The sequence below is a fragment of the Diuraphis noxia genome, unplaced genomic scaffold (genome assembly GCF_037042655.1).
Source record: "Diuraphis noxia isolate RWA-SAM2 unplaced genomic scaffold, SU_Dnox_SAM2 contig0011, whole genome shotgun sequence".
Lineage (NCBI taxonomy): Eukaryota > Metazoa > Arthropoda > Insecta > Hemiptera > Aphididae > Diuraphis > Diuraphis noxia.
The window spans coordinates 138131-210219 of record NW_028301721.1 but is presented as its reverse complement, the minus strand read 5'-3'; the positions used below and the strand labels follow the sequence as shown (position 1 = coordinate 210219).

Here is a 72089-nt window from a genome sequence, read left to right as displayed (position 1 = left end):
TTCGCCGCCGGCTGCCGTATTAAACGCGTCATGTTGACGGGACGAGTGAGAGGATTCTTGCGACGGCGGCGTGTGTCTCCCACTACTATTGCTTCCCCCCACCGCTAGACACATACAACATACTAACACGCGAACATGGTCCACAATCGCTTATCAGTTATCGGTATCGGTGCATTCTGTTTTCGTAATTTGAAATTTCGTTCTTTCGTCTCGCGTCCTGCGTACGAGCTTGTTGTCGGCGTTATTGTCTCGTGTCCATAATATTATTATTCAATGCACGTGGTATCACCAAACCTAACCGTATCGACTATCTATCATTTTCCATTGAGCATTTTATTGTTAAATAATATATAGTCGTTATAATAATAATAATTATTATAACAGTCTTTATTATAATTTATAATACTTTATTGTGACTGTCTTCATATTTGTGTCGAATTGTGTCTACATTAAAAATGGTAACTTAACTCCAAAAGGCGCGAGATATGAGGAAAAAAAATATCAGGAGTCTACTCAATCTAAAATCGTAGTTGAAAGTTATAATAGTACTACTATTAAACAGTGCAGTATTAACACGGTACATGAAGTACCACTAAAAAGAAAGAAACCAAAATCCAAACAGTTATTTCCATTTTATTAAATATTGAAAAATGTACCAATAGATCAATTGGTAAATTAAAAATGCCTCTGGTTCAAGGTAGGTGTACTGCAGATAGAGTATTAAAATGGGTGCTGAAGTATAGGAAACAAAATGTACTTTTGTACAGAACGATATGTTTAAACATCTTAAAAAAATTATAAATAAGACATTACATCATAATAATGGAAAAAAAAAATTAAAAATATCTTGACCCTAATAAAAACTAATGATATCTCAACAAAAACACTACGTCAACTCCGTGTAAAAAAACGCTAAGTAAAAAAAAAAAAAATATATAAATGCAATAAAATGTGTGATATAAGGTGGAATCTAAGTAAATAGTTTAATGAATAAAATGTATGTATAAATAATTAATTCAAATTTAATAAAAATTGGTTATTTATATTAATTTATAATATGAATTATTTTAACTCAAATTGATCCAATTTTGGCTTACTTGGCCGGAAGATTCAGTCTAAAAAATGTATAGCCAAGTACTAATAGTTTATGTAATAAATAATGAAAGCACCATTACAATAAATAAATTGTTTCCGGCTAAGTAAACCAAAATTGGATCAATTTGAGTTAAAATAATTCATATTATAAATTAATATAAATAACCAATTTTTATTAAATTTGAATTAATTATTTATACATACATTTTATTCATTAAACCTTTTGCTTAGATTCCGCCTTATATCACACATTTTATTGCATTTATATATTTTTTTTTTTTACTTAGTGTTTTTTTACACGGAGTTGACGTAGTGTTATTGTTGGGATATAATTTACACGATATATAATATGTATCTTAAATATGTTTAAAGTTTAATCTTATGTTTATATTATATTACACATGATTTAAAGAAGTGGTGTGATTTTCTTTTTAAATATCTGCATTCAATTTTCCGAGATTCTAAAAAAAAAAAAAAGCCGTTAGGTATAATCTATTACCTATAATTAAATTTTAATCTTAAACTACGTATTTATAATGTTTAGGTAATTCTATGCACGTCTTGATAGTAGACATATAAGTGTAAATATATTATAACTAAGAATTTTATTTCAATTTAAGTTCAAATGATTTTTCTACCCTAATTATTATGTTTCGAAATTTATATTCTACCGAAAAATTTGAAAATTCATTATTTTCAAAATTTCAAATAAACCAATTGATTCTCCACTTTAATTATAACATTTGATGAATACTTTATAATTATAAAATATGCATATCATACACTTATTAATTATTATCGGGTATTCTCTGTTTAAAATAGTGTATTGTAAGTTGATTTAATTTTAAATAATAATTTAATTTTACACAATTTATAATTTGCATCTAAATATATTTAAATTTTAATATTATGTTCATATTATATCCAAGATAATTTCAATAAGTAGTGTGTATTTTTTTTTTAAATATCTGCGTTCAAATTTCCGAGATTTTAAAAAAAAAGCCGTCAGTTATAATCTATTATAATTAAATATTAACCTTAAACTACGTATTTATAATGTTAATTTTTATGCTTGGCCTGATAATAGACATATATATAAGAATGAACATGTTATAACCAAGAGTTCTTTTTTAAATTAAGTTCAAAAAATTATTGTACCCTAATTTTTATGTCCGAAATTTAAATTCTACTGAAAAACTTGAAAATTCGTTGCAAACATTTCAAATAATCACTTGATTTTCCACTTTAATCGTAACATTTGATGAATATTTTATAATAATAAAATATATTATACTCTTATTAATTATTATCTGATAATATCTGTTTATTATAGCAAATAGTAAGATGATTTAATTTTAAATAATAATTTAATTTTACACGAATTATAATTTGAATCTAAATTATGTTTAAAGTTTAATTTTATGTTTATATAATATCCAACATAATTTCAATAAGTAGTGTGATTTTTTTTTTAAATACCTGCATTCTAACAAAATTAAGCCGTTAGTTACAATCTATTATAATTAAATTTGAATCTTAAACTACGTATTTATAATGTTTAATTCTATTCATGCCCTGTTAGTAGACATATAAGTGCGAATATGTTATAACTAAGAATTTTATTTCAAATTAAGTTTAATTATAAAATATATTATACACTTATTAATTATTATCCGGTATTCTCTGTCTGTAATAGGTCATTGTAAGTTGATTTAATTTTCAATAATTAGTTAATTTTCCACGATTTGTAATTTGCATCTAAATTATATTTAAAGTTTAATCTTATGTAAATGTTATATCCAACATAATTTCAATAATTAGTGTGATTTTTTTTTTTTTTTAAATATCTGCAATCAATTTTCCAAGATTCTAAAAAAAAGCCGTTTGTCAGGTTAGGTTAGGTAAAAAAAAATAAAAAAATGGTTTGTGCCATAAGGGTCGAGCATACTCTTACTCTGTTGGGCCAAAAGGGTCAATTTATTATATTTGTATTGTCAACCACAAGGGCTGCATATTTGCATTATTATATTTATATTACTTAGCCATAATGACTGTAATTTATTAAAATATTATATTTCTATACTTATTGTGTTGCTGTGATTTTTTTATCATATATTTGTGCAATTATTATTTAATTTGTGTATTATATTACAGCAACTCATTTTTTTCAGCAATCGTGTTACCATTTCACCATTACACCACACACATACACACATTCATACCCAAACACACATCATTCACAACACGCATTACATAGCTCGACAGTATTTGCCCGGCGTTCCCGACCAACGCTGTTCGAGCTATTATATCACTACACACCCAGCTAGTCCTCCATATTTTAAGACTTAGGTATCAGTGACGTAAAAAAGAGTTTGGTGTCCGGAATCGCGTATTACTATTATATGTTCCAGGCCCGCACAATTATATTCAACATAATTTAGATAAGAAGTGTGATTTTATTTTTTAATTATCTGCATTCAATTTTCCGAGATTCAAAAAAAAAAACTGTTAGTTATAATCTATTATAATTAAATATTTTGTGGCTTGTTGAGGTGCAGTCGTACGCTCCATCTCTGAAAACGCACTGATCGTACGTACTGGCCGCTGTTGCTAGCTCCCGAATGGATGACCTCCCTAGATTTTTAGCAACATATCCTTGCAACACATACACAAACACGTGTTACAACCCTAGAAACCTACAAACTCAATACACAAGATAGACCCCTACCGTACCACCTCACACCCAATGGCCTATGTATAGCTTAGTCGCCTAGCTTTAGATCAATAAAAAAAAAATTAAACAATAACCTTAAAATACGTGTTTATAACGTTTAATTCTATGCATGGCCTAATAGTAGACTTATCGACTGGTATATAAAAAACAAGAGGCCAGGCGACATTTTTACAACTTTTCAGGAGTGCAAAAACAAAATTATCATGTGTAGTCAACTTTAGAATTGGGGCTTTGGTGTTTAATTAAGTTCCAGGAATTAGGTCATTGTATATTTTCATTTGATTTTATACTAGTTATAGTGAAATGTCTTGTTAATATTTTTAAACACAATGAATTATTTTAAAACATACCATTTTTTTGCGCTTTGCTCTAGAGGGGTCCAAGCACCAAGTGTTTGTCGCTTGGTAATAACAAAATTTAACATTGTCCCATATACCCTAAAAAGGTGCTTGGCCACTACACTTTTATCAATAAATATGGCTTATACCGAAAAATAAAAATCAATTATCATTAAATTGTCATACGAACACTAGTGCTCGTGCGCTCGATAGCTTTAACTGCCATGCCAGTCGATATAAGTATAAATATGTTATAACTAAGAACTCTACTTCAAATTAAGTTCAAATTATTTTTCTACTCTAGTTATTATGTTTCGAAATTTATATTCACCAAAAACTTGAAAATTCATCGCAAACATTTCCAACAAATCACTTGATTTTCCACTTTAATCGTAACATTTGATGAATATCTTATAAATATAAAATATATTTTAAACTTATTAATTATTATTGGGTATTCTCTGTCTATTATAGTTAAATGTAAGTTGATTAAATTTTATATAATTATTAAATTTTACATGAATTATAATAAGCATCTTAAATATGTTTATATAATATTCAACTTAATTTAGATAAGAAGTGTGATTATATTTTTTAAATATATGCATTCAATTTTCCGAGATTATAAAAAAAAGTGGTTAGCTATAATCTATTATAATTAAATATTAACCTTAAACTACGTATTTATTATGTTTAATTATATGCATGTCCTGATAGTAGACATATAAGTATGGATATTTTATATCTAAGAGCTCTATTTCAATTAAGTTCAAATGATTTTTCTACTATAATTTTTATGTTTCGAAATTTATATTCTACTGAAAAACTTCAAAATTCATTGCAAACATTTAAAATAAATCATTTGATTCTCTACTTAAATCATACAATTTGATGAATACTTTATAAATATAAAATATATTATACACTTAATAATTATTTTCGGAATTTATCTGTCTATTATAGTTAATCGTAAGTTGATTTAATTTTAAATAATTATTTAATTTTATACGATTTATAATTTCGCATCTTAAATATGTTTAATGTTTAATCTTATGTTTATATAATATTCAACGTTATTTCAATAAGTAGTGTGATTTTTTTATTAAATATCTGCATTCAATTTTCCGAGTTTCTAAAAAAAAGACGTTAGTCGTAATCTATTATAATTAAATATTAACCTTAAACTACGTATTTATAATGTTAATTTCTATGCATGGCCTGATAATAGACATATATATATATATAAGAATGAATATGTTATAACCAAGAATTCTATTTCAAATAAGTTCAAAAGATATTTCTACCCTAATTTTTATGTCCGAAATTTAAATTCTACTGAAAAACTTGAAAATTCATTGCAAACATTTCAAATAATCACTTGATTTTCCACTTTAATCGTAATATTTAATAAATATTATATAATTATTAAATATATTATACACTTATTAATTATTATCCGGTATTCTCTGTCTGTAATAGGGCGTAGTAAGTTGATTTAATTTTAAATAATTAGTTAATTTTACACGATTTATAATTTGCATCTAAATTATATTTAAAGTTTAATCTTATGTTTATATTATATCCAACATAATTTCAATAATTAGTGTGATTTTTTTTTTTAAATATCTGCATTCAATTTTCCAAGATTATAAAAAAAAAAGCCGTTAGTCATAATCTATTATAATTAAATATTAACCTTAAGCTTCGTATTTATTATGTTTAATTATATGCATGTCCTGATAGTAGACATATAAGTATGGATATTTTATATCTAAGAGCTCTATTTCAATTAATTTCAAATGATTTTTCTACTATAATTTTTATGTTTCGAAATTTATATTCTACTGAAAAACTTCAAAATTCATTGCAAACATTTAAAATAAATCATTTGATTCTCTACTTAAATCATACAATTTGATGAATACTTTATAAATATAAAATATATTATACACTTAATAATTATTTTCGGAATTTATCTGTCTATTATAGTTAATCGTAAGTTGATTTAATTTTAAATAATTATTTAATTTCACACGATTTGTAATATGCGTTCTAAATATATTTAAAAATGAATTTTATGTTTATATAATATTCAACATAATTTAGATAAGAAGTGTAATTTTATTTTTTAATTATTTGCATTCAATTTTCTGAGATTCTAAAAAAATGCATTTAGTTATAATCTACCTACTATAATTAAATATTAACCTTATACTACGTATTTATAATGTTTAATTCAATATGCATGGCCTGATAGTAGACATATAAGTATGAATATGTTATAACTAAGAATTCCATTTCATATTAAGTTCAAATGATATTTCTACCCTATATAATTTTTCGAATTTTATATTCTACCGGAAATCTTAAATGTTCATTGCAAACATTTCAAATAAATCACTTGATATTCCACTTTAATCATAATGTATGGTTAGCAACCTGATTAGAGTGAAGTGTATTTCACCGTCGTATGGTATTCAAAGAGAAGATATTGGTGTCAAATGAAATAACACACGGATTAACTAGGTATATAATTAGTGATTTATTAAATTAAACACTTAAAAAAAACAATATATTAACATTGATACATTATTACGACATACGAGAGGTTTTGATTAAAACTATATGAGTGACGCTCTGTTACAAAACTTAAAGGATGCTCTGTTATAAACTTAAAAGATACTCTGTGGAGTAACGCTCGTGTCGTTCACTCTTACTAGACTTTACTCGACTGACTCCCGACCACCGACCGGGCCCGTCGCAACGGTCCGTCCGGGGTCTTCGGTATGTGCTGACCCAGCCATTTCGGTCACGTAGACCATCGTGAGAACCGAAATGGTCACACACTCTTTTACCCTGAGTCAACACATTTGCGCGTTAATATGTAAGCCTCCAGTACATACACAAGTAGTATATACATACCATTCCTGGCACACTTTTATTTTATCAGTAAAAGATCACAAAGAAAACAATGTGCAAAAAGATCAGACAATTGAAATACAATAATTATTAAAATATTTTTCATGGAACTTATGATATTAATAATTGAAAATTGAAATGCAAATATAATCGCAAAATATTTTATTATATTATATTTTCAATCTTTTTTTATTTTGATTTTTAATTAATGTATTAAGATGGTTTACAAAATAATTTTTATCTATATTTGTTTTATGATGTCCCCAAGCTAAAGTATCAATACCATTTTCCAAAACAAATCTTTTATCATCATAAGCACTTAAAGCTTTTTTGTTTTGTTCTACAGTAAAAATATCATGTTTCTTTGTTCTAAATAAATTTTGTTTAACATATTTTGGGGTTTTATCAAATAAACAATTCTTAAAGTCATTAAAACATATTTTATTTTCCACTACATTTTTTTTAACACCTTTAGCTTTTTTATTTTCTTTTTCACTATCTAAAATTGTATGTGAATATAATTTAGATCTTAAACCTATAAATTCTGTCATAATTTTTCCATTCAACTCATCTTTAAACTTACCTAAAACTTTTTTGTTAATTAAAGGTAGATCATAAATATTATCTTTTGGATAATCAGATGTATCAAAATGATCTAAATTAATTTTCATATCCTGATAGAAATCATCAGTTTTTATTTCTATTATTAATGAGTCTGTATCAGTATATAACAATCTAACTCTATTTCCACATTTTTTCTTTAGTATATTATTATAAAAATCATACATTAATAATTTAGATAAATCTAAAACACACATTCCTATATAAATTGGTTGTTTGAAAGTTATTTGTGTTCTTTTCATATGGATTGCAGCTAAATTTTCTGTAAAAATTGTCCTATCAAAATTTGGTCTCACAATTAATTTGTCTAGTTTTGACACATTAGAACATAATCTTATATCAACATGATTTCTAACATTCATCATAGTACGTCCATAAACACTATTGTTCATTAATTTGAAATATTCTTTTTCAAACTCATTCTTAGCTTTTGATCTAAGATTAGTATTGAAATCAATATAAACTTTTAACCAAGGAGATTGACTAAATTCTAACACTCTATGAATTTTCTCTATCTTTAAACCTAATTTAATATATAATTTTAACGTTTCATAATGTATTATATATTTTGTCTTATCATACAAAGTTGTTAATAATTTTGGGAGTTGTTCACCATCAAAATGTCTTTCTGGCGCTAAAGGGAAATCTGAATGTAGATCATGAAGTTCTTTAGGATTAGCTAAATCAACTTCTAAAATATAACCTTTAGGTGATTCATCAAAAATATTCATTACATCAAAATTATTTGGATTATCAATCCATTTGAAATCTCCAGTAGGTAAATATTTACTCATTGCCCATCCATAAAGAATATTTGCATCCAAGTATTGTAAAAATATTGATTCATTATTTTCTTTAAATTTATCTCCCATATATTTATTATTTGCTTTTGAATATCTTTGACGACATTAAGATAAGCCCCCTCTTATTCCGGATTCAAACATCAATATTTGATCGATATCTGTTAATAAATCTAGCTTTACTTTTGTCATTCTTAACATGCTATCCCACGCAAATCCTGGTGTAGTGCAATACCACAGAGGATCTAATTTATAATTTTTTAAAGAAATGTCTCTAAAATTTTCCAATATATCTGTTAATAGTAAATCATCAATCTTATTATATAAACTGGTGAATTCACGAAGATTTTGTATATTAAATGCTTTCCAAATTTTTTGTGAGTTTTCATATTCCTCTTTGGTTATATTTTTATCAGTGAGAGAACTATAGAATTTTTCTATAGGTGGTAAACATGTTTCATTAAATTTATCTTCAGAATCCATATACTCATAAGGATAAGCTAACTTTATAGTAACTAAATCTAAATGTTCTTCAGGAAAATATTTACTAAGTTCTTTAAATTGATGTTTTTCAAGATTATTTGCTAGTTTATCTAAAGAACTTGGTAAAAATTTAAATGAATCAATAAATCTTAATTCTGTTGTTAATATTGTTTCTTCATCTTTGATCACTTTTGTACGTTTTATAATTTTTGAAAACGAAATATATTTTTCCTCATTATTTGGAATTAATTTTATATCATTGTCATCATTCCCAAATTCTTTTATAAATAGATGAGCATCATAACCTGATAGATTATGACAAACGATTGTAATAAATTTAGGGTTTTGATAAGTAAGATTACATATAGAATGAGCCGCCCCTCTATATTTACCAGTCAAATGATCATGATCACAAACTTTTCTCATATTAATGTTTTTATTTCTTTTTTCCTTAGATCTTGATATTTTTTAATATTTTCATCATCATTATATTCTTTATAATATTCAATAGCATTGTGAAAGATTTTTAATTTTTCTCTAATCTTGGAGGTAATTCACTTAATAATCTTTCACATATATGACATTTATTAGAATTATTAAAATTATTTTTTTGGTTTGCAGTCATTAATTCCATAGGAACTATTTTATCATATATTTCTGAAATAGCTATTTGTTCATCATACATACATCTTAAAAATTCTTGAGCTACATTTGAACCAGAATATACTACAGGAGGTTTATAATCACCATTACTATATTTAATATAGTAACAAAAATTATTAGGTATATGTTTCTGATAACATTTTGTAAAAGACTCTTTATCATTTGGTTGACAAGTGTATATTGGTACGAGTGTACATTCACAGTCAACAATAATCTCAAAAGGGATTCTAAAAGAATGATTATACTTCTCAAATTCTAAAGTTTTATTAAAAGGTTCTGGTAGAATCATTTTAGCAGCTTTATTAATACCTCAATAATGTTTATGTTCATTTAACTTATTTTCTGTATCAAAACTATTTAAACACATTTTACATAAAAATCTTTAATGACCATCTTTTGTCATTTGACTTCCTACTAATTTCCATAAATCCTTAATCCAACAATAATGACCTTTATTCTCATTATCCTCTCTTAAATACAACAAAACTATATGATTAGTTTTTTTCAATTTTAGTTATTTCTAGTGGTAAAATTATATTTATATATTGTTCTTGTTCTTCTAGATAGTAAATATTAATAGATATATCCTCTGTTTTTTTAACAAATTTTGGAACGTCCGTGGTTTTTACTGGAAAAGCAATACCTTTTAATTCTTCATCAAATTCATTTTCCCATTTTTTATATTTTGTAATTCTTTGTGCATCTTTTTTAACATCTTTACTATGTAAAGCAGAGAGTATTGACCAAAGAAAACATTTATCATCTTCATTTTGAACATTTATAACAGCGTGTTTATTTTGAATATCTTTAGGTAATGGAATATATGAAGAACCTTTAATGGGAACATATTTATTTATATTTATTCCCAAACTTAAAATTTGATCAAGTCTCCATTGAGATTCTTTCATTAAAAAATCTTCTATTTCATTTACAATTTTAATTTTTACATTTGTATAAAACTCATTTAAGTTAGAATTTTTTGTTAAAATTTAATTTTGTGTTTTAAAATTACATTCTTTATATATCATATCTTCTTCAGATTTACCTTTCTTATATATAGCTAACATCGTAATATTTACTTATACATTTTTCTTTTTTAATTCATGTTTAATGCGTCCTATTACTGGGTTATCTAAACGATTTAAAAACACTTGTGGATCTTTAATACCCATGTTATTTTCAATAACATAAGTTTGTAATCTACTTTTAAATGCAGTTTCTTCAATTTTTAGAATAGGTCGATTATCTTTCTTTTCAAACATTTTTGCACTAAAATTAAAAACCTTATGTGGTTTTGGTATTCTTTCTTTTATTGTTCTTATTGGTTTTGTTTGAATTTTATTGTACATTTTATTAAATTTAGGTTTAATTGTTTGATCTACATCATTTGTTTGATGACGAATAAATTTCAAATGTCTAGAACAATTTTTGTAAGTAACTGTTAAGTTACATTTATCACAAGTTTTGTTAGGATATGTTTTTTTGTTATCCATTTTATTAATATTAATATTTCCTTTAACTAAGGAATCAATTTTATTTAAACTTTCCATTCTTTATTATAGAGGATATTATTTATTTTTTTACATTCAAAATTTTAATAGAAATTATTCTATTAAAAATATACTTTTAAAAACAGATAAGAGTTGACCTACTTACTATCCCACCTCTCGTCTGTTGTATTATAGATATCACTTCCTTTAACTCATGTCATTTAAAAACAATGTGAAACATATAGTCGATTTATTTTTTAATGTTATTTTAATATTAAGATCCCATAAAAAATTTACACATTTTAAGATTTCCTAAATCTTGAACAACCTTAACATCTTCTAGAAAACGATGTCTATAATTACCTGTTGTAATTATCATATCATTGGCTATTCTACAAAGTTCTAACCAACTTGGTGAATGTAATAGTTTAGAAATATAGGGATTTCTAGTATTATCATCTTCTTGATCAATAATGAAAATATTTCCATAAATTGGAATTTTATGTAGATTATATTTAATTATTTCAGTATTATCATGATATTCAAAAACACAAAATTCAACATATAAATTATCTTTTTTTGAAAATTTTTTCATATATTTTTTTATATCATTTTGCCCCCGAATGGGACACGCGTTTAATATAGAAAAATTAAATAACAATTAAAATATTGTTTTTTTCATCTCTTCGTTATAAAAACTCCCTTCAACCGCTTCATTGTTTAAATCTATAATTTTATAGGTTATAGGATTTGTGTTTAAAATTTCATTAACTATAAATATTTCTCTTGTCCAATTATTACTGTATTTATTAGCAAATGTTTTTTTATAAGCTTTTATTCTGACTCTATCACCCACGCTAAATTTTATTTTTAATTTAGGTTTGTTTTTTGTATAAAATAATTTGCGTAGAACAAGGTCTTCGTTAGATTTATTTACTTCACAAGGTTTCATACCAATAGATCTATGTATATCATCAAAATTATATTTATCTATTAAAGATTGTAAAATGTTAAACCATTTTTTAGATTTTTGAACTTCAAAATCCATTCTCATTTTTTTGTTTAATGTTCTATTAAATCGCTCAATTATTGCAAATTTTTCTTCGTTTTGAGTATGATACATATGAATATTATATTTTTCCAAAGTTTGTTTAAAATGTTTATTTACAAACTCCGAAATTACGATCTTAATAAGAACACATTTAAAACAAACGCATTAACTGAGCAGGCTACCATACTTGGACATGTATAAATGATATTTAAACACTATTTAAATAATACGATAAATAAAAACCTCATAATATATATATGTGGGATGGTAACACTGGTGTCGACCAAGTCGAGCCAAAGCAGTGTGAGGGCCTGCCTGAAGAGACCAGTGATGTTGTGACGCCCGACGAGTCATAGTGTCGTACCGTTGTTGTTTTCCTCATTTGTTTGTTGTACTTTGTAATTTGTTGCTACGTTGTAATATATCGAGTCATTATAGTATTTCGTTTAACATTATTCCTACCGATCCCACATTTTGGGGGCCTGTCCGGGATCGTAATCGGAAACTGTTATTCCGAATTGTGTAGCCTGTGCGGAGAAACCTGTACCGATTGTTCCGTTTGCGAGTTATTGTTCGTTTATGTAATTGTGCGTTATTCGAAATTCGCCGTTTAGTGGTTACCCGTGTCTTAAACTGTCGTACGACGTACACGTGTACACTGTACACCGTACGCCTTTGTTGTTTCACGCGGGAAAAACGTATTGTGTTGTTGTACATCGCCGTTTACATAACCTCAAATTGCCGCTTATCAGCGACGAAGTTTATGGTATCAGTACCGTGGTTATTAACTTACCTACTTTGGTATTTGCATCAGCCGACGTGATTGCGTGAGTTGTTGTGGGCTGTTATCATTGATAGAGCGTGAACCGTGATTACGGTTATAATTGTTATAATTGTTGTGTGAGAGTTGAGTGCGCCTAATGCCTCCTCGTAAACGGAAATCAGCGACTAGGAAGCAGTCGCCGAGCATCAGTAGTGTTCATGTCGAGACTGAAGCTACAAGTGCGATGAAATTCCATGATGTCCAGGACGCGTTGTCACCCTTCACGGGCGATGGTCATTGTTCGGTGGTGAAATGGCTCAATGACTTCGAAGAAATGGCGTTGTTGTGCGCTTGGTCAGACCTACACAAGTTTGTTTACTGCAAACGCTTGCTGTTGGGAACGGCACAGGCTTTTGTTAGGTCGGAAGATGGCTTGAACTCATGGAGTGGGTTACGCGCTCGGCTGCTCAGTGAGTTCCGTAGTCGGCTAACAACAGCAAATGTTCACCGATTGCTTTCCACCGATTTTAAGCAGCAAAATGAAACGTTGTTGCAATACCTCTATCGCATGCGTGAATTGGCTATGCAAGGAGGTGTCCCTGATGACTCGCTGATGGACTACATCATTTGTGGAATTCCAGATGCGGTTACCAACAAAAGTATACTATATGGTGCAACGTCCATCCCTGAATTTAAAATAAAGTTGGAGTTGTATGACAGGATGTGTGAAAGGCGGAATGCCGAATCCAGGAATGCGCCCCCCGCGCCCGCGCGTAATGGGCCGGTAGAAATAAGGTGCTACAATTGTGGTGATCGAGGACACCAGTCGCGGGAGTGTCCCGACGCGGGTAAAGGACCCAAATGCTTTGCTTGTCGCGCGTATGGGCATAAATCGTTTGCTTGTCCAACTAAGTCGGAGAACCAGCATGCTGGTGCGACTGGCCGCTCGGGTGGACCTGCCAATGTCTACCAGGTCAACACCTACAACGCTGATGGTAGAATTGTAAAACCTGTATATATTCTGGGCCAGGAGGCGTTGGCCCTTGTTGACACCGAATGTGATATACATCTGTGCCGTGAATCGTTTTTGAAAAAGTTGAGTGGCATGCATAGCATCCCAAGCCGTACGCAGTTGATTGGACCAGCCAACACGTGCTTTCAAACCAATTGTCGTTTCGAATGTAAGCTAACTGTAGATGGGGAAAGCTACCATGCTGAGGTTCACTCTGTGCCCGATGGCGCCATAGGGTATGACGTTATTCTAGGTCGGCCATTATTCCAAACTAACGCTGTGCTTAGAGTAAGTCCTCAGTCTGTGACCATTACCCATGTCAATACCGCCCAGCAGTTAATGAACATCAATACCAATGTCAACGAATTGGATATAGGCGTGAGAGCCCAGTCAGTCATGGTGCAGGAATTGGTCGATACATACTGTCCAGTCCAAGGTGTTACAGCGCCAATGAAAACAGCCATTGTTCTATTTGATGAGACTCCAGTATTCCAGCGACCTAGGAGGCTGGCACCGCGTGAGAAGATAGCAGTGGATAAGCAAATTCAGGAATGGTTGTCCGAAGGTATCATTCGGGCCAGTTGCTCGGAGTATGCCAGTCCCGTCGTGTTGGTGAAGAAAAAAGATGACACACTCAGACTCTGTATTGATTTCCGCGAGCTAAATAAAAAAATTGTGAGGGACCGTTATCCATTGCCATTAATTGACGACCAGATTGATAGGCTACGAGGCGCAGTGATTTTCTCAACACTAGATTTGAGAAATGGATTTTTCCATGTTCCAGTAGATGAAGCTAGCGTCAAGTATACGTCGTTCGTGGTACCCAACGGTCAGTATGAGTTCCTACGCACACCATTTGGATTATGTATATCACCACCTGTGTTTCAGAGATATGTGAATTTCATTTTTCGTGACTTCATCCGACTTGGTCACTTGTTGGCCTACATGGACGACCTGATTATTGTAGCGGCAAATGTGGAGGAAGGCATGGTGCGATTAAGGGCTGTGTTGCAGGTTGCAGCTGAAAATGGATTGGACATTAAATGGTCCAAATGTCAATTTCTAAAGGACTCAATAGACTACTTAGGCTATCGTATCCGGCACAATGAAGTGAGTCCATCAGAGGCAAAGACCATCGCAGTACAGAAGTTCCCGCTACCAAGAACTGCCAAAGCCGTACAGAGCTTCTTAGGTCTTACCGGGTACTTCCGAAGGTTTATACCTGGATATTCACAAATTGCGCTGCCACTGAGCAATCTGCTGAAGCAGGGAGTGCTGTTTCACATGGGCCAACCTCAGGAAGCAGCGGTAAACCGTTTAAAACAATGCCTCTCAGCAGCGCCAGTACTCAAGATTTATGACCCCGAAGCTGTCCGCACTGAGTTGCACACAGATGTCAGTCAGTTCGGTTTTGGAGCTGTGTTGCTGCAGGCCGACAGTAGCGATGGTGAGCGATTGCACCCGATCAGTTATATGAGTAAGAAAACGTCCGAAGCTCAGCAGAAATTTCATAGCTACGAACTTGAGGTTCTAGCTATAGTAGAGGCGTTGAAGAAGTTCCGTGTCTACCTACTAGGCTTGCGTTTCAAGATAGTGACGGATTGCGCGGCCTTTACCAAAACTCTCGAGAAAAAAGAACTAGCCACCAGAGTAGCCAGGTGGGCATTACTGATTACCGAATATGACTACGTCATTGAACATAGAGCTGGCTCACGGATGCCTCACGTTGATTCATTGAGTAGGTATCCTATGTGCATGGCAATCCACAGTGAATTCTTAGCACGACTGAGAGTTGCTCAACAGGAAGATCTCCGCATACAACAGATGACTATCGATGATCAAACTTTCACAACAATCGGAGGGCTGATATACGAGATTCGCAATGGCCAAAATTTATTAGTAGTTCCATGTAAGATGCAGAATGAAGTTATAAGAAATGCACACCACATTGGTCACTTTGGGATCATGAAAACTGAAGCCCTAATCCAACGTGACTATTCCATCACTGACTTAAAGAATAAAATTAGCAAGGTAATAAATAATTGTGTCACTTGTATCCTCGCTAATCGGAAGCAAGGCAAAAAAGAGGGCTTCCTTCATAGTATTGATAAAGGGAACACCCCTTTGTCCATGTGGCATATAGACTTCCTCGGTCCGCTGACATCAACACCAAAGGGATATCGGCACATTCTAGCTGTAATCGATGGGTTCACCAAATTCTGCTGGTTATTTCCTACCAAAAGTGTCACAGCCAAAGAAGTCATCGACAAGTTGGCAGTGATGGAGACTACTTTTGGTAACCCTGAAAAACTAGTGTCAGATAAAGGGACGGCATTCACTTCAAAAGATTTTGATAATTATTGTTCAGAACGAGAGATCCGCCACATTCTTATAACCACAGGTGTACCAAGGGCTAATGGTCAGGTGGAAAGGCTGAATACCATTATCATAAATGTATTAGCAAAGTTGAGCATGGAAGAACCTGATAAGTGGTATCGTCAGGTACCGAAAGTTCAGATGGCGTTGAATGGGTCATATCAGCGTTCAATAGGGATGACTCCATTCAAATTAGTTTTTGGAGTAGAGATGAACCACCCAGAGTATCAATCAATCAAAGAGGCAGTGCAGATTGAATATGTCCGGTGTCACGAGGAAGGTCAAGAAGAAAATAGGCAGTTGGCTAAGAAACAAATACAGAAGGCACAGAATCAACAGCAACGCACATTTAATAAGTTCAGAAAGGAGGCCGTCAGTTACCGAATAGGAGATCTAGTTGCTATCAAGAGGACACAGTTCTTGCCAAGTTCAAAGCTAGGCAGAAAGTTTTTAGGACCTTATCGAATAGTAGGGCGCGAAGGTAATGAGCGTTATAAGGTGCTAAGAATTGGCACACATGAAGGGCCTGAAAAAAGCTACTCCTGTGCAGAGTATATGAAGCCGTGGCGTTCCCTCTACCAAGACCAAGCTGAGGAGTCAGGTGAAGAAGATACAGCTTCCGAGGCGGACGCTGTTCAAGATGGGAGAATGTGGGATGGTAACACTGGTGTCGACCAAGTCGAGCCAAAGCAGTGTGAGGGCCTGCCTGAAGAGACCAGTGATGTTGTGACGCCCGACGAGTCATAGTGTCGTACCGTTGTTGTTTTCCTCATTTTTTTGTTGTACTTTGTAATTTGTTGCTACGTTGTAATATATCGAGTCATTATAGTATTTCGTTTAACATTATTCCTACCGATCCCACATATATATGATAAGATATTCAATACCGGATGTTAAAAAACTAATCAGTCTAGCTACACAAACGTTGATATATTATATATTATTATTATTATTATACGTAATTATTCAGCTTATACTTACACAGTTATACGTAATTATTCAACGTAGTTATGTTGTTATGCTTTGATATATGTTTTAACGTTTCGATGATCAAAAATGTCTACGTGAAAATGGTAAATATGATAGTGATAGTGATAGTAATAGTGATTATAATGAATATAATGTATTTGACCTGGTATTATCTCAAATCGAACTACGTAAAAAACAGTGTGAAGAATATGAACAAGAAATCAAGAAACTTAAGAATATGCTTATAAATTTCCGCAATGTGACAAAAAAGATAATAGAACAACGTGAATGTGAACGTGAACGTGAAAATCAACAACGACAACGTAAAAACACTAAACGTCGATGTGAACATAATTAATTGATTTACGTAGTTATGTTGTTATGCTTAAATGTATGTTTTAATGTTTCGATGTTTAAAAATTTTTATTTTTATTATAATAAATAATAGAAATGGAAAATTTTAAAGCATCTTTAAATAAATGCGGTAACACTCAATATGATTTTGTAAAATTAGATACATTAGAACAAGGAAAAAAATATAAGGTGACTTTTTTCGAATATTTTGATACAGAGCATGGTAAAACAATAACTGTTGTATTAGATAATAAAATTAGAGTATTTTTACCAAATAGATATTTAGATAATGATGAAATGACAGATGAAAATATATCGTTATATAAAAATTCGAAAACAAAATTTAATCTTATTTATAAAGGAATGAAAAAAATAAACAAAGGAAAATCAATGCATTTGATTGATTTTGAATAAATTAGAAAAAAAAATATATAAACTTTTATAGAACATTGTTTTTGTTAGATTTATTTACTTCACAAGGTTTCATACCAATAGCTCTATGTATATCATTGAAATTATATTCATCTAATAATGTTTGTAAAATTTTAATCCATTTTTTAGAATTTTGAACTTCAAAATATATTCTCATTTTTCCGTTTAATGTTCTATTAAAACGCTCAATAATTGCAGATTTTTCTTCGTTTTGTTTATGATACATATGAATATTATATTTTTCCAAAGTTAGTTTAAAATGTTTATTTACAAAATCCAAGCCTTTATCAACATGTAGTAATTTTGGTGGTTGATGTTTTTGTGATTTAGCTTGTTTTATTATTTTTTCAAATGCTTTTGAAACACTAATACCATCTTTATTTTTGAGTGGAAATACCCATGCAAATTTTGAAAAAGTATCTATAACAGTAATTCTATAACAATAACCTTCATTTTCATTTGAATAATTTCTCATTATAACTAAATCAGCAGCCCATGATAATCCTTCTTTTAGGAAATCTTAATCTGGCTGGTTTATGAATTTCTTTAGCTAATAAAAATTTGTCTGTATTATTTGAAATATTTTGATTTATAGATTTATTGGTGACGGGTTGTTCAATTTCAGGTGATGTTGTAAATTTACAATGGTATACATATTTACATATGTCTTGGTGAAAAAAAAAAAAAACTTTTTTAAATGGTATTTATAAAAGTAAAAAAAAATGGTTATATTCATTTACCACAACCAGAATTCAATGATAATAATAAATTTAAAATAGGTCTAGAATCAATGTATTTAAAAAGTTTAAATTTGATTATTATTGAATCAGATTGTAAAATAGAAATTGAACATAGAGAAATATATATAAAAAGAGGTATATATAGCATTTCATATTTAAATAAATTAATTGAACCGGTATTTATATATTATAATAATAAAAAAATTCAAATTGAATCTCCTTGTTATTATAAATTAGATGAAAAATTAAAAAAAAATTTACGATTTGAAAATACAGAATTTGATTTTTCATTAGTTGGTAATACTTTAATATATTGTCCTACTTCTGAAGAAAAATATATAAATATAGATCAAGAATGTACAATTAGATTAGGTAGAAATTGTGAAATACTGAAGATTGAAATTCCAATAGGAATACACACAATAAATGAAATTGAAAATTTAATGAACTGTTATGATTTTCCTAAAATAAGTCTTGAATTAAGTGATGATTTTTTAAATATTACAACCTCAATCGATCTAAGTTTTGATGAATATTTATCAAATTGTTTAGGTTTTGATTATATGGAATATTTAATCCCTATAAATAAGGTATGGCCCGGTTCATGGAAACTAGCTCCTGATATTGAATATAAAATAACAGGATCAAACAAACCAATTTTTTATACACAATGTTTTTTTAAAAATATAAACGTTGTTATATTTAGCCAAACAAAAAAATCTGATAAAATATATAAAACTGAAATTGAAGGTAACTATTCAATTGATCAATTGAATAGTTTATTACCTTCAAATATCAAATTACTAAATGATAATAATTTTATTAAATTAACTTCAAAAAATACTTGTTTGATAGACGAAAATTTAAAATTAAGTTTAGGGATTGATAATAATTTTTTATATAAACATGTAGGAGATTCTGAAAAATTAGATAATAATATAAATAAACAATTATTAGAAGTACATTGCAACATAATTGAAAAGTCTGTTTCATCTATTGATGAAAAAGTTATCGAAGAGGAACTTTTGTTTGTTTTTTATTATTATTCAAATAATCTTTTTATAAGATGTAATCCAATAATGTACGAACAAGTAAATGTAAGAACAATTCAAAAGATAAATATACAGGGTGATTTTTTAAGCATGCTCGCCCCATTTTGATGCTTAAATTATGCATATATTCAAATTTTGATTTTTGGAATAATTAAGTGTAGTTAAAGGCGATATTTTTGAGTACTTAGATTTTTCACAACTTTTAAGGAGTATCCTGTAGCGATACCAACTTTGGTTTTTCAAATGACAACCTATATATTTTAAAGCAAAATGTGATTCAGATAATTTTTCTGAAAATTTTGACATATTGCAATCAAAATTCGAACGAAAACTTCCAGAGTTATTCTACTTGAAATACTAAGGAATAAGGATAAAAGTCTAATACTTAAATGCCTACGTTGTAAATGGATACGATAATTATAATTCGGTATACAATATAAAAATAAAATATTTGTTAATAATCACTACTTATTACTAAATGGCCAAATATTGCATCTGACAATTTTCAAAAGAAAAGAAAATATGAATAAAATAATATCCTTTTTATTTTATCCATGTTACCTATACCTTATAGGCAACGTTAATATTTGTATAGCATAGGTATACCTACTTATAATAAAATACCGAACAATAGTGTACAATAGCACAAATGCGAAATATGTACGTGTATCCATTTATAACGTAGGCATTTAAGTATTAGACTTTTATCCTTATTCCTTAGTATTTCAAGTAGAATAACTCTGGAAGTTTTCGTTCGAATTTTGATTGCAATATGTCAAAATTTTCAGAAAAATTATCTGAATCACATTTTGCTTTAAAATATATAGGCTGTCATTTGAAAAACCAAAGTTGGTATCGCTACAGGATACTCCTTAAAAGTTGTGAAAAATCTAAGTACTCAAAAATATCGCCTTTAACTACACTTAATTATTCCAAAAATCAAAATTTGAATATATGCATAATTTAAGCATCAAAATGGGGCGAGCATGCTTAAAAAATCACCCTGTATATATTCTTGATCAAAATGGTGATATTGTTAATTTTGGTGATGATTTTATTGTTTATCTTGATCTAATTGAAGAAAAACAAAATAAATATTAAAATTATTTTTCAATAGAAATATTTCTATTGAAAACACAAAAATTTATTCCAGAAATAGGTGGAGTACTATTATTGTTATCAGAAAGACATGAAAATAATTCTCTTAAAAGAAGTGTAAATCTATTATCTAATTTAATCAGTAAAAGATTCTTCAATTGTTCCTTTTTCAATATCAAATAAAAATTCATCATTTCTAACGAAAAATACATAGCAAATTGTACTTTTAGTTAAATCTTCATTGAAATCCACATGTAAAATAATATTTTGTTTAGTTGCAGAAATATTTGTTGGTTGTCTAGTCATGTTTACAAGATATATTGTTCTAAATGTTTTAAAATCGTTTGGATCATTATACATCAAAGGAAGTTCTTGATGAGTTTTATGAAAAGTTTTTTTTATAATCCATCATACTATCATAAGCCTCACAATATTTTTCATTCTTAAAATCTAGATCTTGAGTTTCTTCAGGATAACGTCTTCCATTTATTTCAAACCTAAAATTTTTCACTTTACAATGATCAAATTCACAAGGATCATGTTCTTGAGTATTTAACGTGTTTGTTTGAAATACCAAACCGGCAAACAAAGGACTATTAAGACTTCGATATTGAGTTGTTAAATCGAGTTTTATAGTTTTTCCTGATATATTTCTTTCTTCAATACATTGCCATGATTTAAATATATTTTTTTTCTTGAGAAATTGTTTTTAAATCATTTAACAATAAGACTTTATACATAGGATTGAATTCTAAAATTGGAATTCTAAGTGTAAATTCATCAATAATAATTTTTCCATCTTCTGTTCCTATAACAAGTTTTTTTAACAATGCATCATCATCTGTATTTCTCGTAAAAATTATTTCCATATCACCTTGGAAAACAGGATATATTTGGTCTTTAAACCATCCTAATCCGAATTGTGATAATTTACCCATAAAATTAAAACGACCTCCACCTTTATATTTGCTTGAAAATCCAGAGTTTATAATTGATCCGTTTGGATCCACAGAAAAATCTAACACACCTTTAATTGTACTAGCAACTCCTGGATTTTCGATTTCATCCAAGACTTTACCATGTTTTTTAACTTCAATTCTAGTAAATAAAAATGCAGGAAAATTATCAATTAGTTGTATTTTTGATTCTTTAGGATAATCTTTTCCATCTTTTTGCAAATATCTACCATAAATATAAAACTTTGCATCTTTAATGCTCAGAAAATCATCCATATTATCTATTCTAAAAATTGTAGTTTTATTAGGTGTATTAAGTTGTGAATTATTCACAGGTAAAAAAGTTTTATATCGAGATCTTTCAATATATTGATCGTATTTTTTAAAAAATATTATACATTATTATTTATAATAGCAAATATATATATTTTTTTTTTATTTAAATGAATAAATTAATGGTAAAAAAATATATTGAAGATGATAGTAAAGAAAAATCTTTATTTGAAATACCTTCACGAGTTTTAGTGGTAGGAGCATCTGGCTGTGGTAAAACAACTTTGTTGTATAATATGATTATAAGTTATTGGATTCCATATAAAAATCTATATATTTTTAAAAAAAATATTGATCAGCCAGTTTATAAAAAATTTAAAAAAATATTTGATGGAATATCTTCTATAAACATTCATTTTTCTGATGGTGATATAATATCTGTTGATGATTGTGAACCTAATAGTGTAGTGGTTATTGATGATTTTCTTTTAGAAGATCAAAAGTTGATAATGGAATATTTTATAAGATCGAGATCAAAGAATATTAGTGTTATTTATTTAACACAAAGCTATACTTTAGTAGATATAAAAACAATAAGAAATAATTTAACTGTTATAATTGTTTTTAATCAGTCAAATTATTATATTGAAAAAATATGGTCCGATTTTATTAGCAAAATTATACCATTAGACAAATTTAAAGACATTTTTAGAACTTATTGTAAAACATATGATAAAAAAAATAAAATAAAAACATATGGTTTCATAACAATAGACATAATAAAAAATTTTATCTATGACAATAAAGGTAATGATATTTTAAGTATGATGAACGATGAAAATTATTTTTTATGTAATAAATGGATATCAAACAAATTCAAAATGAATTTAAAAAAAAAATAACATTTGAAGACCAAAACAATTCCAAGGTAGGAAATAACATAGAAAACGAAACAGAAAAAATGAAACATATTATTCATCTTAGACAAAATTTACAAAAAAACTTTTAAAAAACAGATTTAGAACAATCCGAAAAAAAGTTAAATTTTATAAAAAAAAGATGAAGATGAAGGTGACAATACTTACGCGTGTCCTATTCAGGCACACGTTGAATATACACCAAAAGAAATCCAAAAAATAATTAATCTTAAAAAAAATTTACAAAATAACTATAGAAAAACAGTTTTAAACGATAAATATACATCAGAAGAAAAAGTAAAACATTATGAACCAATATTAAAAGCCTTATCAAATGTTGAATCATCTGTTAATGATGTTAAAGAGGTTGCTATTAAAACTGATAATGATATTCAAAAAATGATAATACCTACTCCTTATAAACCTACTTATACAACTCCTTATAAACCTCGTAATCCAGAATTATTACGACTAACAGAAGATCAAGATATTATGAAAACACCTAAAAGTTCTCCACGAATAACAACAAATGAATCTCCTATGCCTAAAAATATAATAATATTAGGTGAAAATGCGTAAAAATATTTACCAACTTTATCAAATGAAGCTAGAGGTATTAATCCATTTGGAATATATCATAGTAGTAAAACTGATGAATTCATGATCGGAAAATACCCTATAATATTTGATATTGATGATATAATTTTAAATGGAAAAAAACATATACTAACCCCAGGTATGTGGAGATTATTAACTCATACAGATGTTACAAAACCAGAATATTATACAAAAGAAGATTTTGAAAATTATGAAAAAATATTAATTGAAACAGATTCAATATACCAAAATAATGATATTAACACAGGAAAACCTAAATCAAGTGGAAGTGCTAAATATAATGAAATGATTAAACCTATTTGGGAAAAAATTAAACTAACATCAATAAAAACTAAAGAAAGTAAACCAAAAACATCAAAAAAAGATAAATCACCAACACTGAAAGAATCACAAAGTTTACCCAAAGGAGAAGGTTTAATAAAATATACAAATAATCCTATTGAATTTATTTATATCGATAATATAATAAAAATAATTGACAGACTATATTTTATATTAGCAGAAGAAATAGCGGGAAATTATGGTTTTCATAATGAAAAACTTGGTATTGTTCATTTGTTTAAACGAAACATGGAAACACTGATTGATACTCCCAAAAAAGGTGTTGAATATTTACTACAATCTTTGTTAAATTTACCAAAAGAATCAACAAATAAGTTAGAATATAATATTAAACAATTAATTGACAGACTACATATTATATCACCTGCAGAAAGATCGGGGAAAAACACTTATCATGATGAAAAACTTGAAATTCTTAATTTTTGTATTAAAAAAATAGAAAAGATAATTGATATTCCCGTTAAAGGTGTAGAATATTTAATGTCGTATATTTCACATTTACCAAAGGATATTATAAAAGGTTCAGGGTTTTTTTAATGATTTTTTAAATTGTTCAAAATTACCTCCGATACATTGGACTGGATATAATTATCTAGGACCATTTACAAATTTAGATGAAAATATTCCCCCGTTTAACAAGTTAGACGAATATGCAAGAGAACATGATTATTTTTATAAAGATCATAAAGATAATAAAACAAGACATATCGCTGATAAAAATTTACAACAAAAAGCAATGGAAAGATTTTATGCTTCTGATAGTTCTTTGAATGAAAAAATTGCTGCTTTGACAACTGCAAATGTAATGAAAACAAAAAGATATTTAGGAATGAATTTAATATTTGAATAAAATTTAGTATTTTTTAAATAAATATTTTGTATAATAAAATGCATTTTAAATTAACTGAAAACCATAAAAAAAAGTTGGCTGAAGCTCATAAAAAAAATTCTAATGCAACAATTCATATTGCTAGTGATAAAATATATAAAGGAGAAAATAAATATTATTTAGATCAAAATCAAATAGATAAATTAAAAAATGCCAAGAAAAAAAATTCTGGAGTAAGGTTGGAGATTACACCGAAGCAAATTAAAGGTGGATTTTTACCATTAATTTTACCTTTTCTAGAAGCTGCAGCAGTAGCTACTCCAGCTTTAATTGCATTGTATGATAGTTATAAAGATACTAAACATAAGAAAAAAATAGAAGAGGAAATAATTCGACACAATAAAGAAATGGAAAAAAATAAAGGTTCTGGATTGAAGACAAATAAAAAAAAAAAATCGAAAAAATTATTAATTTCGATATATCAACATTTAGAAAAAACATTAAAAATTATCCAGGTTGTTATACAACTTTTTGGAGTAAAATAAAAAACATAAATATCGAACCGTTAAGTAATTTTTATATAATACAATTTGGAAATAATATAAAAAATTTTAGAGGTTGTTTCATGATAAATGAATTACCTGAAAAACCTTGGTTAAATGAATGTGGGATATTTAATTTAAATAATTCTACTCAAAACGGTTCTCATTGGGTTGCATGGAAAAAAATAAAAAATAATAAAATATATTTTGATTCATTTTGGAGTACTCCTCCTCCTGAAATTTTAAATTATTTAGGTGATGATAATCTGTGGTATAACAATGACAAGTTTCAAAACTATAATGATCCTCCTATATGTGGACATTTATGTTTAGAATTTATTGACAATTATAAAAAAATTATTTAAATATAATATATTAAGATATTTTTAATAGAAATATTTCTATTAAAAAAATGACGATTATTTAGTTATATTCTAAGCAATTTGTGATCGGAATCTTTACCTCCCATGCCAAGACAACAAATTTTAATATTTCCTAAATCTTGAAAAACACAAATATCATGAAGATATTTGAATAAAAAAGTACCTGTTGTAATTATTAAATCATTAGCTATCTTACAAATTTCGAGCCAAGTTGGTGATTCTAGTATTTTAGAAGCATAAGGCTTTCCATTTCCAGAAATATTGTGTCCATTATCGACGATTATAATATTTCCTTTAAAATAGGAATTGCATTTAGATTATATTTCATGATTTTAATATTTTTATTATTAGTAATATAGTATTCATATTTACAAAACTTAACAAATATTTTATTATTTAATATTGATTTTTCTATTTCATTTTGCATTTCATTTTCTTGTAATTTATTAAAATCTTTGATAGTTGTATCCATTGTTTTATTATACATTTCAATTCCTTTAACTAAGGTATATCAATTTCTTTTAAATAGTTATTGCATTTCAATTTTAATTATTAATATCATAAGTTTTGTAAAAAAAATAAAAAATATTTTAATAATTATTGCAATTCAATTTTTAATTATTAATTTCATAAGTTTTGTGAAAAATATTTTTGGGGAAATATTGCATTTCAATTTTTAATTATTAATATTATAAGTTTTGCGAAAAATATTTTAATAATTATTTCATTTCAATTGTCTGATCTTTTTGCACATTGTTTTCTTTGTATTTCATTTCTATTTTTTGACGCTCACCTTATTCGGGTGAGCGTTATGGGCATTTATGATATTTTTATGTAATTGAATTTGCATTTGTATTTCAATTTATTTTTTTTCAAAATTTTTCGATTTAATTTCGTTATTTAATTTCTGATGTTATTCTGAACTTATATAAATGATTTAATTTATGATATTTTATTGAAGGAATATTAGTTATATTTCTGATGTTATTAACATATTACTAAATTTTTTTTGGGGAATATTGCAATTCAATTTTCAATTACTTATATCATAAGTTCTATGAAAAATATTTTAATTATTATTGTATTTTAATTTTAATTATTAATAAGTAGTATTATGAAAAATATTTTGCGATTGTATATTGCATTTCAATTGTCTGATCTTTTTGCACATTGTTTTTTTTGTGATCTTTTACTGATAAAAAAAAAGTGCACCAGGAATGGTATATATATACTAATGACACACATACATACATACATACATACATACATGCATACATACATACATACATACATACATGCATACATAAATACATACATACATACATACATACATACATACATAAATACATACATACATACATACATACATACATACATACATACATACATACATACATACTCAACCATATACAACATACCCCCAGCGTTAAACTGGAGCAGTCCCTGCGACTTCACTTATTATAATTGCAATACCTCGACTATTATTATAATTCCTTAATTACGATTACAAATTTCAATTACTTAAATTACGGGTACACCAGTTACAATACCGCCATATGGTGTTTGTAATGCTTAAACTAACTTAATTTTACTTTTAACTTAAGTACAATACATTTTTTTTTTATATACAAACTTAAAGGTTATCCTGGTCATTATTTGAAAGCGGTAGTATACGATTGAGAACGTTTTACCTTTTTAGCAACGCGATTGAGAACGATTGTCGGCAGATCAAAGAAACAGTATTTCGTACCTTAAAATCAAACGATTGAGAACGATTTTTCGAGCAACGTTGCCATTTATCTTAACTGTGATTTTGATGCGTTTCATTTTTTGCATTTCTTTGACAAAATTCACCTTAAATGCATTTTTCACAATTTGTTTATAAAATGAACGAAAATTCTTGTGATTAACAAAACACTTTCAGAAAACTGTCAACGGTTAATAATAAATTATTATATAGCACGACAAGGTATCATCGATAACCATTTTATCATAGCCAGGCCTTTCCGCTCAAATTACAACCGTTATAAACATATAAACCATACATACATACATAGGTACAAGTTATCGTCGATAACAACAGCTAGGCCTCGACAAGTATTACTGAATTAGTAACCAATTAGTACGTCCAGAACTAAACAAGTAACAATACTATAAAATATAAAACTTAATATACTTATTTAGTAATAAAGATAGTAAATACGATAACGCGGTTTACGTATCTGCGTAAAACCAAAATATTGCCAAATTCAGTTGTTTGGTGGACAGTGAGTGCGGTAACAACGCATTATAGGTAGTGTTATAGTGTAGGTATGGTATAGTGTCGTATAATGGAAAACTTTAAAATCATAACGTCTGAACGCGGAAAAGATCTTATATTATTAAATAATGATAAATATTTATTCGCAAGAACACGCAAAGACGGATTAATGAAATGGAAATGTTCCAATAACAGTTGTAGTGCCGTTTATTAACGGAAATAGATAAAACTTTTCATTCGTCAAATGGCGAACATGTAAATCATGCAAGTAATAACAATCAAAAAATTGAAAGACAGATTTTGAGGGAAAATTGTAAACGAAAAGCTGAAGAAAACACATCGACAAGACCGTTAAAATTTTAATCTTGAAAAAATGCCTTAAGCTGAAAAATAAGTGATAAATGTATTGATTTTACAATGATCCGTTTGTTTACTTTTATTTATCAAATTAATTTAATTTATTCTGTAACCAAAAACTCAAAGTAATATAGTAATTGATATCTTTTATATACATATATTGTATATTTTATTTCTATTTTGTATTTTTAACTAGGAAATGTGGCAACGCTGCATAAAAGTTATCAGGTAAAAACGTTCTCAATCGTGTTATTAAAAAAGGTACTGCCGATAAGGACCGTTCTCAATCGTGTTCTACCCATTTGAAAGATTGTCCGGTACTTCCGGACTATACATTTTTACAATTTTATTCCTGAATCTTATAACTATTGTACTTACAAATGCTAATAAAAAGGTTATTATTACATAAAGAATGGTAATGTGGAATTCTATTTTAAATATAAACAATGGTTCTTCAGGTTTAGGTACGAGTCTACTTGATTCAATTGCCTTATGGGCCAGGGAGTTAAAATCCCTAAATATTTTTACATTAGTGAGGTTTTGTGATAATACTGAACAAAGAGTTCCTGTTAACATTGATTTTATTTTAAACCTTTGATTTTCTGGTATTACATCTAATCTTATATTTCTATTGGTCTCGGAGAATGGTACAAGTATAGAACTTTCCGTATGAATTTTACAAGACGGTGAGGCGGTCAACCTACCCACACCCGAGATCTCAACTCTAAAGGTTCCCGGAGGGTCTGTGCACATGATCGTACATAAATCTGGTTTAGTATAGTACAACCAAGAGTTTGCCTTTGATAGTCGATGCCAAATAGGTGTCTCCACTGTCACCAGTTTGACTTTACAATCTTTCAAAGGATTAGGAACGTTAGTTAAAAGTGACAACTCGCATAAGTTAGATTCCGTTCGGTAATGAATTGGTTGACCACCCTTACAAAGTGTATATGTTCCTAGCTTGACACATGATTCCCATTGATTGACCCCAAATGAAATAAAATGTTCATTATCGTTACTTATTGCTAGGTAGTCGACCTCAGGGGCAATCAGGGCTATGGTATTTTTATCGTATTGGATGGGTAATGAAATAGGGTGATACATGGTATACTCTTCCCCAGATGTTAACGGGATGCCTATGGAGAAAACTAAGTAATTATCCTGATGAAAGATTGTTAGTTCGGATATTTGTAGAAGTTATGTTAAAGATTTGGATTCGATTTCCAATGGCAATGCTGTTCCCACCGGTAGATTCATTTTAATTTCTCTCAGTTCCATAAGAAGTCTTTCCGACGTAAACATGCTGGTATGTATTTTCCCTTTCATCGCTGAATTAATTATGGACATTAAATTTTGGGTTTGGTACGAGTACTGATTGAGTAGAATTTCGAAAAGGAGCGCCTGTTCGAGTAACCTTGTCTTGAACTCTATCCTGTTGAGGTTCTGTATAGTAACTTCCGTTTGCTTTTGCAAATATTGCAGATTTCCCTCGAGTTTTTCCTGGTGCTGTGATATGTCTTTTATTTGATGATCCGTTTCTACCCGCATGATCCTCATTCTTTCCGAGTTTAGGGTGATAATTCTGATTTTTGCTTTGCCTTAAGGCTAATATCTTGTTAAATATGAAATCGGTGTCGATATTCGAGTATATGCCATACAAGGCATTCACCACCCGTTGGACGGTGTGGACCAATCCTCGTCGTATCATCGTTTCCCCTGTATCCTTATCTCCAATGGAAAGTAACATATTTCGGTGATTGGTTTCGATTTCATACAGGTAAGGCAAAGTTACTCTGGCAAATGACTGTACGAATTGCTCGCATGCATTGGATATTTCTGCACTTTCGAACCACTGTGTCATTCGTTCGCAAATTTTCGCCGTGGCTTCATATTGCGACATGATAGTTTGGTATTTGTAGTTTGGATCTGCAAGGTTCACGTATGCTACTAAATTCTAATTGAAATACGACATCTCCACTGACCCATGGTTTTCGAAATATAATCCCTGATGATCTTGGAACGACGTGATGTTATAGGCATTTGTGGACTCAAAAAGATGTTCTGCTTGATACTGTGGAAATTCAGCGGTGCCTATAAGAGGTTGAAACAACATTCTGAAACAGAGTTAACATTTTCGTTTCATACTTAATTCTAATTTTCTGTGAGGCTTATGTACAGCACCTTGATTTTTTCCTTAAAGATTATGTAAGTATTTACATTTGTTAATTTAACATATAAATTCGCTTTGTGTATTGACAATGATCAATCTACAAACGTGCGGACAAGATTTTTGTGTACCGTCACCCTCCTTCGATCCTTTTGTAATGTTACATTTTCATTTGCCTTAATCTCGATCACCTCATAGGGTCCAAGCCATTTAGGACTCAGTTTCCCTTTTCGTGAGTTATCTTTGAGTAGTACACGATCTCCCACACGGATGATGATCTGATTCTGTCTTTGATCATAGGTCTCCTTTGTCTTTTGTTTCTGTTCTAACAGACGATCTCTGGCTATTTGATGTGCTACTTGGAGTTTCTGCTTCAATTCTGCATGGAAATCTTCATAATTATACCGAGGTTCTGGAGGTTTTGTGAACGAGTTTGGCATTGTTATGGTACGGCCATACAATAGTTCATAGGGCTGTTTTCCTTTGGAACGATGCTCTGAGGAATTAAACACAAACATGGCATATGGAATGAACGTGTCCCAATTCATTTGATCCTTGTCCACGAAATGCCTCAGATATTCTCCTAGAGTCCTATGACTTCTTTCTAGAGCTCCATTAGCTTATGGATGATAGGGGGATGTGTTTTATTTTTTTTATTTTCAGGAGTTTGCATGTCTCGGCTAAGACCTTACTTAAAAACTCTGTACCTTGGTCACTAACTAACATGCCTGGTATTCCATGGAGACATACACATGACGTCACGAAATGGTACGCCACAGTGTTGGCTTCATGATTTTCCATTGGGCTGGCCATGGAGAATTTTGTGAGATCACACTGCATTGTTAAGATGTAGGCATTTTTACTGTCCATCCTTGGTAAAGGTCCGACCACATCAATAAATAGCTGTAGCTGTGGTACTTATAACCTAACCTAACCTAACCATTGGTTGCCGGATGTTCTTATTGCTTGTTTTGTGTATCTGGCATGATGAGCACTTTGAAACGTATTCCTTGACATCATCTGCCAATCCCTCCCAGTTAAATTGTGCTTGAATACGTTTTAAAGTTTGGTTTATACCGCGGTATTCTCCTAGTAAACTGGAATGATGTTCTGTAATAATCTCTTGTTTTTCCGCGTGTTTCAGCTCTGTTAGAGAATAGATACAAATCTTGATAGTAGTCTCTTTGAATACAAACCGGATCATGGTCCATACGGCTGACTAATCCAGCTGGTCTAATCCGTTGCCAATACGAGGTATTGCTAGTTTATCAATTTTGAGCTCGGGACACACAAACTTGAGGTTCTGTAATGTCAGGAACATATCCTCCAACGATGGTTTTTGCCAGTATTTTGGCTTCGTTACCATATACAGGATGTACCTATTTTCCTGTCGTATGTACTTTTGAATTTTGGGTTGTTGACTTTTAAGCATATCCACATTGCCAAATTTTCTGCGAAACATGAGAGCCGTACCCTGGCTCATCTTTATGTCTTGTGATACGCAATTTGCGAGACTGTAGTCTGAAGGTGCGTCGAATAAATCTCCCGCTTCTTCTTTTACCATGTTGTTTACTACAGGTTTACCCTTAATTAGTTCCAAATAGGTATCAAAACTAACTCGGGTGACTGGAGTAGATGTTCTGTTCAGCATAACTCGCCCCATACGGCTTAACGCATCCGCATTTGTATTTATGACACCCGGTTTGTATATCACCTCGTATTGATATTCGGCTAATCTAAGTCTCCATCGCATGAGTCTGGATCCCGGATCCTTTACATCAGTTATGCCCAACCCGCGGCCCGCGGGCCATATGTGGCCCGCCAAGGTATTCCATGTGGCCCGTTACAAATTATTAAAATAAAACAAAATATTCCAAAAAATATTCCAATTATTACAAAATACGATTTTAATTAATTTATAAATAAAAAATACAATAATAAAAATAAAAATAAAAAGTATATAAAAATGTTTTTAATGTGAAATTTGAACTTGTGTTTCTTTGACTAATAATGAAAAATCTGGTTGGAATTTAGTTGTTCCAATCCTCAAAATTGAATGAAGGTGTTCATCCGTAAGTCGCGATCTATGAACTGATTTTGTTTGTTTCATTCGTGAAAATATTTGTTCACATATATACGTCAAGCCAAATACAGTTGCCATTTTCATCATAATGTCTCTCAAAGCAGGGAAATCTTCGTGTGAAAGCGTTGAATAAAATTTTAAAATATCATTTTTTTTCATTGTTTGAAATTCATCATAGTAAAATGAATTTGTTTTTAACTCGATAAGTTCAAGTTGAAAAGAAGTATCGACATCAATTTCATCAATATTGAATGGATTTTCAAATAAACGCAACGATTTTTCGTGTAATTTAACATCTGAAAATCGAGATGAAATATCGGTTTGCAATTTGTTTAACATACATACAAATCGATTTGTTGAACATAATGATTTTGTGTTATTCTTAAATATTTGGCAGTTCTCAAAATGACTTAAATCACTGCGCTCAATTTGATTAATAAATAATTTTAATTTTGCATCAAATGCTTTAATAGAATTATACATGTCAAATATGAATTTTCCAGGTCCTTGTAATTTAAGATTCAAAATATTTAAATGTGTTGTTACGTCTGTAAGAAAAGCTAAATCCCACAACCAATTATCATCTTTAAGTTCTAAAATTTGTTTTCCCTTGTCGATCATGAACATTTCAATTTCTTTTCGTAGATCAAAATTTCGTTTCAAAACCTTTCCTCTGCTTAGCCATCGAACGTGATTATGATACACCACGTCATTGTACTCAGCTTCTATTTCGAGAAGAAAACTTTGAAACTGTCTATGAGTAAGGCCATGAGACCTAATAAAATTAACCGCTTTTGTTACAACAGACATAACATGTTCGAGACCTATAACTTTTCCACAGAGAGCCTGCTGATGAATAATACAGTGAATATTAATAGGAGGTTCAGTATTTTTCAATTTTAAAAGTTTATTTACTCTACCAACAAAACCAATATTCTCTCCTCTCATATTTGGAGCGCCATCTGTTGTTATGCAACTTAGATTTCTCCAATCGAGCTTAAGATCTTGAAGACAAAGATCTACTTTTTCAAATATATCAGCCCCTGTTGTTCGATTATGCATACTTTGTAAAGATGCCAACTCCTCTGTTATATTAAAATTAATATCAATGCCACGAATAATTATTAGCAGCTGGGCAGTATCGGTGATATCGGTACTCTCATCCAGTGCTAGCGAAAAATATTTGAAATCTCGTGCTTTGTTCTGTAGCTGTGTAAGTATGTTATTCCCTATATTTTCAACACGTCTGGTAATTGTGTTTCGTGATAAACTTATTTCCTTAAAAAGTTCTAATTTTTAAGGAATTATTTCTTCAACCACAGTTAAAATACATTTTTTTATAAAATCTCCCTCACTTAGAGGTTTAGTTTCACTAGCTATCAAATTCGCTACTTTATAGCTCGCTTGTACAACATTTGTTTTAGTTGAATTTTGTTTTTTAAATAAATTTGAAACATTTTGGGTGTGGATATCTTTTTTGAATGCTTCTAACTTAGTAACACGTAATTCTCCTAATTAAATAATATTACACGACATTAAGTTTTTGTATAACTTAATTATATTGAAAATAATAGCTTACCTTTTAAATTGCCGAATTTTGCTTCATGTTTTGTTTCATAATGTCGTTTGATATTAAATTCTTTAAAAACTGAAACCGTTTCACGACACACAAGGCAAACAGCTTTTCTATTAATTTCAATGAAAAAGTAACTTATTGACCATTTTTCGTTAAAAATTCGGTAATCATCATTGTATTTGCGCTTTTTTCTGTCGGACATTTTAAAATAGAAATTTTATGATTTAAAATCGATATCACCCGTGCACTATAAAGAGCGTACTGATCATGTTAATGTGTACCTACAACGTGTACCTCAATTTGTAATCTGTGCTATAGTCAATAAAAAAGATAAGAAAATCAGTCCAACATGTACTCCATATTATATTGCAACCTACGATGTGTAACTAAATTATATTAAGATTGAGATTATGAGTACTTTTATATTTGGTGGCCCGCTCGATTACAAATGTTTACCAAAGTGGCCCGCCGAGGAAAAAAGGTTGGGTATCACTGCTTTACATTAAATAGCCACGTGAGCGGCTGATGGTCGGTGTAAATTTGGAATCTCCGGCCCAAAAGATAAGGCCTGAAATGCTTGACTGACCAAATGATGCTCAAAAGTTCCTTTTCCGTAGTGCTGTAATTTTGTTCCGCTTTATTCAAGGTACGTGATGCATAGGCAATAGGCAGGTCATGACCTATTTCACCCTGCGAGATAATACTCCCAATAGCAAACTGACTGGCGTGGGTTGTCAAGATAAATGGTTCTTCAAAGTTGGGGTATTGTAGTATGGGAGCTGATATGAGTTTCTGGATGAGCGTCTCAAATGCCGTTTTGCACTCGGTAGTCCATTCGAACGGTTGGCCTTTCTTTAACAAGGTTGTCATGGGTTTTGCTATTTGACTATAGTTTTCAATGAATCTCCTATAATATCCTGAGAGTCAGAGGAATTGCTTGATTTCGGTTGGATTTCTGGGTACTAGGTGGTCTCTAACACAGTTAATCTTTGACGGGTCTGGTTTCACACCAGCATCTGTTATTAAATGCCCAAGGTAAACTACCTCGCGTCGAAGGAATTGACATTTGCCTGGCTGAAGTTGTAGGTTGAATTTTCGTAACCGTTGGAATACTTCTTCTAACCTTGCTTCGTGTTCTTTTAGATCGACTGCATATATGATTATGTCGTCCAAGTATACAAACGCCTTTGTACCATTCAGTCCTGTCAACATATTGTTCATTAAGCGCTGAAAAGTGCTGGAGGCTCCACATAGTCCAAAGGGCATTCGAACGGACCTTTGTCCGTTGAAAACCCCGTTTTCTCACAATCTTGTGGACGAATTGTTACCTGATGATAGCCACTGGTGAGGCCTAGAGTGGTATAATATTGAGAACGTCCTAGTTGGTCGAGAATCTCATCGATTCTTGGGATTCGAAAATTATCCCCTATCGTCAGTTGATTAAGACGACGGAAGTCCACACAGACTCTGAACTGTGGTTTCCCATTCGCGTCCGGTTTCTTGGGTACTACTACCAGTGGTGCGTTCCATGGTGATTCTGACGGTTGGATGATTTTATCCTCTTCCAACTTTTCCATTTGTTGGACTATCACCTGTCGATGCGCATAGGGAAGCCTCTATGGCCTGATATTTACTGGAGCTGCTCCTTCCGGAATTTTAATATCATGTTGAATTGCTGTAGTAAATGATAGAGGCTCCCCCTCAAAATGGAATAGATCCTTGTAAATTTTACAGATTCACAATAGACTGGCTCGCTCTTCGTGGTTTAGGTGGTCCGTCTGGATAGTTTCGGTTAATTTCGTTATTCGGTTGTTTTCGACTTCTTGTTCTTCTGTCCGTTTACAGAGATGGACACTTGATTCTTTGAAGATGTCATGGCGTACACATCCCAGCTGAGGTGGAGAGAATTTGACTGAATTCTCCGATGGGTTTATTATTGAAATCACTATTTGTCCATCCATTACACGATTGACTATATTTCCCAATAAAATCCCTTTCTCCCCGATGTTCTGCGCGTGAATTATTAAAGTTGTTCCACCTCCTTTGTCCGTCAAGACAGGTACACAAGACTGAACGTGGTTGGATGATTAATGTTGGTGACATTCTCTGAAGATCTGGAGGTTCTGGATGACTTAAAGGTTCTATTGACAATGTGGAGGTTCTGAAGTTCAGGTTTATTTCATTATCTCGAAGAAATGGGGCACCCAGGATCCCTGCTTCTGATATAGGAAAATTGTCATGTATGACCTGAAATATGGCAGTCTTTTCGTGCGTTCCAAGTTGGACTCTTAAAGTGACTGATCCTATGGTAAACATTGGTTGCGAATTGATACCTGTTAGCTTGTAAATAGTGGATTCGTTCACCAGAATATTCTTTTTTAATTCTGACAGCTTTATCATGTTGACATCACTACCGGTATCCACTACCAACCTTATTTTTTCCTTTATACATTGCGTAATTTCGAGCGAGATTGAATTATTTATTAATGTTGCTGAGAAGTTTAAGGCCGTTGCAGACTTAAGACAGCGCTCTGAATTTGCTGAACCAAACGCGGGATGGTTATGTTCGGTTCTTCCCCGTTTCCCGCATCTTGATTTTCAGTTGTGACTTCCCGTGTGCCCTGTTCATTCTTGCTGTTCACATATTTCCTTTTTCTGCACTCTTCCAATTCATATCCTGCTTTTTTACAGTATCTGCATATAAATACTGTTTTCACGACTTGCTTTGAATTCTGTGGTCTACTTTGCTGGCCGGATTTATACTTTTCTCGGTCCCACTGTGATGTTCTGCAATCTTTAGCAAAATTATTGTTTCTGCCACACTTGAAACAGCCCTTATCGGCGCTGTTGGTTTTATTGTAGTCCTCTTGTTTAGTTCTTCTGGGATTAGGTTTCGTTGGCTGGTACTGCTGATTTTTACCACTTATCTGAAGGGCAAATAGTTGTGTTTCCCTTGCCAGATTCTGCTCCGTTTCTTCCTCTAAAGTGAATACTAACGCATCGCTTAATTTATTGGGACCTCGCGCTTTTAATAGTATCCGATATGAGTCTGGTAAGCCACTTATAAAGGCATTTAGTACCTGATTGTGTAACAACCTGTCAATGTTTGTTCCATTAGCATAATATCCCCCCTCCATTGTTGCGACAATTAAATCGTGTATTAATTGCTCCATTTTATTATAATACTCTTGCACCCCTTCGTCAGGGCCCTTTCTACACCTGAGTTATTTCATGTGTAGCTGAGGTAGTTGCTGTTTTGTTTCCGACATTTCCACAATAATTTTCCGGAACTCCTTGTAGGTAGTTATGTCCTTATACCTTATCGACCTAAACGCTCTTCCCGATAACTTTACAATCCGTCTTTGCACTAGTATCTCTATCTGTTCCGGATCGATCATCCTAACTGCAAAATCGCATGCCCTTAAGAAATGATAAGCCTGGTCGAAGTTTTTTCCATCAAAATTCGGTACTACTCGCATTGCTACTTCAATGCTTACCTCAACCTTGTGTGATTCTACCTTAGAATCTGAAGCTATCGAATTTTGTTGGTCTTACATTTTTAATGGTACTAACTAACCTATCCTAAATATATATAGATAAAGTCACAGCTCGTTACACATACATACATACATACATACTCAACCATATACAACAAGAGCAGCCGTGCATCTCAACGACGACGGCGATGTGATCGTAAGGTATTGCCGGCACTCGAACTATAATGGCTTATGGTAATAATTGTCGTGCGATATTAGTGGAATGTTAGGCGGAAAGGTAATAGAAAAATAGAAAAGGAAAATATATGACAGTATTAGTTACAATTTATGGTAATGGTCGGTAAAAAATAATTGGAACCAATTGGATCCAATAATCTGGCGATAACGGATAGTACTTTCCAGTTTGATAGTTGAGGTTCCGGAATGTATGATAAGCGAAATAGTCAGAGTCAGTATCCCAGTGAAGACCGAGAACCTTAACAGATTGATCCTCATTTGGATTGAATGAAGTCTGTTGAGCACAATCCTCCGGCGGTACCTGCTAAGTATCTGAGAACAATTGCTAGTCCATTTTTTCAACTCACACCCACTGGAACGCAGAAGGTTAACAATTTGGTTTTGGATTGACAATAATTCCTCTTCAGAGTCAACACCGACGACTATATTATCCACATACGTTCCATCTTTAAGGATTCCCTTGGTACCTGGTAATCGATGACTTTCTTGTGTATCCAACTCGTGAAGGCATCGAATGCCCAAGTATGGTGCGGAACTAATTCCATATGTCACCGTCATTCATTCGAACTCTGTCATTTCTTCAGTGGGTGAATCACGCCAAAGAATATGTTGGGATGGGCGATCTTCAGGTTTGATCAAAATCTACCGATACACTTTTACGATATCAACGGTGTAGTCGAATACGCAAAAGGATGTCTCTGATGACAGTCTGGAGCTTTGGACCTGTATATAGGACGTCATTTAGCGACAAACCGGAAGACGACCTGGCTGAGGTGTCAAAAACTACTCAGAGCTTTGAAATATCACCATCTTCCTTTAGTACTGCATGGTGAGGGATGCAGTATTTTCCAGCTTGCCGTGCAACTTCCATGTGGCCAAATGATTGATAATCGTTCATAAATTTGCGATAAGCTGCCTATAATTTTGGTTCCTTCATCAGTTTACGTTCTAAATTATAAAAACGTTAAGGGCCAAAGCTCTAGACTCTCCGAGCTCGGGGGAATTAGGGCGAAACGGATGAGGAACACAAAACTGACTACAAGGAGTACGGTAGGTGGTTGTCTCAAATATTTGTTCGCACAGCTGAACCTAACCTAACCAACGAGAGTGGCTGAATCTAGTGCCTTTGAAAAGAGGTGAAATAGAATGAAACCGACTAGTTCATTGACACCGAGTTCCGTTATGGCGGCAATATTTTCCCGAAAAACGTTGACAAACGCTTTCAATGCAGATAATGATTCTTGCGCTATTGGTTTAAAAGTAAACAATTTATCGACGTGAGCGGTAGCTAAAAGTCGTTGATTATTGAAACGATTTAATAACGCTCCCCAAGCTAATTTGTAATTTGACGCCGATAACGGAAACGTTTTAACTATGGTAAGTGCCGATCCCGTTACGCACATTAAAAGATACTGGAACCGTCAAATATCACTTATATCCGGGTTCTCATGAACGGCAGACAAAAATGTGTCTCGAAAAAGAGACCAAGACAAAATATCACCGTTAAATTTGGGCAACTCAATTTTTGGTAACGCGCTTAGCGTTGGTGCGGCTATCGTAGTCGATTGAGAATCTTTTTTTGATAAACGAGATATGACCCTAGATATTGTAGCGTCCCAGCATACAGGAGGACGAATGACTTGTGTTGAGGTAGATGGATTGAGTGAAATAAGTATAACAACTTGATTTGTGATTAATTATTATATATTATTTTGATTGCGATGTAAATAAAACACTATTATTGAACAAGAATTATTTGATTGAAAAATATTCCAAGTCCAAATGGTTAATTTAGAATCTTGACTGGCGTGAAGGTGCTTGCACTGACTGTGGTGGCTAACGTCTGATTTGGGTATAATCCGGGCTCTCCTATATAGTCCTACCCTCTGCGTTTCCTCTCCTATCAATAAGATAAGTATGTGTCCATGGTCGAGTTACGCAAAAGCGTACGCCTGTAATTTTATGATATCGCAGCTTCCCACGCTCGTGCAACCGGTTGGTTCGCATCCTGGTTATTCGCGATACGCAATCTCCATAACCAAATGACATTAATCCTCTCTCTAGGTGTGCCCATCTATACTACGATTTCATATTTAATATTTCGTAGAATTAAACTTAACGATGTCGAATAGTCTAGTAGTTTGGCCTTTGACTCAGTTATTGATGTCCTACAAAACATAACTGGTAGGCGAAATCATTCGCCTCAAGGACACTTGCATACATCTACGTGTATATGCGGATTTATTTGTTTTAGTGGGACGTCAGTACATGGCAATATGATATGCTTTATTTTAAAATACATTTCTGCAACAGACTTGGGGACAGGCTCATCAGCTTCGTTGAATTCCCCGATATTGTCATTCATAATAAATGCATCGACAACAGCCTCCTGTTCTAAACGAAATTTCGTTCGTCGAGCTCACACTTTTCGCCATCACCCAACTCGACTTGCACAGCGAGTGTATGCATTTCACGAATTAATTCAAAATTACGATCACGCATGAAACGTGACCGCGTAATAGCACGCTGAACCTTAGTCACATTAGAAGTAACCGGCATTGTGAACAAGACAAATAAATAAAATAAATAATAAATAATAAATAATAATAATAAACAAATAAATACCAAAATTGAGCTATCCGGCTCACAAGAGCCAAAATTGTATGGTGAGGTAACCTGATTAGAGCAGCCGTGCAACTCGACGGCGACGGTGATGTGATCGTCAGGTATTGCCCGCAATCAAACTATAATGGCGTATGGTAATTGTCGTGCGATGTTAGTGAACTGTAAAGCGGAAAGGTAATAGAAAAGGAAAACATATTATGACAGTATAAATTACGATTTATTGTAATGTTCGGTAAAAAATAATTGTATGCATTTAAAACTAGTGTTAGTAAATATATGCGCACGTTCACAATACGAACGGCAAAAATAAATATGTAGGAATAAAATAACAATATAAAAAACTTTGCGAATAAATAAATACGGTAGGTAGGTAAACAACAAGATATATAGTACGTGTGTACGACTTGATAGCGGAAAGACTGATGGCGGCGGGACTGATAGCGGTGGGTGTGATAGCAGCGCGTGTTGACAACCGATGATGCTACAGTTGTCCCGGTACGACGATAGTGAGGAACCTGCTGAAGGTGGTTGATCAGCTGCGACGAAACTCCACAACATCGACTTGGACCAAAAAACAGTGGACGGACCGCCAGACTCAATACGTCAGGAACGCGGCGGATCACACTCGCACACAGCGGGTGGGCGATAATGGTGGAATACTACGGTTTTGGCACGGGCGGCCACAACACGCGATTTGTGTGTGTAACGAGGGGCACGACATGGAACAATAAAACAGCACAGATGTTGCGAACCAGTTATGGAGCTCGGTTGACAAGGGTCGAATCAAATGAATTTAACACAGTAGTCAATTTAAATATTATTATAGATTTATTGACAGATTAGTATTTTTAACAAGTTTATTCTAAACACTCCGAGTAATGTACAACTTAAGACAAATATCTCTAGCATGAATACTGTCAACTAGTCGTCACGCAGAAATAGTGTGTCGAGATCGCCCTACGAGCGTCTTTATATAGGAAAGACAACAGTCAGAATGCATTGTCTTTCTACAAGGTCCCACTTGAGTATTCGCAGTGGGCTTTTCGATATACTTTTAGAAACTAACTTTTCCTTGTGTTCATTACGTGATACATTTGTACATGTACAACACGTACATCCTGTGAATACTTTCTAAACAATATATGTGTGGTCTCAGACCTTGTGGCCATTGCAACACAGACGGCTCAACCGCACGGAAAGCCAAGATGGCGTTACTGATGACGACGGCACGCTGGGTCGCAGTAGTCACATAAACTCCGGCCTACGGAAAAAAAGGTATTGGCAAGACGGCTCAGGATCGGCAACTAGCGACTCGTGACTATTGTAATGCGACTAAAAGCAGTAAGCACGGCCACGGGCTAGCTTGCGGTGGGGTAAAGACCGTAGGCGGCACGCCGATAACGGTTCCCTCTCCGGAGATATCGGAATGGTCGCGCGGTGAGTGTGGTATCGAAGATAATCGTAGCGCAAAGTCCAAGACCGGCATCTCGTACCAAACCATAGACATATAAACTAAATGGACTGCGCGTAGAGAGAGAAAACGTCAGCCAACATTGAGCAAAGGAGATAGAGCTACGAGTTGGAAAAAACAGTGTTACCGTTATAGTGAAACTTAATTATGTGTGAATTGTAAATAAACAATGTTTTTCATTAAGATACCTGTTGATTAATAATTTAAAATGCATACTCCGTTTTCGTTAATTTATGTCTAAGCTTTATAGATTTGTGTTTTTAAATTTTTCATTTTATAATTGTATATAATTTAAAATGGTCAATGTCTGCTGCATTAAAGGTTTTTCCGCAAAAACTTTTTTTTCACCAAGGCATTATGCTGCACCAGTTAGTTTTTTTCATGCACTTTCAATATATTTTTATACAATAAACTATTTTATTTAGAGTTCCATTTGGTGATCTTGGTGTTAAATGGGTAGAATTTATTCATTTATACAACCCATGGTTCAAATTTTCAAAATCGGCAGTGGTGTGTTTTTTTTGTTGTTTTTTTATTGGTTGTCATTTTACTAAAAATGTATACCAAGTATTTTGTCGCGTATCGGTGCAAATATTATCTGATATCGATAGCATTAAAGTAATGACATTATTGTTACCGGCCAGTGAGGCCGACGGTTTTATCGTTGATTTGTATATCATATTATATTGTATCGAATTAGTCGTCGAAAAGTATCGAGCGTGGCATGTTGGCTCATGAAACTTATTTAAATTATTTTAGTTTCAATTGCGTCTAATTATATTATTTTAATATTAGTAGCTAATAAACCTGAATATCCGAAGTAACCAACGGAAGCTTATAGTCTACTCCGCAACATATTTCATTTACTAGGAAGAAAAACACTTAATTGCAATCCTGTGCCCAGTATTTTTAATAACTCAAGTAATATAAACAAACATTTTATGAAGTAAAAAGCAAACAAAAATATTTAAATAGCTTAGCTTTATTTGTACATGGATGCATACAAAATACTTAGTTATTGGCTATTGTGATTTATCATGGAATATAAGTTATTCAGATTTATTACTCCAGGATTTTCCCAATTCATATTGCTGTCTCTCTCATTTATACTGGAACGATAAAACATGGATAGGGGCTGTGGTATGCGTAGTCCATTTAGTTTATATGTCTATGTACCAAACACATAATATTTTATGAATATTATATAATTATAAAATATATTATACACTTATTAATTATTATCGGATATTCTCTGTCGATTATAGAAAACCGTAAGTTGTTTTAATTTTAAATAATTATATATTTTTACAAGATTTATAATTTGCATCTACATTATGTTTAAGGTTTAATCTTATGTTTATATAATGTTCAACATAATTTATATAAGAAGTGTGATTTTATTTTTAAAATATTTGCTTTAAATTCTCAGAGTTTAAAAAAAAAAAAACTGTTAGTCATAATTTATTAGAATTAAATATAAATCTTAAACTACGTATTTAAAATATTTTAATTCTGTGCATGGCCTGATAGTAGATATACAAGTATGAATATGTTATAACTAAGAACTCTATTTCAAATTTATTGCTAATGATTTTTCCACACTAATTAATATGTTTCGAAATTTATATTCTACCGATAAACTTGAAGATTCATTGTAAACATTTCAAATAATTCACATGATTTCCCACTTTAATCATAATATATGATGAATATTTTATAATTATAACATATATTACACACTTATTAATTATTATCGGATACTCTCTGTCTATTATAGACATAAGTAAGTTGATTTAATGTTAAATAATTATTTAATTTTACACGATTTATAATATGCGTCATAAATATATTTAAAGTTTATGTTCGAGCGCGATTGACGTCACGGCGACGCTTCTATATTATTAAAGCTGCTATCCAGCCTCTACGTCGCGCGATCGGACGATGACGACAAATCATCCCCCTCCTTGTCATATTATATTGCCGGCCGATGTCCACGACTCTCACTCGTCTGGCCATCACCGTTTTTTGTTTTTCACCAGCCGCCGAACCTGGCGTGTCTCGTATTTCGTCTGCGGTTCTTTATACTTAGTTTTTTATTTTGGTGACCTCGTGGTCAACTGACCCGTGTTTCATTTTGCTGGTTTTTTATTATACCGAGGGGTGTAGTGGCAACTGTCGTAGTTCCGAGATAGTTGGAGTCAGACTTTGCTCACTACATTCCGGCTTTATTCGAGCGACTATCAAATTATCATTTGTCATCGTCATCATCTCAAAAGGCTGTCGCCGTTCCAGCCTGGACTCAACGGGGAAGCAACAGCTCAGGTTTCACCTTTCTTATGTGTATTAATTGTTGAACATTGAAATAGTATGTGTGTGTAAACAATCAAACCTTTTAATTGACATACTATATTATTATTTATTATTGTCTTTCCGCGTACGGGCCCGCGTAATTATTATTATTACTAGCCGACCCGTCACAGCTTCGCCCGTGATTGGTTGTTTATTTTGCCTTCGGACCACATGATATGTAGAATTTTTTATTCAAATATTATTGTTTATTGTGATCGGCTAGTAAATATAAAAAACGGTTTCTAGCGTTATAAATGATAAAAATAAATACTGATAAAAAAGAAATAATTTATGGTTGATAAAGATTTATTGAAGAAAATTTATTAAAGATTTATTAAAATTTATTAAAGAAAAAAAAAGAATTAAAATATGAATTTTATAAGACTTCTGAGTATATGATGTTTTTTGTTATATTTCCTGTTGAAATTAAAATCATAAGATGATTCGGGTCTCCAGTTCGAGAAAATGCCACGTATAATTGCCCATGTGAAAAGCACTCTGTACGAAGATCTACGCCAACGTACTTGAATGTTTGACCTTGTGCTTTGTTTATGGTAATGGCAAAAGAAACTTTAACCGGGAATTGAAGCCGTTTGAAAGAAAACGGCAAGTCAGAGGGAATCATGGGAATTCTTGGAATAAATGCAATTTCTCCTTTCGCTGGCCCTGTAAGAATTACGGCTTCTATAATATTATTTCGCAACGATTTTATTTGTAATCTTGTACCGTTACATAAGTTCGGTGGTTGAAGATTACGTAATAATGTAATTGGAGCACCAATTTTTAATTTTAGTTTATGAGGAGGAAATCCCGAAGGAGAAAGAGAATTGAGAAATTCTTGTGGATAATGAATAGCATCATCTGTTGATGTAACTGTATCAATAGATAGATATTCACGTGAGTGTCCATCGAATTTTAGAAGGATGATATCATTAATTTCTTCTGCTGTTACATTTCTTGGAGAGATTATAGCTCTTTCACATAACCACTGATCTGATTTATTGGACAGATTAAAAATGTCTGGATAAACTGTAGAAATCAACTCTAACACGTTATTGACCACCCGTCCAATCGTGTGATTGACAGAAATGTAACCATTTTCATTTTCTAAAGTTCCATTTCCAATTTTCAACAACTGTGCTGGAAAAATATCGTCCCCTCCGCATAAATAAACTCTCATGTTTGTTCGCAAATAAAGTTTTTCAACATAGTTCCATATATGGGAAGATTTTAAGCAAGCATTAACGACATCTGCTCGAGTACCTTTAGGGATTACTGGTAAGGTTTGACGGAAATCACCAGCGAAAACGAATGTTATGCCACCCATAAACTTATTATTACACCTAAGATCTTTTAATGTTCGATCAATTGCTTCGATATGTGATCTGTGACTCATTGTACACTCATCCCACACAACGAATGAGGTTTTTTGAAGAATTTTTCCATGAGGGCCATTTTTACGAATCGGACAAACGTATTCTGTATCAAATAATACATTTAACGGTAACTTGAAAGTCGAGTGAGCAGTTCTGCCGCCACTAAGGAGAGTTGCTGCTATACCAGATGAAGCTACTGCTAATGCAACTTTACCTGAGGATCTAATTGAGCCAACAACAAATTAATTAGGAATGTTTTTCCTGTACCACCCGGAGCATCTAAAAAAAAAACTCTTCCTTGATGATTCATTACGCTTTCTGTAATAACATTAAAAGCATATTTTTGATCATTTACTAATTTTGGTAAATTGATTTCTACAAATTCTTGTAATCGGTTATTATCGTAAGAACGCAAAATTGAGAATTCAAAAGGATCAGATGCATTTTCATTTCGAACAGGTGAGTTCATTCCAAATTCAGTTAAATATTTTTCAGACAGAAAAACAACTTTATCTTCTATTTCAATCAAACCTTTATTAAATATTTCATCAGAAAAAGTAAATTGCAAGTCATTTAATCGAGTGCGCTCTGTAAGAAGAATATCTTCACAAAAATCATTTCTGAACTGTTCCCACAAAGATTGAGGTTCAGACGGTTGGCAGAAAACTATGATTATTGCGAATAATTCTCTTAATTTTGAAGGACTTTCTGAAAGAGTTGCCTCCGCTAGAGTATTTTTTCATTGCTCGTCATTTTCTAAAAGCCCAAGAGCAAAACAGGAAGCTTTAAAAGTCGCGTGAATGACTCCATCAAAGGCCTTCAAGCTTTCAAATGAAGTAGGACCTTGTACATAATTTAGTAACAATCTTAAATGGAAGCACTCACTTTGATTTGGGTGAATCGTGTAAATTCTACCAATGGCAGTGTCCATTTTTATTCCTGGCCAACCTGGAACATCTTTTCCCCGTCTTCTCTTTAACCAGCCTCTGCTATTATCCCAGGTGTAATAAGAAGGAACTTCATGATAGAACAGTGTTTTCGCAAAATCATCATGTGAACACAGTTCAAAAAATGCAGTTAGTGTCGTTTTTCTTGGATTTTCAATAACTTGATGAAGATTATTATCATTAAAGAAAACACGCTGTCCATTTTCTAGATGAACAGCCAAGTGCTGAGCTGTCGGATCTCTATCATGGATTTCAAAATTGAAAATTCTCCAAAACGCTTCAGAAGTACATATGTATCGACCATTCAAAAAATTTGTAATCTCATCGTTTTCACGATTAACAGAAAAAGTAGCTCTATCTGATCCTTTATTAATATATTTACATATGTATTTTATCGCTTTAACCGTATGACAGTATTCTACGTTAATATGCGCATTAAAGCACCTAGATAGCACTGGACAATACGGTACAACCCAACGGTTGTCAACCACGATTTCTGTTTTACCACGAACTTTTAATATTGCAGTATAACCTCCATCATCTGGTGATCTCCGTCGGTAAGTCGGATAACCATCATCTCCAGTTTGAGTATCCTTGACCAATTTGTGAGGGTATTTCTTACTACATTTTCCAATATTCATACATGGCGATCTAATATTTAACTCGCCGCATGGGCCATGAATCATATTCTTGCAAACTATTTCATAAAGTATAGGATCTCTGTCTTTGTTTGGTATCTCGGCAGAAATAATTTTATCAATTTCATCTGGCTGAATTTTCGTTTGTAACCACAAAAGAATGTGGCAGTGTGGCAAACCTCGTTTTTGCCATTCAACACTGTAAACATAACAATTTACATCTCCGAAAATATATTTATTTTTTAATACATGCATAAACTTTTTTAGTTTGAGATGAAAAACTCTAGAGATTATATCGTGTCTATCAAACGACTTTTGATCTTGAAATAATTCATTTTTTATTTCCGGCCATTCCGGGTTGCATGTAAAAGTAATAAATAAATCTGGACGGCCAAATTTACGAACATAAGTCATGGCATCCTGATTTTTTTCATGCATGTAACATGGGGAGCCAGTAAAAGAGGAAGGAAGAATTACTTGTTGCCCAACGTTATTAGCATTAATATTTGCATCATTGTTAACAGCATCTCGGAGGTGAACATAATCATCCGCACGTAGTTGTTTTTGATGGTTACGAATAAAGTGTAGTCTTTCAGAAATCAATTTTGCCATCATATCTACGGCGAATTGGCTGAATAATGTTTTGTAATAATGTAGATGATTTAGACTTGTTTCTCTAACCATAAACCTATAAGAATAAAATTGCATGCAGGATACAGTTTTGGTTCGATTTTGGTTATTTTCCTGTAATATATTAATGTGATAACCGTCTTCGCCTCTAGTATACATCAATGGATATTGCAGTGCATCATAAGATCTATTCAATTCGGAAACTCGACTCAATTGTCCACTCCGACCGTGCAGAACTATATCTCTGGGACCTTTATCTTCATTAACTAATAATACAGCTACTTCATCGATGGTAGGTGCATTATATTGACCTCTGTGTTCATCTTGAGGAACTCTGTCAGCATGAATAATTAACTTAAAGTTTTGCAACTCATCAAAAGACCTCGACTCCAGATTAGATCTAAAGCTCTGTATGAGGTGATTATTTTCACGCAAAATTGTTTGCAATGATTCAATGAGACCTCTTTTCATATTTGGAATCATATTTGTTCGAATAGATATTTGATCCGACTCTGACATAAAATATATTTGTAAAAATTTAGCATTATTTCCAATTTCGGGTAATAAACTACCTATTAAATGATGCACTTGACCCTGAATTTTAAAAGAGGGCATGAAGTTCCCTTCACTTATTTCGTTTGCTCCAAACGATGTCATTTGAAACAGAGTGTTATACCGTCTAGAATTATCAAAGAAATGTTTTGATAGAGGGTGAGAATTATCAATTAAACTTTTAATTAGGTCTGGAAGATCCTCAAATTGGTGTAAAACAACTTTACCGTCAGCGCAGCAAAGTCCATGGGTTTCATCTTTCCATTTTTTTGCATGGCACTTAGGACATAATATAGTCATTCGTCCAATTTGAAGCGCTTTAATATTTAAATAATCAATCTCGGATTGATAATTAAACGCTGATTTCATACTCAAAGCGTTACGTTGCTCCTGAGCACGTGTTTGAGAACGTTCTGGTGTGTTATTTTGTTGCCTTCTGTTATACATTCGAGATGCATTGGCAGTTCTTCTGCTAATGCGTGCTCTTTGCGCTCTCGGCATGATAATGAATTGGCCACTTACTCAAAATTTGGGTAAGAAAAAAAGGTAAAAAAACTAAGTACAAATTATGCCAGTGTGCTGATGCCAGTGACTGATGTTCTCTTAGATTGTTTACTATAATGTAATATTACAAAAACTTTAGCCACAGCAACGCGTGGCCGGGTCGGCTAGTAATATTATAATATACAAACATGCCCGATAAACTAATAGCAACCACTATATAATACACTACTTATTATTATTTTAATCTTCGATAATAAACTAATTTTTTTATAATTTAGTTTGTTTTTTTCTAGACAGATGGCGCCACTGTTGTATTTTTGACATACAGATTTCCTACATTTCGGGTGGATTTTCATAAAATATTCTTTCATAATAACCTTGCCCTATCAGTAACCAATAGTAACTATATGTCATACAATAAGTTTACCATATGTTTCCATTTTATATAAGAACAACTCATCTTCTTTGGATCTGCAACCTATAGAACCGTAACAACTAAAAATATTTAGTATATTTTTTGGCCGAAAGAGGGCGCCACTACTTTGATTCTGTTTTTGATTTTGTATGAACTTTATACTTTTTTTTTATTGAAAAAAGTGTTACTATAACCTTCAGCGGAGTGTCGGGTTTCAGCCAAAAAAAATTTCAACCAAATCGGTTCAGTAGTTTTCTCGGTTAGCGCGGTCTAAGAAAAACCCTTACAATTTTATATAATAGTATAGATTATTATATATATATTTATTGTTGACAATATATGTCTGGCGCCTATATTAGTTAATATTCAGTAATTTGTTATTATATTATATATATTAACCCTTTTTTGTACGCCGTGGGAGATCCCACCCCCGTCCATCACTACGCGAGTCGTTTGCGCTAACCGCGATATTAAAAGTAGGAGCGCACGGCGAACAGTTTAATCTTATATTTATATAATATTCAACATAATTTAGAAAAGAGGTGTAATTTTATTTTTTAATAATTTTATTCAATTTTCCGTTTAAAAAAAAAAAAAAAACTGTTTGTTATAATTTATTATAATTAAATATTCACATTAGTCTACGAATTTATAATATTTAAGTCTATGCATGACCTGATAGTAAACATATAATTATGAATATGTTATATCTAAGAACGATATTTAAAATTTAGTTAAAATATTTTTCTACCCTAATTAATATGTTTTAAAATTTATATTCTACCTGTTTCGCCAACGCAAAACTTACCTTGATTGGCTCGTGAGTGGCGATGATTCGTGCTCTGAAGGGACGGATAGGGTATACAAAATAATACAAATATATAAATTAATAAAATAATTAAACCGAATAAAAATAATACAAATAATTGCCTAACTGGCACGATCAAAGCCTAATCGTCTTAGACATATTATATAATAACATCAAAATATAAATATAAAATTAAAGAAACGATACCGTAAGGCAGTAGTTCTCAACCTTTTTTGATTCATGTCACCTTTAGCCACTAGAATCAAACACTGCGTCACACTAACATCAAAATAATAAACAATCTTAGCTGTATATTTATTACCAGGTACACGTGTTTATCGGACCAAAAGATTAAATATAAATAATACAAACTATTATAAAGATACGAACTTTGAGGTATGTTTTGTACATGACAGTGGTGGTATAGATGTATAATATATTTATTATAAGAAATTATATGACTGTTTTCGGAAAAATTAATTTTTTAATTTTTTTTTTCTTGCTAAAATTCTGCGTCACCCCTAAGCTAGGTCCATGTCACCCTTAGGTGACATGTCACCTCAGTTCAGAACTACTGCCGTAAGGAATGATGAGAATTCAGACATCCTTTCTTCGTTGGCTGGAACTGCCGACGACGAGACGAACGATGTATGGCACCGGAATTGGTGGCAATACAATAGGTATTGATGTCAAAACTGACGGAGCCAGAACTGGTCACCAAATCAATACACAGGAAGCGGAAACTGGATGTAGATATACTTGCCGGACTACACAGGGGTCAAAACTGACCGTCGATATCATCCGTTGCATAAAAATATAATTAAACGGCAAATACGAGTACGTGAAGGATCTCACGTGGTTTTTGTTCGGCACGAAAAGTTTGTATTAAACTTAAAAGTAACAACAACGGACGACTCTCACGAGTGGGAGCGTAACAACAACAACAACAACTAACCGACGCTGTCTTGCCGGACGCCGTACGTTCCAGCTGAACTGACGGCGCTTGATCTCTCGATCAAGGGCGGTGTTCGTAATCATCGACCGACAACACGATAATAACTTGCGCAAACACTACCAAAAAACATGAAAATTAATTTCAAACATTTAAAATAAATCATTTGATTTTCCAGATTAACCATAAAATTTGATGAATATTTTAGAATTAAAAAATATATTATACACTTATTAATTATTATCGGATATTCATTGTCAATTATAGCACAATGTAAGTTGATTAAATTTTATATAATTATTAAATTTTACACAAATAATAATAAGCATCTTAAATATGTTTAAAAATTAATTTTATGTCTATATAATATTCAACATAATTTAGATAAGAAGTGTAATTTTATTTTTGAAATATCTGCATTCAATTTTCAGAATTACAAAAAAAAAAACTGTTAGTCATAATTTATCAGAATTAAATATATGTAAAACTTAAACTACGTATTTAAAATATTTTAATTCTGTGCATGGCCTGATAGTAGATATACAAGTATGAATATGTTATATCTAAGAACTCTATTTAAAATTTATTGCTAATGATTTTTCTACACTAAATAATATGTTCGAAATTTATATTCTACCGATAAACTCGAAGATTCATTGTAAACATTTCAAATAATTCATTTGACTTTCCACTTTAATCATAAAATTTGATGAAAATCTTATAATTAATAAATATATTATACACTTATTAATTATTATTGGGTATTATCTGTCTATTATAGGGATAGGTAAGTTGAAGTAATTATATATGATTGTTTAATTTTACACGAATTATAATATGCCTCTTAAATAAGTTTAAAGTTTAATCTTATGTTTATACATATAATATTCAACGTAATTTAGATAAGAAGTTTGATTTTATTTTTTATATATCTGCATTCCATTTTCCGAGTTTTTAAAAAAAAAACCGTTAGTTATAATCTATTATAATTATATATTAACCTTAAACTACGTGTTTGTAATGTTTAATTATATGCATGGCGTGATAGTAGACATATAAATATAAATATGTTATAACTAAAAACTTTATTTCAAATTAAGTTATAATGATTTTTCTATTCTAATTAATATGTTTCGAAATTTATATTCTACTGAAAACCTTGAAAATTCATTGCAAAAATTTCAAATAAATCATTTGATTTTCCACATTACCCATAACATTTGATGAATATTTTATAATTATAAAATATGTTATACACTTATTAATTAATATCGGGTATTCTCTGTCTTTATTAGAGAAAAGTATGTTGATTTGATTTAAAATAATTATTAATTTTACACGATTTATAATTTATTTACATCTAAACTATGTATAAAGTTCAATGTTATGTTTATATTATATCCAACATAATCTCAATAAGAAGTGTAACTTTTTTTTTTAAATTTCTGCATTCAATTTTCGAGTTTTTTAATAACAAAACGGTTAGTTATAAATGTTATAATATATTATAATTAAATATTAACCTTAAACTACGTGATTATAATTTTTAATTCTATGCATGGCTTGATAGTAGACATATAAGTATGAATATTTTATAACTAAAATCTCTATTTCAAATAAATCACTTGATTTTCCATTTTAATCATAACATTTGATGAATATTTTATAATTATAAAATATATTATATACTTATTAATTATTATCGGATATTCTCTGTCGATTATAGAAAACCGTAAGTTGTTTTAATTTTAAATAATTATATATTTTTACAAGATTTATAATTTGCATCTACATTATGTTTAAGGTTTAATCTTATGTTTATATAATGTTCAACATAATTTATATAAGAAGTGTGAATTTATTTTTAAAATATCCGCTTTAAGTTTTCAGAGTTTAAAAAAAAAAAAAAAAAACTGTTAGTTATAATTTATTAGAATTGAATATCAACCTTAAACTACGTATTTATAATTTTTTAATTCTGTCCATAGCCTGATAGTCATAGTATACATATAAGTATGAATATGTTATATCTAAGAACTCCATTTCAAATTTAGTTCAAATAATTTTCCTACCCTAATTATTATGTTTCGAAATTTATATTCTACCGATAAACTTGAAGATTCATTGTAAACATTTCAAATAATTCACTTGATTTTCCACTTTAATCATAATATATTATGAATAATTTATAATTATAAAATATATTATACACTTATTAATTATTATTGGGTATTCTCTGTCTATTATAGAGCTACGTAAGTAGATTTAATTTTAAATAATTATTTAATTTTAGACGATTTGTATTATGCGTCTTAAATATATATTTTAAAGTTTAATTTTATGTTAATATTATTATATCCAACATGATATAAATAAGAAGTGTGATTTAATTTTTTAAATATCCGCTTTTAATTTTTTGAGTTTCTAAAAAAAAAAAAAAAAAAAGGTGTTAGTTATAATCTATTATAATTCAATATTGATCTTAAACTATGTTTTTGTAATCTATAAATATATGCATGGCCTGATGGTAGATATACCAGTATGAATATGCTATAACTAAAAACTCTATTTCAAATAAAGTTCAAATGATTTTTTTCCTTTATTACGATGTTTCGAAATTTATATTTTGATGAAAACCTTGAAAATTCATTCCTAAAATTTCAAACAAATCACGGGATTTTCCTCTTTAATCATAACATTTTATGAATATTTTATAATTATTAAATGTATTATACACTTATTATTTTATTAATTATTATCGGATATTCCCTGTCAATTATAGAACGATGTAAGTTGATGTAATTTGAAATAATTATTTAATTTTATACGATTATAGCAAGAAGTGTAATTTTATTTTTAAAATATCTGCATTCAATTTTCAGAGTTTAAAAAAAAACTGTTAGTTACAATTTAATAGAAATAAATATAAACCTTAAACTACGTATTTTTAATTTTTTAATTCTGTGCATGGCCTGATAGTAGATATACAAGTATGAATATGTTATATCTAAGAACTTGATTTCAAATTTAGATCAAATGATTTTTCTACCCTAATTATTATGTTTCGAAATTTATATTCTACCGATAAACTTGAAAATTCATTGTAAATATTTCAAATAATTCACTAGATTTTGCACTTTAATCATAACATTTGATGAATATTTTATAATTATAAAATATATTATACACTTATTAATAATTATTAGGTATTCTCTGTCTATTATAGTGCTATGTAAGTTGATTTAATTTTAAATAATTATATAATTTTTCACGATATATGATATGTACCTTAAATATGTTTAAATTTAATCTTATGTTTATATTATATTACACATGATTTGAAGAAGTTGTGTGATTTTCTTTTTAAATATCTGCATTCAATTTTTCGAGTTTAAAAAAAAAAAAAAAAAAAAAAAAAAAACCGTAAGTTGTAAATATTTTATAAATAAATATTTTCCTTAAAATACGTGTTTGTTATATTTAGTTCAATGCATAGCCTGATAGTAGACATATAAGTATGAGTATGTTATATCTAAGAACTCTATTTCAAATTCAGTTCAAATTATTTTTCTACCCTAATCATTATGTTTCGAAATTTATATTCTACCGATAAACTTGAAGATTCATTGTAAACATTTCAAATAATTCATTTGACTTTCCACTTTAATCAAAACATTTGATGAAAATCTTATAATTAATAAATATATTATACACTTATTAATTATTATCGGGTATTCTCTGTCTATTATAGTGAAACGTAAGTTGATTTATTTTGAAATAATTATTTAATTGTACACGATTTATAATACGCATCTGAAATATATTTAATTTTTATCTTAAATTTATATAATATTCAACAAAATTTACATAAGAAGAGTGATTTTAATTGTTAAATATCTGCATTCAATTTTCCGAGATTTAAAAAAAAAAAAATTGTTAGTTATAATATATTAAAATTAAATATTATATTCCTTAATCTACGTTTTTGTATTAATATTTAATATTTAGTTCTATGTATGGCCTGATAGCAGACTAAGTATGAATATGTTATAAAAATGAAATCATTCTCAAATTAAGTTCAAATGATTTTTCTACCCTAATTGTTATGTTTCGACATTTATATTCTACCGAAAAACTTAAACATTCATTTCAAACATTTCAAATAAATCATTTGATTTTCCACTTTAATTATAACATTTGCTAAATATTTTATAATTATAAAATAAATTATACACTTATTAATTTTATTATTATCGGATATTCTCTGTCGATTATAGAACAACGTAAGTTGATTTATTTTGAAATAATTATTTAATTGTACACGATTTATAATAGGCATCTGAAATATATTTAAAGTTTAATCTTATGTTTATATAATGTTCAACATAATTTATATAAGAAGTGTGATTTTATTTTTAAAATATTTGCTTTAAATTCTCAGAGTTTTAAAAAAAAAAAAAACTGTTAGTTATAATTTATTAGAATTAAATATAAATCTTAAACTACGTATTTATATTTTTTTAATTCTATGCATGGCCTGATAGTGAGATATAAGTATGAAAATGTTATATCTATGAACTCTATTTCAAATTTATTGCTAATGATTTTTCTACACTAATTAAGATGTTTCGAAATTTATATTCTACCGAAAAACTTGAAAATTCATCGCAAACAGTTCCAACAAATCACTTGATTTTCCACTTTAATCGTAACATTTGATGAATATTTTATAATTATAAAATATATTATACACTTATTAATTATTATCGGATATTCTCTGCCGATTATAGAACAACGTAAGTTGATTTATTTTGAAATAATTATTAAATTTTACACGATTTATAATACGCATCTTAAATATATTTAAAGTTTAATCTTATGTTTATATAATGTTCAACATAATTTTAGATGAGAAGTGTGATTTTATTTTTAAATAATTTTATTCAATTTTCCAATTAAAAAAAAACTGTTATTTATAATCTATTATAATTAAATATTAACCTTAAACTACGTATTTAATATAATGTTTAATTTTATGCATGGCCCGAGAGTAGAAATATAAGTATGAATATATTATAACCAGGGATCGAAACCATTTCATATTTTAACGGTTTCGGTTTCGGTTTTTGAGAACGGTTTTCTAAATTTTCTGGTTTTGGTTTAGGTTTTAAGATCGGTTTTTCAAACTTTTTGGTTTTGGTTTCGGTTTCAAAAAAGGTTTTTAAAAAATTTTATCGGTTTCAAGAACGGTTTTTGAAAATGTTTGGTTTTGGTTTTTGGAACGGTGTTTTAAATTTTTATTATATTTTCCTACATCTAAAAACTGTTGACCCAATTTTTATTATCCATCTATTAACTATTAAGGGCTGAGCCTAAAGCGCTAAAAATTAAAATATAGGTATCCGATTTGTACACTTTGTGTAGAATGTACAACGTACTTAGAATATTCCAAGTTATTATCAACAGAACTAATTTCGTGTTCTTAACAACGTTGTTGAGATAGTAGGTACCTACCTGCTTTTGCATACAACATATTATATAGATCATTATTTGATTACATTACATTTATATTTAATTGTAATTTACAATAATATTGCATTATATTACAGACTACAGTATAATAAATCTCATGATATGTCATGTTAAATCTCATCTCATGTTATGCTTATGATATTTGAACAAAATATTAAATTTAAATTTAAATGGATAGTTGCTAAAAAAGGTTATTGGAGTATTGACAATTCAGTTATTTAAAAAGGTATAAATACACGTTTAACACACATTTTTAATCCAAGAGATTGTTAGAAATTTACATATTTCTATTTTTTAATAACATTTGTCGTTTTTATTACCAATACTCAATAGGCAATAAATAATAACATTACAATTAATATAATATAACAACAGTACAGATTACTGATTAGTGATTACAAACATGTATAACCGCATAAGGGCGAACAAAATAATAGTAGTTATATTATATTTTAATTTAGAACTAATACAATAAGTATAGGAATAATATAAAATATAAATAGAACAATATTCGTATTACCAATAGATATTAATATTTCGTAATACTGATTAATGATTACCTAAGAGCATCGGGATTTTTATTAATAAATTCCAACATTATATTATTTTCTTCGAATGAAAATACTCGTTTTAACTAGAATTATAATTAATATAATTAACTTTATAAAATTTGAAGAAACCTATATTGATTTTAAATTTTAATCGGTTTTTCAAGAACTGATCAAGAACGGTTTTTCAATTCTATGATTTCGGTTTGGGTTTTATAAACGGTTTTTTAAAGGCCTCGGGTTTCAGTTATGGTTTTTTAACCGGTGTTTTAAAGCTTTTGGTGTAGGTTCCGGTCCCGGTGTTCAAAAATGAAAAAACCGCGATTCTAACCGGTTTTAACCGGTTTTTGAAAAACCGGTTTCGATCCCTGGTTTCAATTGATGAATCGACAGTTGCAGAGGGCAGGTATATTGGTAATGTTATCATCGGCAAACTATGTGGTGAGCCTACTAAATCATTTCTTTTAAATTGTATGCAATAATAAAACTATTGCTAAATTATTTAATGATTCTATGAACTTATTTTGGCCAAATGGTGTAAAATATGAAAACGTATTTATATTTTTGACCGATGCTGCACCTTATATGGTTAAAGCCGAGCCGGTATAACAGACGAATTTTACCCCCTATAAATTTTACCCACTTACAAATTTTACCGAGGAGGTAATAATCGCCTAACAACCTAACATAACCGGCGATTTTTACCCACCTAATTATTTTTACCGGGGGGTAATTTTTACATACCTACAAATTTTGCTGGTGTAATTTTTGTACCCAGAAATTATTGTAGTCCTGTTTCTAAAATAATACAATGGTAATCTTGTACCCATACATCGATATATTATACTGATGTGACTGGGTAATAAACAAATAATATTTTATATTAAATTATGATAAATATACCTAGATATTGGAGTATATCTGTTTGTGCACGAAGTAAGACCGCCCTGCTAGCTCAGCATATGTGAAGTTGGTCATACTGGGTGAGGACGCTACTTCCACTCTCCCCCGTTCCACCTCGGACAGCGGCCGGGTTCCGCTATATTGGTGTGTGTGTGTGTGTGTGGACCATGAAGAATAAAGATAAGGAGCTCGAACTCGCTGATACAACCAGGCCGACTTTCGCTCGTACAATAAAAGTTGCGCGGAATCACCACGGGTTGCGCGTCGTTCGATGGTTATACTAAAAATATTTGAATAACATGACGAATGCATACAGTAATTTGGAAGTTTTTAGCATTTATTTCCAAAATAAAGAATGCGATGTTAATTATATAATATTGTAGATATAGAAAAATTGTTAACTGTAAACTGGTGTTTAATAATGTTAGTTAGGTTATAATTACAATACCTACAGGCTATAATAGGTAATACAATAAACACATTCAACAAAATATTAATGATGTAATTCTTTCTGACCTTTAAACTAAGTTTAAATAACTAACTAAACAAAATTAAGAGTTATAATACAATATACAAGAAATCAATTAGGAAAATAAAAAAAATTATAATAATAACATTAACATTTTCCAACGTTCTAATATTTTGAGGTCTTCCTGAGTGCTCGTGTTTTGTCCTTTGCAATGTTGTCAATAACATTATTTGATCTTTTACAAATCATATGCATCCTTGTCACAGTATAAAAATGGAGTATTCTTTGGGTAAATTCTCGACAATGTTCAATGCAACCAATAAGTGGCAAGTTTTCAACATTTTCTAATGTACCGGCGACATCAAAAAATGTATCTACATTCAATTTATTAATTTCGATTGTTTTAACAATAACTGATTCTAATGTTGAAATTAAATAATAAAGTCTATTGCTAGAAGCTAATAATCCTCCTCTGCTACGTACTTCTAACACTTTATTTCTGTTAAGTTCTTCAAAGTTGTTAAACTTCAAACTATTTTGACAGTTCTGGCAGGTAGAAAAACGTATTGCTTTACGTCTTACATATCCAGATATGTATGTTATTATGAAATCATTTGGATTATTAGGAGTTCTTTCAATTATTTCTTCAAGATCGTCGCAATGTATACCTTGGTCCAATATACGATCCATGCTATCCTCCCAAGAAATTTTACTTTTTTTTGAAACATTTTCAGTCACATCCTCTAGGGTCATCAGGGTTTCCAATATTTCACCTCCAGAAACATTGCTACCTTTTGGTGGCTTAACTAATGAATATGTGGAAATTAGTCGAAACATTTGTATATAAAGAACTGAGTCTGGGTGGTCATTTGACCCACAAGCAGACCTCATCATTCCAAAAAACCTCTAAAAATACACATAAAATATAATTTAACTAATTTTTAGATAATTGTTAATTTTTATTTTACTTCAAGGGCATCTTGATTCAATCTAGATGTCATCACATATTTATAACCACAATTAATTTGCAAAAAACTTGATATTTCTAAACATGCAGTAAGTGATATCTTAAAACCAGAACATGTATTATTCGACATAAAGTGTTTGCCATCTACCATAGTTTCCCACTGTTTCATATAAGACAGAAATTCACCAATTGCCTAAAATTCAAAAGTTATGGTTTATAAAATGAATGCAAATACTATAAATCTATACATAAAGTTATAAAGTAGGTATATTTTAATTACTGTCCAGTGTATTGAATTTGGTCGTAATGCATTCAATGGAGTTCTGGAATTCATTGCAATAATTAATTTTTGTATTCTAGTTATAAATTTAATAGTTGGTTCACAATCTGCCAAGTCTTTATGGAATCCTTTCAATAATTGCATTGCTGATGCAATAGGCTCACCGAAAAACTGTATAATATATTAAAATTAACTTAAGTTATTACATTAAATAATTAATCACAATATGTATTAGAAATTACTTGAAATGCCATAGCTACATTCATTTTTTGATAATGTTTTGGTCTGATGCAATTTTCAAATTATATGATTCTTCATGTTCTATATCCAATAGTGCTTCCCAATGTTTTAATTTTAAAATACCATCGGGTGTCTGTACAAGTATTAAGATATTAATCATATTTACACCAAATTTAAACATTATTTTATAAATTACCCGTGTTTCTTCATGCTTTACAATGAAATTTCGTAAATTTTTTATTAAATGGGGGAAATCCGATAGGAACCATAATTGTCTTTTAATATCACTTGGATGGGTCACCCACACTTTTTCTTCTGTTACACAAAACTGGGTCCACATATTTCTATTCCAAGAGGCCCCATCCGTTATAACAGCATCAACAAAAAACCCAGATTTTTCCAAAAGTAGTATACATTCCATAATCAAATGGTGCAAAACAGTTCCAGCAGCACATTCCTTCGACAAAAAGCAAGCTACAGCCTGAACCCATCTTCCCTGGAATGGCTGAAACATAATGACAAGACCATGGTCTCCCTTTTTTGACTGCTGGTGAAGAGAAGTGTGTTCACCTAAGTCGGTAAAACCAACCATTTTTAATTTTTTTGTATCAAATTTTACAGCTTCGCCAACTTTCATTTCATCAATCAATATAACGCCTAAGAAGAATTATTCTCAGTTGTATTTCTATTAATGTTTGAAATAAACTTACCCCTCCTTTGTTCCATGGACATTTCAGATGATTTTTTTTTAAGCAATTCAAAAATACCTTTGTGAAACCCATAACCACTATCCATTTTATTTATGTATCTGTTTAGAGTATCAATACTAGGAAGTGCCAATATTTTATGTTTCCTCAAATGTTCATATGCTTTACGACTCTTAATTCGAATCAGCAAACATTCATATACCCAATAAGTATTATAACGCATACCATGTACACTACTAACTTTGGCAGCAGCTATACAGCTTTTAAAAGCTTCTTGCTGTTGCAAAGGCAATTTTGAAATTATTTCGGTAATATTTTCAGTTGTTAAACTTGCACATTTTTCTCTATACATTTTAATAGCTGTTTGAAGTTTACATACCTATATAATATGTATAAAGAGAGAGAGAAAGAAATAACAAATTAAATAAGAATATAAAATATAAAAGAAGAGTTAATAAACTGATGAATTCTTACATTTTTTTTAAGTCATATGTTTTTATTTTTAACAGATTTTACTTTTTTTAGTATTAATTTTCTTTTTATTTTGTATTTGGTTAAACATTTTTGTTTTGAAGCAATGCAATCTTTTTCCTTTTTTCTAACTAACCGACACTGAAAACACCTACTACTTTTCATCCCTTTAATACCATTTTTTTTGTTTGGTAGATAACCTACACATTGGTCAGAACTTCTATAAAGAAAGTACATAAAGAAAACTATTAATAATATAGATTTAAACTATAAGTACATAATTTAATTTCAATAATACACAATACAATTTATATATTTATATTATAATATTATACATTATAATAATATACTAATAATTAAAATCTAAATAAAGTTAGTAGTTAAAAGTTAATTCAAAATTGAGTATCAATTGAACTAAGTTAAAATAAATAATATTTTTTGTTACTAAAAGGTAACAGTACAAATTTTATTGATATTATTAATACATATCAAAACAATGTGTACCAGCAACTTCATTTTAGACTAATTAAAAAACTTAATAACCTCTTATTAAGTTTAAAAGTTAAATAAACTTAACATTGTAACTTAGCTTCAACTGATTAACATGTTAATGCCTGTTATGTTTAATCTGGGCTGTTTATAATAAATAAACACAAATACTAGTATGAGTTATATTATACAAATCACTCTTGTATTATTACAATTATTACAGACTACATTATGTCTAGAAAAAAACCTAAAACCGAGTAGTAACATATATATAGCACAATACAAAAATTAATGCACTGAACTCAGTACGCGTAACCAACATTACTTAACCTAAAACATTACAATGCCCAGCCTTGTAGTTTAACTACTTTTATTTACCTGGCAATGCATACTCCTTCACATACATTAGAAATTTCATTAATTTTATGGAGAATTAATTCTAAATTTTTAAAACTAGAAACTTCAGGCAATTCTAATTCAGGCAAACAGCGCTCAGTATTATTTATGATAATCTGTAAACAAAAAATTACATTTTTAATTAAATATATTAATTATTATTTTATTATATTACATAATTTCAAAACATCAGTAGACAAGGGCAGCTTGTAATAAGAATACTAGGAGCTATTGCCTATTATACTGCTATTTATTATATAATACTGCTCCTGCTTTGAAAATGGGGAAAACATTTTTATTTTAGTTTAACAGGTTTAATCATAACAGGAGATTAGTCAACAGTAAAAATTAATGAAAATTTAACTAAAGAAGAACCTAAAAATATTGCATTGGTCCCGGTAAATTTAGTTGGTGGATAGTGTAAGTTTTGAAGATTCAAGCTGCCACTATCAGTAAATATACAATAAAAAATAAAATAAATATAATTTGTTACCTTAAGATTTAATTTAATTCCAACAGCTGCAATTATATCATTTTTTATTTCTCTCCAACGCGAAAATATTATATTTGAATTAGTACAGCAATAAGCCCATGAACTATTTGGCAGATTCAAACATTTTAATCCATTTTTAAGATCATCAAATGTAAAAGAAATCAAAGGTGTCTCATTTGTTGAAAATGGTTCCCTGGCGATAGTTACACTCTCAAAATTATTTTGACAAGTCCTGTTAGGTTCAAATTGATTTGGTTTTTGTCGTTTTTGAGCACTTAAAGATCTTTTCTTTGGAGATTTTCTTTTCTTAATTGTATATGATAGGTATTTTGGCAAATTTGGAAAAATTGTTGGAACTGAACCAGATTTTAATAATGGTATACCTCTATCCATAGTGAATAATGAACCATCTGATAAAACAGTACTATACGTTTTATCAACACACTCAGGTTGGAAGTGTAACTCACAAACATAGTTAGACATTTTCAATATTCTATCTGCTCTGGGTATTGATTTATTCCATATCATTCTTTCTTCTTCGTCCTATAAACAATTTCGGTTTCAATAGTTAATATAGATACTTACATGGGTATTATAAAGGAAGTTCAAAATATATATATTAAATATAAAATGAATTACCTTTGGTTTGAAAACAGACACATTTTTCACTCCAATTTTTTTGTTTAACATTCTTGTTTTTGGATAGCCAGAGACACAGCCTGGTACAAAACAACTCATTTTTAAATAATATCTATTTACTTCTCACTGCTTATAAAGTATAAATAATAGTATTTGTAATTTAATAATTAAAAATTATAATTATTCATAATCATCATATTGTTATCATTTACTACTAATACACTATAACTTATAAGATATAAAACATAAGTCAACAACTGTAGAAGTGTATAGTGTAGTACCGAGACAGACGTATAAAAGTATAAATAAATAAATCATGAATTAGTATAATTAGTATAAACATCGAACGACCTGCGACCTAGTGGCGAAATCACACACCTTATTTCGTGCGGATGGAAACGAGTGTGTTTTATTTACGCGCGTCAACGGGAGTGCGAGCTCCTTATCTTTATTCTTCATGGTGTGGACACATAGCGTCGAGTTATGTATTCTTGTTTTACCGTTCGTAAATGGCGCATGGAAGCTCAGCATTTTTTAAAGGCTTTTAATAACTTTTAATAACCTTTTATATCGTGTGATGTTGTTGTCCATCAGAAGATTCTATTCTTATTACGACAAAGGCCGCTCGCCTCCTGTTTGGCAGTTCGTTATTCATTCCAGTTCGGTACGTGGTAATCTTCCTGTTACTACATCAAGTGCAGCTCGCAGCGTGTGTGGCTGCTCGTCGTCCAGTCCAGTTCGGTCCGGAGATTATCCTTCCCCCTTTGTGTATTATTTATTGTACGATCAGTTGTCTCCCCCTTTTTATTATATTATTTGTATTAACTCAGCATTTTCTATATTTTTATGTATTACCTCCCAGTAGATTGGCCATCACTGGTGGGTAAATGTTGTCAATATTTCATATTAGCATAATTAATATATATATTTAGAGGTCTTATAAAAAGATATTGTTCTATTTTTCAATCGTATACCATATATTATGTTCACTATCCCTTAGCAGCTTTCCAGTTTAGGTGCAAGTCGCAGACGCCAACCTCATGGCAGGAGCGGTTGTGGCGAAAACATTGGTAGCAGAGCGTGGTTTTTAGTTAACGTGCAGCATCTTCTTTGGATTGAAGGTACAGTGAATATTATTATTTTGTCATACGAGTTTAGCTACTTCCTTTATATTTATTCCTATACATATGATATTGTTATAGTCTTAGTTCCCTCCATAGGAATATCTAACATAAGTCAGGTAGTCAGGTGCCCTGTCACTTCATATTTGTAGTACACCTATAATTTTATTATTAATATAAATTAGTTAATTTGCCTGGGTTGTTAGTATTATTAGTATTGGTATCATTTTTTAAATTGTATTTAAGCACAGCTCGTGCCTTTTATGGTACCTTCCTAAGTGCTGATTTTATATTTTACATATTATTACATTATAAGTAGTTTCTGTTTAAATAATATGAGGTGGTGAGTACATAAGATATTTTATTGGTATTTTATTGCTATTATTATTTTTGTTATACTTATTGTGTATTTAATTATTACAATTGTTAACGTTCAGTTTCCTTATTTAAGGGTTTTTGTTTTACATGATATTTAGTCTATGTTTAACTAGTGTGTTGCCTTTGGGTGTTCCCTTTAGTATACCACGGTTATATGTTAATGAATGATAATTCATTATTCATTTATCATTTTTATTTTGTTAACTTGTTCTTTTTATGGTATTAGGTATTGTAAGTTTATATTTTATCATGCCATTAGGTGATAAATACATTTTATAACGGTATTAAGATAGTTTTCTTTCTCAAGTTAATTAAATTAATTAATTGTATTTTGATCATTACTTATTGAAGCTATTATAATTGATATTTATTAACTTTATTGAAATCATATAATTTTATTTTGGTTTTATTCACTATAATTAGTTAATAGTTGGTTCCTTAGTTCAGAGTCACCTTTTCATATTATCCTATATCTTGGTTATTATTTTATATTTTACTTTATTAATTTATAAGCTCTTATTTTGAACCTCAGTGAGTTCATGGTTTATTGTTAAAGCTTAGGTTGGGGTTAGGCTCGATACTCCTTTTCTATACTATTTTAATTATTTTATATCTTGTTTTGTATATTTTAAGTTATTTTTATTTAACTCTTATCAGTTTGATTTATCTTACTATTACTTTATTATAATTAATTGGTGTCAAATTCAATATTTCTGTTCTACAATATTGTAACTAGCTTGTTCTTGTTTGGTAATTTATAAGTTTTTATTTTTATTTATTTATTTATTTTTCTTCTTGTTGTATTTTAATAGGAGTAAAACTAGTAGTGTTTAAAATTATCGTTCAGCTCAGCACTCTTTTTTAACAGAGTTTTTTTAATATTTCTAAATTTAAATTTTCTCTTTGCTCATAGTTGAGGATTGTTGTTCGTTTATCATCGTCTATTACGGTTCTATTATTTATAGTGGTTCTATTCGTTTCCTTGTCGAGTTTTCCTTTATCTCGTCAGAATGGCCGATCGCGAACGACTCACACGTAATAAGCAGCGAGCTTCCGTTCGTCGCGACGCTGCCGCTAGTCAGATCGAGGCAATTTATACTCTGGGTCTTAACGCTTCCACGGATAGTTCATCCATTTCTAAATTTCTAATAGCTGCAAATGACTTGGAAGAATATTGGTCGAAGTTCACTTTAGAAAATGATACGATGTTAGAGGCTATGATCGAGTTAGGCACCGATAACGAATTTTCTAACAACGTCGAATTAGAAGTGCGTAGTACTGTCATCAGCGCGAAGTCGTTAGCGCAACAATATCGTTCCGGTAGTGTGGCGGCTAGTGAAGTTAGCCAACCCGAAAAGTCCACGATTGATCAGGTTGCTCCCGAAGTGGAGTCGGTGTCGAACCCGTCAGCTCAGGTGGGTCCACTTATTACCAATCTCGCTCTATCTGGGTCTAATATTCGATTGCCGGAAATTCCGTTGCCCACGTTCGATGGGCGTCTTCAGAATTGGCCCGATTTTAGGGATCGCTTTGTTACATTGGTAGATCAAAAGGCCCATCTGACTAATATTGAAAAGTTTTATTATTTGTTGGGCTGCTTGCAGGCAGGACCCACTGATGTTGTGAAAGGCATAACGGTTTCCGATGCTACATATGGCCTAGCTTGGTCAGCTCTGGTTAACCGTTATGACAAACCTCGCCAATTAGCAACTACGTTGGTGTCTGAAAATGCTCAATGCTGATAGTCACCAACAGGAATCTCCAACTGCGCTAATTGCTTTTCTCAACAAGTTCGGTGAAAATGTAGCCTTGCTAAGGTCTCTGAACATCTCCGATCTGGGTTCTTTTTTGTTATTCGCAATTGCTGTTCGATGTTTGCCTGCCACTAGTCGCCGTTTGTTTGAACAGGACAACACTTTGGATTTTCCAACGATCGATAGTGTGCTAGACTTCGTCAAGGATCGGGTCGAGGTGTTGGAGAATGCTGGTACATCCATGACTCCCACAGTTAATAAGCCCCAGCAAAAAAACCAAATTAGTAGACCCAAGTTCGGGAATAACAAAATAGTCGCTGCTAGCTCGAAATCTTCTCGTAGTTCTTCTGTTCCTCCAGTTGCGCTAGTGTCCCAGAAACCCTCTACAGAACCTCACAGGTGTGAGCAATGTGGTAGTAGTCATAAATTGTCGGCATGTTCCAAGTTCAAAGAACTGTCCATTAATGACAGGTATGCTTTAATAAGCAGTCATCGCTTATGTATGATATGTTTTGCCAATAATCATTGGACTAACAAATGCAAGTCTTCATGCTCCCTCTGTCATGGTCGTCACAATCAATTGCTACATCGAGACAATTCGCATGCCAAGGTTAATCCAGTCAAGCAGCCTGCTGTATCCTTAGTTAGCTCACAACGTTCCAGATCGGTTCTATTGGGTACAGCATCCGTTAATGTTCGTGACTTAGCTGGTTGCCTTCAACCAGTAAGGGCGTTAATTGATCCAGGTTCTCAGATTTCATCGTGAAAGATGGAAAGTTCCGGTGGCAGGTCTGGCAGGACAGTTGGTCTAAGCTGTCGATGGGAGGGTTCAACTCTCTATCCAGTCAGCGACGGATCAGAGGTCGTTGGAGTTACCCGCTTGGACCTTACCCACCATCACCAGTTCTATGCCGTCAATCCCATTACCTAGTACTGTCCGGGACAGATGTTCCCAACTGTTGTTGGCTGACCCTAATTTCGACTCTCCAGCTCCGATTGAGTTGTTATTAGGTGCTGATGTGTTTCCGCAAGTCCTACGTCATAAACGTCAAAGTCTGGGTCCAGGGTTACCCACGGCTTTCGACACGATTTTCAGTTGGATTATTCTCGGACCACTTGATCAACAATTCTTTTCTGTACCTCCTCAGTCCTTTGTTACATCATCACTTACCACTTCCATCGATTCGATGATGGAAAGGTTTTGGCAAGTCGAAGAACCTGATGAAGCTCCATCATAATTCACTGACGAGGGGAAGTGTGAGGATATCTTTGCTAGGGAGAGCTATCACGACGAATTCAGTAGGTTCGTTGTTCCCCTACCGTTTCGCGTTATCGCGTCTGGAGTGCAAGCTAGCTCAGGATCAACCGTTGTACCTAGCATATAAGCAATTCATGATGGAATATGAGACTCTCGGTCATATGTCTTTAGCTCAGTCTCCAGGTGCTTATTTCATTCCGCATCATGCAGTACATAAGATGGTGGGTGATGAAATAAAGTTGAGAGTAGTTTTCGATGCGTCAGCTCGACCTTCGTGTGGAACTTCTCTCAATGAAGCGTTATTTGTGGGTCCCAAGCTCCAACAAGATATTGTAGATATACTACTTCGTTTTCGATGTCATCGAGTTGTGTTCACCGCTGATATTTGCAAGATGTATAGGCAAATCCTTGTAGATCCCAAGTACTGCCAGTTCCAGCACATCTTGTGGAGAGACTCGTCGCAAGAGAAAATACGAGAGTACGAGTTGAATACCGTTACCTACGGTGTAAGCACTGCACCTTTTTTGGCGTTAAGGGTTCTTCGGGAGATAGCTACGGTCTATGCTAAAAGGTACCCTCGAGTCCAAGCAGCTCTTTTGACCCAGACTTACATGGACGATATATGTACTGGTGCAAACACAACAGAGGAAGCACAAGACCTTCAGTATGATCTTATTTACGTTCTCAGTCAGTTCGGACTAGAATTGAAGAAGTGGGCGAGTAATATACCTCAGCTTTTGGATAATATTCCGCTCGAAGACCAGGCAATTGGACCCCTTCCCTTAAATGATGACAAGACACTTCAAATTCAAGTTCTGGGTTTGAAGTGGAATCCAGCTGAAGACACCTTTAATTACAATGTCAGTTCGACCAAGTTCATATCTTCCAAACGTGCGATGTTGTCAATGATCGCTCGGATTTTTGATCCGCTCGGCCTCTTGTCTCCGGTGATTTTTTATGCAAAGCATCAGTTACAATGTGCTTGGCAGGCGGGTATTTCGTGGGACGAGCGTCTTCCCCTAGACATTGAGACAAGTTGGCCATCTTTCGTCTCTGAACTTCCTCAGTTATCGTCTATCCATGTTCCAAGATTTATTGGCGTAACACCGGATTGTTGTTATGAATTATGTGGATTTTGTGATGCCTCTGTCAAGGGTTATGCCGCTGTTGTATATCTTCGAGTGACAGACAGCTCTGATGTTGTCTCAGTGCGATTATTAGGTTGTAAAACTAAGTTGGCTCCAACCAAGTCGATGTCAATCCCTAGACTTGAGTTGTGCGCAGCGGGGCTGCTCGCCCGTTGGCTCCATCGAATGTCGGATATTCTGTCTTCTCAAGTTAGGATTCGGAATATCCATCCGTCCATCCGAGCTAGCTCAGTTTGAGCTCTATTGGCGGGGCCCTACCTTCCTTCGTCAGCTCGATGAAGGTTGGTCTCAGGAAAGCAGTCTAATTCCCGCGGATCAATTGCCCGAAGTGAAAGCTTTCACTTCATGCGTGGTGGAAACCACGGGGGAGCATCCGGAATGGTTTTCCAGGTTTTCCTCATTCAACCGTATGTTAAGAATTATAATACGTCTTCGTCGCTTCGTTAGAGCATGCCTTAAGAGACCACTAAATCCTGAATTCCTGTCTTACCAGGAATATAATGATGCTCTTATTGTGGTAGTTAAGTGTTCTCAAGGTTTATTTCTAAAAACATTGATGTCTGAATTATCTTCTGGTAAGACTGTCTCTTCCAGACTGTTAGCTCGTTTGTCGCCATTTATTGACAGTTCGGGTATCATACGAGTCGGAGGACGGTTGCGTCATTCGTTGCTGTCAGATCGACGCAAGTTCCCAATATTACTGTCGAAATTGTCGTTGTTTCCGCTACTGATAGCTAGGCATTGGCATTCTTATGCATGCCACGCCGGTCCTCGCCTTATTTCCGCCTTGATTTGTAGGCAGTTCTGGATTATAGGTGAGCGCCAAGTTATTCGTAAGGCTATTAGTGAATGTACTAGGTGTGTGAGATTGTCCGCTCACAATCCACAGCCGATCATGTCGGATTTGCCCGATTGTCGAGTCCAGCCATGTCCCCCTTTCTCTCGAGTAGGGATCGATTATGCTGGACCATTATTTATGAGAGAAACAAGTTTGCGTAAGGCAAGACAGTATAAAGTCTATATATCTGTATTTGTTTGCATGAGTGTAAAGGCCGTTCACCTTGAGCTTGTCTCCGATTTGACATCTGAAGCCTTTTTAGCGGCTTTTAATCGTTTTGTTGCTCGGAGAGGGATGCCCTCATCTGTGTATTCGGATTGTGGCACCAATTTCGTGGGAGCTTCCAAGAAATTGCTTGATCTGGTTAACAATCCTAAAACTCAAGAGCAGCTCAGCTCCAAGTTTGTTTGTGAATGGCATTTCAATCCTCCGAGTGCACCCCACTTTGGCGGACTCTGAGAGGCTGCGGTCCGATCGACCAAGTCGTTGTTAGTTCGTGTGTTAGGCAATCAGGTGTTATCATTAGAAGAGTTTTCCACTGTGCTTTGTAGGATGCACGCGTGCGCCGGCCAAGCCCCGCGCCCGCGCCCGACTCGTCGCACATCCGCGCCTATGTGGACGGCCTCGTGGAGACTGTGGGAGTAACGTATTAGTAGAAGGGGAGAAATTTGTCCGGAGGTAAGATACCGGCGGTCGCCGACACGGGACTCGAGACCCAACGATCGATCTCAGAAAGAGAGCCGCCGGCGGGCGAGCGGCGTGACTGGCGCCCGGGCGCCCGCGCATAAAACTCGCCGGAGGGATGAGCCCGTGTCACGAAGGCGAGGAGAGAGTTCGCCCGCGTAAGACGGATAAGGGCTTGAAACACAGCCACCGGGGTCAGAGCCTCGTTTCTCCCCGTCACAAAGTTGGTTATGTCTGTGCTTTGTAGGATAGAGTCTGTCCTAAATTCCAGACCCCTTACCGCTTCGTCTAATGACCCAAATGATTTGGAGTGTCTCACCCCGGGTCATTTTCTTATTGGTAGACCGTTATGTGCGGTACCTGAGGCAGAAGTCCTTGACAGTTCGTTAAGCTTCAAAAATCGTTGGAAGCTCCTCCAGCAGTTGTCTCAGTCCTTTTGGCGCAGGTGGTCCAATGAATATTTAAATACCCTACAAATTAAGGCTCGTTGGGTAAAGGACCAAGAAAATGTTAAGCTAGGTGACTTAGTAGTTATTAAAGATAATTTATCCTCTCCACTAGTGTGGAAGTTAGGCAGGATTCAGGAGCTCCTCCCAGGCCCAGATGGGGTCGTGCGAGTAGTTAAGCTGCTCACCAACCAAGGTCTTATCACAAGACCAGTTGTGAAGATAGTTCCTCTTCCTACGCAATAATATACTAATAAGATTATATATTTTATATTATGTTAGTTATTTGTTATTATTATAATTATTTTTTTTTCATGCTTGACATATTAACTGTTCATTAATTTTATCTCCACGGCAAGATCCGCCTTAACTAACATCCATATTCCTATATTCCTTGCTTGCTCGTATGACCATTGCGTTATCTGCGAAGTGCTACCGCCGAGCCGCTGCTGCTGTTGGGTGTGGCTCTGTGACTTCGTCTAACGGGGTGGCTTGCAAGGGTTAGTTTATTATTTTTATCATTATGATACATTATTTAATTTTTGTTCTGTGTTGTTGTATGAAATTTAATCATATAACTATTTTATTTGTTATATCTTTATCAATTTTTTTTTTATTTTTTTTATTTTTTATTTTTATTTTTTTTTTTTTGGCAACTGGTCATTATTATTATTATTTAAAAAAAAAAAATGTATTCGTCCCGAAGACTAGATAATCTCAATCGTCGTCATTGATGCTCCAGTTCGGTCAAAGACAACAAGGCCAGCTCTGTCCTCGAAGTCGTTGCAACGTTGCTCTGCGCGAGCTCTGCAGACAACTCCAGTTCCGGCAGATCGCCGTTCCGTCATCATGCCAGTCAGCTCGAAGATCATGTTGAGATACACCCCTATGTGTCTCAAGGGGGAGTATGTTTGTGCACGAAGTAAAACCGCCCTGCTAGCTCAGCATATGTGAAGTTGGTCATACTGGGTGAGGACGCTACTTCCACTCTCCCCCGTTCCACCTCGGACAGCGGCCGGGTTCCGCTATTTGGT

At 31.7% G+C, this 72089-nt stretch overlaps 4 protein-coding genes across 4 annotated transcripts; 1 reads left to right on the top strand and 3 right to left on the bottom strand.

Annotated features, from left to right (window-relative positions):
• Positions 1-34013: 34013 nt before the first annotated feature.
• LOC149054126 (general transcription factor II-I repeat domain-containing protein 2-like) lies at positions 34014-34522 on the bottom strand. Its single transcript, XM_089230622.1, has 2 exons — positions 34297-34522; positions 34014-34228 (listed from the first exon to the last, which is right to left on the bottom strand). Exons 1-2 carry the CDS (start codon positions 34493-34495, stop codon positions 34014-34016), a joined length of 414 nt encoding a protein of 137 aa, XP_089086748.1. The 5' UTR covers positions 34496-34522.
• Positions 34523-48095: 13573 nt separating this feature from the next.
• LOC149054125 (uncharacterized) lies at positions 48096-49278 on the bottom strand. Its single transcript, XM_089230626.1, has 2 exons — positions 48201-49278; positions 48096-48121 (listed from the first exon to the last, which is right to left on the bottom strand). The coding sequence occupies exons 1-2, from the start codon at positions 49114-49116 to the stop codon at positions 48096-48098; spliced, it is 942 nt and encodes a 313-aa protein (XP_089086752.1). The 5' UTR covers positions 49117-49278.
• A 9633-nt stretch (positions 49279-58911) lies between these two features.
• LOC149054124 (uncharacterized) lies at positions 58912-60247 on the bottom strand. Its single transcript, XM_089230636.1, has 4 exons — positions 60236-60247; positions 59994-60164; positions 59715-59906; positions 58912-59652 (listed from the first exon to the last, which is right to left on the bottom strand). Exons 1-4 carry the CDS (start codon positions 60245-60247, stop codon positions 58912-58914), a joined length of 1116 nt encoding a protein of 371 aa, XP_089086762.1.
• Positions 60248-68076: 7829 nt separating this feature from the next.
• On the top strand, positions 68077-70384 carry LOC149054123 (uncharacterized). The gene is made up of 2 exons (XM_089230635.1): positions 68077-69108; positions 69161-70384. The coding sequence occupies exons 1-2, from the start codon at positions 68077-68079 to the stop codon at positions 70382-70384; spliced, it is 2256 nt and encodes a 751-aa protein (XP_089086761.1).
• The last annotated feature ends 1705 nt before the right edge of the window (positions 70385-72089 follow it).

Bases quoted from the DNA above. Each gene is read 5' to 3' on its own strand.
- LOC149054126 (XM_089230622.1), bottom strand. From the start codon at position 34,495: ATGTCCGACAGAAAAAAGCGCAAATACAATGATGATTACCGAATTTTT. The intron at 34,229-34,296 runs GTAAGCTATTAT...TTATTTAATTAG, and splicing joins AAAATTCGGCAATTTAAAAG to GAGAATTACGTGTTACTAAG.
- LOC149054125 (XM_089230626.1), bottom strand. From the start codon at position 49,116: ATGCCGAGAGCGCAAAGAGCACGCATTAGCAGAAGAACTGCCAATGCA. The intron at 48,122-48,200 runs GTTATCACATTA...TTATTCTTATAG, and splicing joins GTATACTAGAGGCGAAGACG to GTTTATGGTTAGAGAAACAA.
- LOC149054124 (XM_089230636.1), bottom strand. The intron at 59,907-59,993 runs GTAATTAAAATA...TTTGAATTTTAG, and splicing joins CAAATTCAATACACTGGACA to GCAATTGGTGAATTTCTGTC. The intron at 59,653-59,714 runs GTAAAATAAAAA...GTGTATTTTTAG, and splicing joins TGAATCAAGATGCCCTTGAA to AGGTTTTTTGGAATGATGAG.
- LOC149054123 (XM_089230635.1), top strand. From the start codon at position 68,077: ATGGAATATGAGACTCTCGGTCATATGTCTTTAGCTCAGTCTCCAGGT. The intron at 69,109-69,160 runs GTATATCTTCGA...TGCGATTATTAG, and splicing joins TCAAGGGTTATGCCGCTGTT to GTTGTAAAACTAAGTTGGCT.